Below are 72,089 nucleotides of genomic sequence, written 5' to 3' on the forward strand. Positions count from 1 at the left end.
TTTTTTGACCATGTCCGATCCTAACAAGATCATAATATAGGCCTCCACAGAATATACAAACAATATAAAAGTGACGGGAGATAATATCATTTCTTAACTTGCCAAAAATTGAGTGTTCAATTTTGAAAGCATCTAACCAAGAGAACCCACTTAAATTGAATAAAATAAAAATGAATCATACCACCGAACGAATGGACTCTTTGTCGTCCTCAATGAAATTTCCGGCACGTTTCCGCGAATTATTCTCCATTTTAGTGTCAAATAAGATGTCAACTCAAACTTTAAAGCAACTCACTGTAAATGTAAAGTACAGACAAAACAATAACAAAATGCTTGCTGTTGCTGTTAGTGTTACCATTTTAAAAAAAATATCTTCCGGGGCCTGAGATAATATCACGAATAATCACTGGTAACGGAGACATAAAAAAAGTATTACAATTAAATATTAATTGTGAAGTTATTGCGTGTATAAAGTACAGCTGTCATAATTTTGTCATCGTTAAACAATTATTAAAAAATAATTTACCTACTATGGAAAAGAGAAATATCAAATATGGTATTATTTTCAATAGAAAAAGCGAGCGAAGCTAAGGAACGTTCAGTGAAGTTTCCAATCGTTTGACGTTTCACAAATTGGCGCAATGCGCATGCGTAGAAAGTAATCCGGAAACAGTTTGAAATTTAACTTTTGTTTTACTGTTCCAGCATAAATCAAACAATTCTCTGACCGCCAGAAGTGGTTTGGTATAAAGCGTCAAACCACTTCTGATTTTAATTTTTTAGTTCTTTTAAAAAACTACTCAACTTCATTAAAATGGCGTTTATACATTTGTAATGTATCGTATTTATTGATTCATAAATTTTCTTATTGTCTAATATATTCATAAGAACCCACCACATAAAATAGTATAAGTATAGTCATCATTAACCATAAATTTTATACAAAACGAAAGCGTGGGTGTTTATGTAATTGTTTCAGTTCTATTACCGGACTATTATTCTGCTACTGGAAAATTACCACATGGAATGCCACCTGTCAAATTCTTGAATGTGGTGTTCATCAGAATGATTTTACACATTGAAATCGAAAGCCAATAAACTATACCTTGGGCTAAGACAAACAACACGGCAAAAAATGATTTGTAATTCTTCAGCACCCTTTTTAGTAAAATTTCTTAGATTTTAATTTCTAACACAAAAATTTCGAAACACTGATGTCAGGTTTTTTTAGAAACCCGTTCCCTATTGAAATTCTCGGTGTCCACCCGAATTCTGGAGTGGTATAGGTGATGGCTGGGGAGGGTTGACAGGGCTCTAGCCTGGGGGCCCGGGCTGTGGGGGCCGGCGTGTCGGGTTGACCAGATAAGTGAGATAAACACACATCATAAATTATCTTTAATAGCAAAAAAGTTGCCTGCGGCGCTATTGCACTTCATGACTATGAACATTTTAAATTATATAAATGTCCAATATATTTTCAGATTATTATGGGTCGATACTCGACAGCTCCATTATTAACGTAGATGTATTGAAAATCGCCAATAATTCACTGTATAAGTACCCTCAATTTGAACTAAAACACAATTTGAAAAACGTTAATGTAGTGTTTCACACTGTCTTTAATCTAAGCGGTGGATAAGGGGCCCGTCAAATACCTTAGCCCAGTGGTCGGCAAACTCATTAGTCAATAGAGCCAAATATCAACAGTACAACGATTGAGATTTCTTTTGAGAGCCAAATTTCTTAAACTGGAATTATATGCGTAGGTAGTAAGTAGGTACACTGCTTATTTACTTAATAAACTTTAGTTAAAGTTTTAAGTCCTAATTAAATTATAGGTAGGTACACTGAATAAAACTGAATATCATATTACGTAATAATGATCTTATTTATTAATAAAAATTAAATTGTAAGTCAGGTATCCATAAAATTGAATCATGACAATGACTGACAAACTCAATGTGAATAATGGCCTTGCATCTCCTTGTAAAGTTTGGGTAAGTCAGGTTCGTATGTTGTTGATTTAATTTTAAGCACGATTCCAGGTTCTCATCAATAAATCGATTTCTCAATTTATTCTTGATTTCCTCTCTTGGAAATCTTTTTACTAAAAGGGTTCAAATGGACTATATGACGATCGGGCACATATATGCTAAGAGCGTTTTAGTGTCTATGATCAAATCTATGCCATTCCGACATATTATACATACATATTGTATGAGAGCTATGACATCGTATTTACACTCTGTGACACCCTATGACACAGGACGCCAACATAAGAAACGGATTTTTCGACATATATATGACCGATCGTCATAGAGTGTATTTGAAGCATAACCACAAAACTTGCAATATTAACATTGTTGAAAGATTTTATTCAGTACATAATTAAATACAGAACTTTATTTTTCTTGACTCTTCTCCTCAGCTGCTTTCTTCCTTGCATAATCGACAGAATATTTAGCGCAAAATTACGAGTTTTTAGCTGTAGTATCTCTCTAAATTTGAATGCGCTAATTTTTCCCGACCCATAAATAAAGGTCGGTAAGCCATTGAAGTTTTGAATAAACGCGAAGTCTCGGTCTATTCAACATTACATTTACGGTTATCCTCTTCCATTTTCTTTGCTTCTTCTTTGTAGCCATGTCAAATATGGCAGAGAGCATCTGTGGCAGAGCCGCACTCAAGGGGCCAAAGAGCCACAGTTTGCCGAACACTGCCCTAGCCTGAGGGCCCGTTTCAAGATGTGGGGGCCATGGTGTAGGTCAGGGAACTCAGAAATAATGGAAACTGAAATACCCAACCGGTAAGGCTACGCAAGCAACCGATCTCGAGTAAGGTAAACCTAAACCGCGTGTTCAGAAAACGTCAGTCTAAACTTGTGCGTCAGCCTGACAACAGCTCTCAGTGCTCTCGGTTTTATGTTCATTTAAAATTGAAAATGCCAATATGTTCAGTAAAAGGTTGTAGTAGCGATACAAATATGAAAAATAAAACAAATAGTGCAACTACATTTCACAAGAATGCATATTTTTATTTTGAATATATATTTCAATATCTTCTTAACATGCATTAAAATTTAATTTACGCATGGTATTTGACGTACGCACAAACAATATTACTTGTATTTGGAAAGTGGGACGCACACCATTGTATGCATATAATACGTGTGTTTTGTCTGAATAACAGGGCCGCATTTCAGACAGGGAATATTAGATAATATTCATTATAATCAATTATAACTGTTTTCGTTTATCATAATGATTTATACAGTTGCATATGCAATATACATAGGTAAATGTGCATTTATTTACTGTCAATATTCATTTTAATCATAAAATAAAGAGATAAACACACTAATTATATATTACAAAGTTTAACGATTTCAAATATTTTGTGAATAATTAATGTTATTATACTATTGACTTTTGGCATAACAGATTTCCACGGGACCAAGTACGGCGTACGACTTGGACTTGGAACTCATCATCAAGGATGGAAGGCCAGTGCCTTACGCACTGCACCACGAGAGCCGCCGATTATGAATTTAAAAAAACAAACACATGGCTAGCTATATTATTCCAAATTTTAAAACTACGTCGACATACCTAATTTGCAATTTGACATAGCCATGATCTTTTTATAATTCCAAATAGGTACCTTGTTTTGGATAGCCATCTCAATTGAATAAATTGTGTATAATATTTTCTTATTTATGCCCGTACCGTCGTTTTTCATATTTGTATACGAAAAATGAATAGCGTGTAAATAGATCTAGAGCTTTCAACCCTGTTTTCACTGAAACCTGCTAACCGGGTAACCGCGGATATGTAAACTAACCGAAAACCGGGTAAAATTATTAGTAGGTATATGAACAACTAAAGAGACAAACAGCGAAAATAGCGTGTGAAAGCTTTTCCATAAACGTCGCGTGGTAACAAATAATCAACAACTCAGTCTTACGCTCAAGTAATAAAATCACCTGCCTAAATTACTTTATTACTTACTTACCCTTTAAATGGCTTACTTTTATTGTTATTGATATAGTGTTAGTCAAATTCCATAGAATAAATAATAACGCGGCGGTCTTTAAGGATTATACGTGGCTCAGATATCCCACGGCAAATCTGTGGAATATCGACAACTGCATTGGGTTTTTTGCTTAATCCCCTAAATTGAGTAGGTTCACGTCTTGTCGTCGCTATAGGATTTGTTTCCCGAATATCCATTTTTGTCGAAATCGACATTTTAATGCAGTTCAATTTCTTTTATTGAACTCTACCGAAATCATTTATAAAAACAATATATTTTTATCTAGGAACAGAGATATTTTTTTGAAAAACCCGAATACGCCATGTTAAGTTGCAATTACTCCGTGTTATTCTCCCGAATGTCCAACTATTCGTACCTGAATATCCAAGTTAATTTCGGTCGAAATAAATCTCGGCTGAGTTTTTATTTCCCGAATATGACTTTTAGCCAATCAAACCGCGCTGACGCCGTGCATCTCGCTCCCACATTCACGCTGTCCAGCTCTAAAACAATCACGCCCACTTTCATATTTTTCGGCCGTCCGGAGTGCTCTTTCAAAATTCGTCTTATTGATATTGTTTTTAAAGTTACTATTGTTTTAATAGTGAATTCATCAAATTTGAAGAGATCATTTATAGCTGATACATCACCAGTTTGCCCTGAACTTATAGTAAAGTTATGAAAGTGAGTATTTTAACCTAAATAACTGCATTTTGTTTTGATAAATGACACAAAATCCCAACGGTTATATGAATTCTACAGTATGACCCGGCAACTACTATGACGTAAAAATAATTATTATTTCAAATTATTATTAATCAAACATTGTTTGTCTTTATTTTACTTTTAATCTAGGTATTTCTATGAAAATGAAGGCGATGCTATTATTTATTTTTGAATGCGCTGATAGTTAATTTAATTTAATATGTATGTTAGTAACTATTTATTTGGTGAATATTATATACTTAGGATATTGGTACCTACCTAATATTAGCAGCCAATGGTAATTAATTTATACATGCTATTATTTTGTGTTGTCATTCCAATAGTAAATATATAATATTTATTTGGTGGTGTGTAATAAGTTTAATTGTTAATTATAGAAATATATAGATATATATATATACATAGATTATTTTTTTTTGGAAAAAGTATTAATATAAAATTGTTAGCAAGTACGAGTAAGTACCATCATAAAATATTGGAGAAAGAGAGTAATTGAAGTAGTAGATATCTACTTTTAATTAATAAACAAAAACCGATCGCCGATAGTCGCTTGATTTTGAATAATACTGATGAGCAGGTATTAAAAGGCCAATAGTTAAAGTTTGTCGTCATAAGTATGTCACCTCGTAGCATAGTGGATAATTCGTGGACTGGGTCGTAAACCCAGGAGATGCAGGACGATTCCTGCCGGGTGTCTTACTTTTTTCAAAAAGATTTTTTCTATTGGTTATAATATATTTTCTCAGAAGTGATTTTCAAAATTATGTATGTTCAATAATTAGAGTGGTACATTCTTAAATCTTTTGAATTATTCGTTGAATAAAAAAAAAGATTATTAAAAACTAGTTTGTTACTTATTACGAAAAAAACTGAAAAAAGCGAATGCCGCATGTTATTATTACCTACGAACTTGGGTTATTACGATCATTAGGTATTTAAATAGTAAAAGTAATCATTAACAATTATCGTGTAAATAAATATAACATTTGAGGTGCGTACTTTTTGACCACTCAGTAATCCGTGGGCCGTGCAGCAATACGCTACGGTCTTAAGTCCCGAACGTCCTTGTTTTGTCCCGAATATCCATTATTCTGAGAGAGCGCTAAATATTTCCCGAATATCCACAACGAGTACTTGTAAATAAAACGCATTTTCTGTGCATTTACTGATTTATACCAGTATATTATTCTTGGAATCTATTCTTAGATAATGTTGCAATCATACAATGTAGAAAGAATGATTGATACATCTACTGATATTTCAATATACGACAATGAAATTTGTTTTTCGTCTCCTGAAAAATTGACATTTGGTCTATTCGGGAAACAAATCCTATAGCGACGTTGTCTTGCCCGTAAATAATTTTGTTTGTATAAAAATATATTGTAAATAAGCAACCTAACCGCTAATCGGATAGTAAGTTATTTTTCTCATGTTAATAATAATTGGAAGGCCCTACATGGGTCCCATCATTTTTGTTTATTAGATTGATTTTTTCAACCCACACCATTAATAAAATGTGTATTTGATGGATGACAGTAAGTTAGGCATATGACAAAAATGTATACTTTCTGTTAATATATTATTATAAATGCGATTAATGTTATACCTATTTAGAATTACCTGTTGTATGTAAATATTGCTGTACTTATCTTGTTATTACTTAACCTTACATATTATGTGACGTATAAGTTGAATGGGATTTTTATAATTATATTTAATATTTTTCATAATTATTCTGTACAATGTGTTATTTATGTTCATTCATTTCATATAAATATACTTTCTACAAAATCCAATTAAGTAATATCCTTTTTTCAATTTCTAGAAAGTATATTCCTAACAAATTGTGTGTGAAATTAATAAGTATGTATGTTAATTTAAAAAACGCGTTAAAACAATAATAATAGTAATATGTAAGTATTTAAAATATGTTTCGTATTAAATCTTTCTAATGAAAAGTAGTCATCAATAATGCGGCTCTGTGCGTCCTGCGAAGGTCATTTTTTGTGCGTCCACACATTTACTCACACTTCTAAAATCCTGCTTCACTTTGAACCGTTTGCAGGATAGCAGATTAGAGTTCTATTTATTTTCTTTTCTGTGGTGTAGGTACACCGAGTGCAATAGACAAAAGACCGATAAACGAGATAGTAGGCTGTGTTGTATTGAGTAGGTTGTGTATAATTTAAAAGCAATAATACTTTTTTTGTCCTTTTTCAATTAATATGTTGAACCAAAAACCAAAAATCTGCGATAAACATTTGGCGAAAAGAACGACTACACCCACTACGGGGGTGGTGGTGTAAATCAAAGGAACATTTTTTTCGGTGGAATTCGGCATAAATATTGTAGCTATCTAGACCAGTGTTCCCCAAAATTTCGACATCTGTGTACCCCTTCTATAATTTTCGTAACACTGAGTACTCCTCGTCAAAGAAAAATGCATATAAGTACTTTAATAACAATCAACATATTATATTCCTTTAGTAGTACATAAACAAAATAATAATAAACGAAAAATAAAATTCATTCATAGTAAAATATAAATAAAAGTTATATTATAAAAAATAACATTCATTATAAACCATGAGAAGGATGAAATTATTTATGTTGAAACGACAGATCATCATCATTTGGTTCCCTGGTTATTAATTTTAATCTGAGATGCGGTTCCACACCCAAAGGCTGTTCCTTTTTTTGACTTAATGTCTACAAATGCTGAAAAAGCAACTTCACATAGATATGAAGTTGAAAAGGGTAATGTATTTCAGGAATTTCTCTGTTAAAACTAGATACACATGTTGCATTTGCAACCTAAATGATGTTTAAGTACACTCCTTATATTTATTTTGCAAGAATCCGTCTGAAGCTAATAATTCAAACAATTGCTCTTCTTCCGCATGCGATAAACCTTCTAGCATGGATGTTCTATTAATGCTTGTTGCACCAGGCGTAGCCATAACCCGGTGCAGCGCGTACCCCCACCAAACTCTTCCCGTACCCCAGGGGGTATGCGTACCACACTTTGGGAAACACTGCTCTAGACCAAGCGGGTAGCACAGCCGATATTATTTAAGTAATGTTTAAGCATACTAAGTACACATGTCCAGCATGGTCGCTGTTTACTTCCAATCCGCCAGTCGCTGATGACACGCTCAACGGTTACCGCCACTATGCCTCCAATTTAATAAAGACTTGGAGAAACTGTACAAATATATCGCCGTGTATTATGAAATTATGTAAAAATATTTATTTGAAGAAGAAAAAGAGCCTATGGGACTAATTTCCATTCTCCTCCTTCGGCCCCCCCCAATAATAAATCCTGGGTGCGCCACTGGTTTTCTCTCACCTTACCCTTTTAATATTTCTTCTCCCGGTCTCGATTTCTCCTACACATTTACATATGTTTTCTTTCGTACGTTACAGACATAGAGATAGATAAATTAAAACAAATATATAATATAATACTACTCTCATTAGACATCGTGGCATGTTGTTACTATAGAACAGATTAATAAATAGAATTCAGATAGGCTATAGGTACCCCAATAAACTACATTTTGAAGCAGGATTTTGAATGTGTGAGTGTCCAACGAAAATGAAACATACATTATAGACGTGCAATAGTTTGTGTTTCAACCATCAAATACCTACACCAATATTGGATGAGCCTCAGTGCATAAACCGAGAACAGTAAAGTTGTCAGAACGAAGAACGAACTTAGAATGTTGTATTCTTCGTAAGTTTATCCCATATTCTTTCACACTCGTGATCGGTTGCCTGTTAACGCTTTCGCTGCTGAATAGATAATGAGATTTTAATTGCCCCCTTTAAAATGCACGTTAATTACATCGATCGGCCGCCTGGTCATTTCGCACCGTGTGCGTCTTCCGCGTCCAAAGTATTAATTCACACCCGTTAGATAATTCAGTTCCAAGTAATGCTATGTTCCCTGGTATTACCGTACCACTAGCTAATCACTATTAGCATACGTCTTCTTCCTCTCTCACACAGATTTACGTATATTTTCTCTCACCTTACCCCTTTTAATGTTTCGTCTCCCTGTCTCGCTTTCTCATACACATTTACATATGTTTTCTCTCGTACGTTTCTTACATATAGATATATAGATAAATCAAAACAAATATAATATAATGTAATACTACTCTTATTAGACCTCGTGGCCTGTTGTAGCGGTAAAATGAATTGGAGTATCAATCGATACAATACTATTTAAATAATATAAAATAATCACTCACATTGTTTTTCACGATGTTGACTACTAAAATTATAGTAAAAACGAAAAAACATGAGCGTTGTAACTTCTGCATTTTACGAAAACTAATGAAATGTTTTATGAAAACAAATTTACATTACTTATATGTTATTATAACGATAAAATTATTTTCTATGTTGGATAATCAAGATCCACCCAATGCTTACAATAAAATATTATCTTCGAATAAATTACCTACTTAGCTGTAAATATGCAATACAATATATCAAAATATATTATAATTATGTCTGATTTATAATCTTTCAGACATTGTTTATTTTACAATAATTGTATTTATTTATCTGAATCAACAAAAACACAACTAATACGATATTACAGAAAATACGTAATAACCTATTTTCACTAGAGATAATATTATATTACAAAGCAATTAAGTATTTATTTATATAAATTTTTATTACATATATTATATTTATGTAATTCCTAAATGATTTATAATTATTATTAGGTGTGTTTAATTTTTAAATTGTTTATTGTTTACCTACAGAATTACCAGATTTATCAATAAGTTTGATTACTTTTTAAACTACCTAAAGTAATATAATTATGTATTAGCAACGTACGCGATGTGATAAGGGTCGCCAAGCTGATGAAATGACATTCAGCAGGAATGTTGGACAAAATGTCATACAGTGTGTCATGTTACATTTCACGTGACATGTCTACTTTTCAAACGCAGATATTAAATAAATAATGTTAATTTAATTAACAATAAATTTGGCACAACCTTGTTAAAAGTATGTGTCAACCTTGTTTCTAAAACAATGACGGTTAAAAAAAGTCAATGAGGTTTCTTCCCGCCTTTTTGAAAGCGTCATATCAACAAATAACTTATTTCCGCCCAGAAGATTTCACTCCAAGATTAGATTCAGTTCAGATCGGACGTGCTCGGTTAACATAATAGAAACAGTTTCAACGCAGAATGGCGCTTCTTCCCTTCGGACGGAAGGTAGAAGACAAGATGAGATTCCAGCCATCACACTTTAAACAAAGCTAAGTAATAATTACCATCTTACAACAAAAACTCTAATGTACTGTACCAAGTGAACGCTTCTCAAATTTGTATTAGAATTTTAATATGTTTCCGTATCATTTTAAATTTCAATGTAAATTGTTTGTGTGTAATTAAATAACACTTTTCACGATTAGCTGTGTTTTTATTTTTATACTGTTATATTTAATTTGTAAATACACAACTTTTAAGGCGCCCAAAAATTATAATTTAATATTTCAACGAGTTTACAAATGACATTTTATTTGAGGTAGATAAATGATTTATAAAGCATTCTTTACATAGGGTTAAGTTGGCAGAAAGCCGAATCTTATACGCTGTGAGATTAATAGTACTAAATATTTCATGTTTTATTGATTGAATTAGTTGGCACTCCATGTTTAATAATTGTGCATTACAATTATTAAACTTCTTTTACTATTTACTATTGTACACTTTTTCCATTTTTTTAATTTGACAAGTGTTACCCAGAGGGCACTTAACGACTACTCCCATTGGGTTCTCGAAGTCATCCAGTTCGGCGAATATACGGAGCAGCGAAGAATTATAAGACGACTAAAACGGATTAAGGGGAGGCCTTTATCGGGGGGATCTACCCTGGTGTAAATAATAATATACATAACATATATTATGTTTTAAGTAAAACTTAAAAAAAAAACAGATTGTAATCAAGTTTTTATTGGAATTATTATGGAGTCACTGTTTAAAGTAGAAACCACATAGAGCCCGATGCTCAATTTCGTACTTACAGTATAATTGGTAAGTAACCGAAAACCATCTGGTAACTATAGACTATAGAGTTAAGGAATCCTTAACCATAGACTACTTTTGTTATGAATACGCCCCCTTCTGTATTACCATTTACCACTGACAGCTTCTGTCAAAATAAATTTGCGTGTCTATAAAACAGCCCATACACTCAAATTCATTTAACAATTGATCTCAATATGGATATTGATAGTGTTAATTCGTTTGGCATGTACCTACATGCAGAATATGCATGTACGCAGTTTGTAGTTATTGTGAACAATGATGTACCTACGCATGGTAGAATTCGCGCAAAATGCCGATAATAAACAATCTCGAAAATAGAGAACAGAGATCTTTTGTTTTCGATTGAAACACAATACTTACGATAATATTATATTGTGAATAATTGTCAACAGTCCTTAACTCATTCATTACTCATTATTAGGTAGGTAGTATATATTATTATTATAATGTTATGAGTAGGTACAATTTCATGACATGTCGACAAAAAAGCCATTGAAAAAGATTAGGTGCCTAGGTAGGATGGTAAATATACGATATTTTAATTACCTATTGCAAATTAAAACTGTTGAACAACAATTACTATTAAATATCCGTGACATGATGACATTAGTTTTAATCATTCTATATAATTATTCTCATCATGGCATATTTGTAATAATTGTAAATGACACCATCTGACATTTCAACGGCAAGTGTTACCGTATCGGGAAAAACACGGCTCAAAAAGTAACTTACATTATTCACTAATTGCGGAGACATTTTTTAATCATTTTTTAATTGTGTATTTATAGTTATTGAATTTATTTTGTATATTTTTTCATATTTTTGTCATCGTTTAACAATTACAAAATAATTTACCTAAATTATGAAAAGAGAATTTTTTATATATGGTATTATTTTCAATATAAAAACAGAACGAAGCTATTGCAGATCTGGTGGACCATAGACAACTCGATCATAACTATGAAAGGCTTTCTGCATAGTGTTTTGTTGTAAATAAATTTTAGTTATGACAGACGATTGTGCATCGGGCTCATAATGTTAAAAAAATATTTTGAAATTATTGAAATTACAGAAAAAAGGTATCACAATAGGTTGGCTCAATTTGATACAAATAAAACTGATTTCCCGCAAAATATGTTTTTTCAATAATATAGAATGATAGCGATATGATTAATTTTAGTAAAATTTCTGATATGGCATTGACAACTTCGCTTACCCCGCCTACCGAAGGCACCCGACGTAAAATATAAAGCTTCCACTACGAATTTATTGAATCAATACAATATACCTTTCTAAAAACATAAGAAAGGAAATATCTATTTTCACAGTGTCCATAATATTATTACGTAATATTTTATAGTTATATTAATTATTAATAAAATTTAGTTTATTAAGATTTTTGTTTTGAAGCCAAAATATAAGTAGACATTTTTAAAAGATCCTTTATGCAAGTTTGTCTTGCTCATTGAGAAAATAATACAACGACAATAGAAAATTTAATGAATGAAGCTTGGCTAAATATTACTGAAGAATATTGTCCGTAATCCGATAGATACGAGTTCGAGTCCCGCTTGCACCTATATTTTTTCAGATGTTTTCTAATATGTGTGTGTTTCTCAGGTGATTCCGAATTATGAATATAAGATTATTTTTTAATTTTTAAAAAAGAACAAATAATTGATTCGAATAATAATTATTTTAAAGCTTTTTAAAGACACCTGTTCTTATTTTAATTCGATTAGAATCGATTGATTTATTGAAAACGTCTAGTTAACAATGTAAGTGGCTATTAAAGATACATTTCGTCAAATATTTACTAAAGCTAATGATTAATCGAAATATCATTATTAACTTAGTAGAATTCCAAATAATGTTTATTTACACTTTTTGAATGTTAACAACGCAAATATTAACTGGATCTCCTTATCATATTCCTCGTTTTTTTAAAACAGTGATAGTGACTCTATCCGCTTGTTATTGTTCTTCAGCAATATATGCACTCCGCCGTCCGCATGCAAGAGACTATTGAGAAACTCGTAGTGTCGTCAGTCATTCGATTGGACCTTGTTGGGACATAGATTTTCGTTTGATAAAAATAATAAAATATAAATAAAATACAAGAACTTGCACAATATTAATATAATTAATTAATTTCTCTATTTCAAAATAATACACATGATCATAACACAGCGTAGTATAGAAATAGGCTTGCCATTATTATTTTTTTCCAAACTGGGATAAAATTAATCAAAAAACATTAAATTGCAATTGGAAATAATTCTGAATGTCTAGCTAGAGTCTAGCTAGGTCTAGCTAGATTTCTGAAAATAAGCAATAGGTACCTACGTCAAAAAACGACACATTTTGACAACCTCGTTTTTACACTGTCCGGAAATGACTGATATAACATTGACAAAAAAGATATGAAATATCTATAAAAGGTAACTCTGTATATTACAGTCAGTCAGTTCTTCACCTTTCTTTAAGCACAAAGGTGCATGGTTGCTACACCAGTCTCTGGCAGCTTCGTTGCGGGGCAAGACAGTGTGGCACTAAAATCTTTTTATTCCGACACCTGTATAACGTTATGCAAAATGGTCGTGCATAAATCGCGGCTGCATATGACGAGAGACGGGGTAACTCAAATAATGGTCGTGGTGGATTCGCTGCCAAGCTCTTTAAGCTCGGACTTGTTACCCGACCAACATGTCCATGTGGCAGAGAATAACGGGATGCAAGCCACATCCACTGGGAATATCCAAAAAAGTGCTCCGAAAGAGATTGGTGTTATATTATGTAGCACGTCAATTTTAAAGCTTACTGTTATGATTTATCTAATTCTATTTCGACCACTACAACTTTTATGGTACCATCTTTGGAAAGTCGGCGTTCTATATCTGATCAATATTTTCTTTTTAAAATTATCAATGGCTTTGTTGACTCGCCAAGCCTACTCGAAAGGGTGGGTTTCCATTGTCCATCAAGATTTACGCGAAACCAAACTTTGTACCATATCAGTCGTAGCGATTCTAATTATTATTATGCACAAAACTCTTTTATTCGGCGCTCTTGTTTAAATTATAGGTAATATGTATTTCTCCACCGTTGATCCTTTTAATAATCCACCTGATTCATTTAAACGCGCTATATCCAAAATTTTGTATAAATAGATATATTATATGCTTATATATATTATATATTTGTTTTATGTTACTTTTTTTGTATAATCTCCTATATATTATTATCCTACAGCTTTCCCGGGTTTTGGCGAGCGATTGTATGCCTTATTTGTCATGTCCGATGGGTTCAAAAAAATAATCCGTTCTCGAATCGTTTAAAATCATAATTTCACAGTTGACACCCGCTGGATTAATTTCCAGTCGATTTCGGTGATTTTTGTATACTTCCCAATTTTCGAGCGACATGCGACTTTATTGACCGGGCAATCGATTGGGAAAAAATTCACTTACTTGCAACACTGGTTTAATATCATCCCCAATTTTAAATTAAAATGCGTTTTTGACAAACTATTCTTAATCGAATCTACAGATACACATATTTTATTTTATTTATTAATGTTCCCGAGAGATTTCATTCGCATATTTTTTCATAAGCTCGTCTCAAAAATTATACCCCTATAACCTAAAAATATCCGTATCGACCGATTATTGTAATTTTGATCATTATTTACGTTAATTACTTAATAATCATTATATTTTTAACGTCTCTATAAACGAGTATGACAAACAATCGTCATTTTTAACACTGTTCTTTAAATCAAAAGGAAATGATATTTCATATTATTAGGTAGGATGTAGGAAGATGTCATAATAATAATAATCTATATACACTTTAACATTCTTGACTTCTCACAATTCCACTTTGTTAACTAACGTCACTTAAAAAAATGTATCCTGTTATAATAACTGAACACATTAAAATCGAATAAACAATAACATTTATACGAATTTCTATTAAAACTGTTCATTTTATTATCCGGCTATCCGCTCGCATTTTGACGATCAACCACAGACCAATATTTCAAAATTAGTTAATGTTCCTTTCTGTTTTTTTTTTTTAATTTTTTGCATGGCTATTATATTATTATTTTTGAACCAATGAAACTTATATAAATTTAATTAGCTCATATAACCCAAAAATATTTAAAAGGTTTTCAACAATAATTGGTGTTATAATATACATAATATTTAAATCATCATCAACCAGGCTCAACCCACTGCTGGATGAAGGGTTCCGCAACCAGATTCTACTACTAGCGGTTAAACAAATTTGTGATATTATGCCTATTTCTATCATCGTTATCAACATCGAACTGAACCAATCCACAGCTGGATAAAGGCCTCCCTAGCCTGATTCTATTCCTTTTTGTCATTTGAATTGCTGTATTTATCAAAATCGGTGATATTATATTTATCCTCATATTCATATCGTCATCAGCATCATCGACCTGAACCAATCCACTGCTGGATAAAGGCCTCCCAAGCCTGATTCTACTCCTTTCTGTCATTTGAATTGCTGTAGTTATCAAAATTGGTGATATTATATTTATCTATATATTCATATCGTTATCATCATCATCATCACTAGGATCAATCCACTGCTGGATGAAGGGTTCCGCAACCTGATTCTACTACTAGCGGTTAAACGAATTTGTCATACTATACCTATTTCTATCATCCTTATCAACATCGACGTTAACAAATCCATTGCTGGATAAAGGCCTCCCTAGCCTGATTCTATTCCTTTCTGTCATTTGAATTCCTGTATTTACCAAAATCGGTGATATTATATTTAGCCTCATATTCATATCGTCATCATCATCATCGACCTGAACCAATCCACTGCTGGATAAAGGCCTCCCTACCCATATTCTGCTCCTTTCTGTCATTTGAATTGCTGTATTTATCAAAATTGGTGATATTATATTTATCTACATACTCATATCGTTATCATCATCATCATCAACTAGGATCAACATCTTCTTGGGGCAACGATCAGTAGTAAGTTCATTCAACAAAAAAACTCAGTTATGTATTTTAAAACATTAAACAATCAGTGTGAACAACGGCATGCCGTAACTGGTTTCTTTACAGAATACTTTTCTCGAATAATCTTTTGACAATTTTCCTGGACGAGATTGTAGTGATACTCTGATAATTCGTCTGTCTTCTTCCTAAGTTCCACGCAACACCATGCAGGAATTGGACCAGTTGTCAGAAGAGCGAGATTCTAGAACGAACTAGTGAGTGAAAAACCAAGGCATCTGCAAATTTTTCAATTTCGAGATTAAATGCAAAACAACTGCAAAAGTCGTGAACATGATAATGTAAAAGTGAAGTAACTGAAAGAACATGCAATATAATGTAGATATAAACCAAATATTATGTTTTTTTTAGACACTCTATTTCTCCTAACAAAACGAAGACTTCAAACCCTAATGTATCCAAAATATGTCTTTTGCAGATGCCTTCGTTTTACACTCACGGTGCGAGGTGTTTAAAGGGGGATCCTTATACCAGCAGAGGCATCTAGTGGAGCTGTACGAAGCTTCAAATTGAGACATTTTTTGATAATTTTCAATTTCAACTGTATTAATTAATAAATAATAATATTATTTATTAATTGTTGTTAAATGTTTTCAGATACATATTATGTATCTGAAAACATTAAAAAGAACAATATTTTTTTTAAGTCAAAGATTCTTCAGAAAAAAAACCAGAATTTGTTACATATTTATTTTATCTCCCCAGTTACGTTATTAAAACATTATATTTTATGGTCATATTTATTATTATTAAGTTTTCTATTTTTTCTCGTGCAGATTTTTGACTAATTCATAGTTTTAATATGTTTATATTTATTTTAAAAAACATCGATTTTTATAAAAATATAAATGTTTATAACATGAAATCCTTTATATTTATACCAAATCGAGCTTAAATATTGGGACCATACTTAAACAAGATTTCATATAGGTAAATAAAAAGGATTTCAAGTTATACATATTTATATTTTTATAAAAATCGATGTTTTTTAAAACTCTTCGAAATGTACATACTACGTAGAATCATAATTTAAAACTCTTTGGACGAACATTTCAAACATCAATGAAGAGAAGATAAAAGAAAATCCGCATTGGAATTAAACGATAATTACATTTTGAGAAGTGCACTAGGTAATTATAAATAGACAATATGTGTTAAATTATATTGCTTTCAGTTAATTTGTTGTACGATGGTAGGTATGAAAAGCTTTTGCTGATTTTGTAGACCACAGTAGCACCGATTAGTTACTTATAAGGCTATATCCCAATACACTACATTTTGACGCAGTGTTTTGAATGTGTGAGTGTCCTACGAAAGTGAACCACGCATTGTAGACGTACAATAGTGCGTGTTGCAACCTTTAAAAACACCAATCTTTAATGAGCATCATTGCATAAACCGAGAGCAGTTGTCAGTAATCGACGTAAATCACGTATTCATGACACGTGTTTAAGTTTATCCCGTATTCTTCCACACTCAAAATCGGTTGCCTGCTTCTCCATACCATTTAGGTATTTCTGAGTTGACTGGTTTAATTGCATGAAAATACCTCCATTGATTTCTTATGTAGCTTCTTTGTGAAGGTATGTTTATAAACGTTTAACGGCCCACATGAGCCACGTAGGTCAAAATGGAGATTTTATGGTATTTTCAGAGCATAAGCTTGGATATTGCCAATATAAATTGCGTATTTCAAAAAATACCACCTTATTCTTAGGTCAATAATAATTGTTATATAACAATCATTATTCGTAGGATGTTTCATTTGAATGGTCAAATACATAGCTTATAACCAGTATCTTTAAAATTATCTTAAAATGTGTTAATCGTGCCCATTTTTGAATAATAAATGTCTAATTCTTGTCAAATTTGGGATCAGAGAGATTATAAATATTATCTTTTATCGTAAATATTTTACTATAATAATGTCGACATAAATTTTACTAATGGTTTTATGAATGCGTTTAAAAATTAATAAATCTAAAAAATCTTAACACCACTGCACATGGATGTACTGAAATATGACTGTATTCTAAAACATTAGAGCGAGAGGTTTAAAAGAATACTATTTTATGTAATAAAAATACTTTATGCAGTCATCAAATGTTTAAAATAAATATAAAGGATAATATGGCTTCAAAATTATATAAATAGATTATCAACAACGTTTAAGCAATGTCCAGGCTTATGCTCTGAAAATACCATAAAATCTCCATTTTGACCTACGTGGCGCATGTGGGCCCTTAAGCGAAGAATTTTACTCTACAAAACGATGTCCAACAAAGAAAATTCGAAAAATAATTAAGTTAAATTATAAAAATTTTAGACAAAGAACGCTCTTTCGGGCTGACCTATCGAAAAAGAATAGGGCCGCCATTACAAAAGGCAAGATTTTCGATAAAACTTTACGCCGCTCACAATGGACGAAACGAATCTCTAGTGAATATTACTTTCTTTGTTTTATTTGTTTCGTCAGGTGAGTAGTCAGCCCTCCGTGGACCATCTGTCCATTATAAATATATAAATCTTTATCCTGAAGTTTTTGACTTTTATATTATCTATCCAGGCTAAACCTACGTTCGCTAACAATTTATCCTCAAGAATAAAACTATGTATTGTGGCGTTCTTCTTTATCGTCGTGTCGGGTCTTCAGTGGCTAATTACCAATAAGTAGACATACCATAAGATCGATTAAAATGCATATTGGTGGGCGGTTACACGTAAGTTGTACGTTGACACTTATTCGTGCGCCACAGTACGTGAAACATGAGGTCGTATAACATTTTATCAAATGACGAGTTCTTCGTTGAACATTTCACCGTGGAATACATTTTTACGTATCTTACAAAATGCGGCGATAGTTTGCAAATAGTACTGTTCCAATTAGATTAACCCTAACCTAACCTGGTAAAGACATCTCATAAAATTCGCCACATGTTGTAGCATACGTACAAATATACTCCACGGTGAAATGTTCAACGAAGAACTCGCCATTTGATTAAATGTTACACGAACTCATGTTTCACGTACAGCGGCGCACGAATAAGTGTCCTGTGGTGAACTGGTTACGTACAAATTTCCGGATACTTTGGTGGGCATGGCTTGTGTGAAAATAGGTAGGTATTCGAATTTCAATATAATGTTAAGAATGGGTAAGATCAAGTGTCACAGAAACAGTTTTATTTATATCAAATCGAGCTTCAATATTGGGACCATACCTAAATAAGATTTGATATAAATAAAAAGGATTTCTAGTTATACCCATTTATATTTTTTTTATAGAAATCTATGTTTTTAAAAGTAATATAAAAAATATTAAAACTATGAATTGGTCAAAAATCTCTTCACTCGTAAATTAAAAAGGTGTTTAAAATTTTATAATAAATGGGACATTTCGAAAATCCGAGCTCAGTGTATTTTTAGCGATTCTATTAAAGCTGATATTTGAAATACTAGTAAGTATTTTGGAACAAGTTTCGATACTAAGTATTTTTTTATACTGGTAGTAAGTATACTTAGTCTTCAAAATCGACCAGTTTTCCCAACTCTACTATCTACATCTTATTATCAATATCAAAATTTCTGATAAAAAACCGACTACCTAATCAACGAAAAATATTTGGTTGCAACAGCCATTTCATATCTTGACCGGCCATGTGCATTATTGAATTTCTCCAGAAGCGTCCTCCAAATCTCAAGGGAACAGAAACTTGACAGAAACTTTCATAGCGTTGAGGAGTTTTACCCTATTCTGAACTTGGTTAAAACTTTTGTAAACTAAAAACCACTTCTGGTACAACTACATCATGCATAAAGATCCATATAATTATTATTACATAGTACCAATTACTACTAACAATAATTTGTACTTACGTATTGTAGGTACCTACCTACCTATAACTTTTTTCAAATATTGTCAGAGGACAGGATTTTCAACATGGATATTTTTTAACATTTACCTAATAGGTACCTACCCAGTGGCGCACCCAGGATTTAATATTGGGGGGGGGGGGGCAAGGAGAAGAATGTAACTTAGTCCTATAGGCTCTTTTTCTTCTTCACAGCCTAATTTCTCGTTTATCGGACTTTTGTCTATTGCACTCGGTGTCCCCACATACTGAAACGGGCCCTCAGGCTAGGATATTTGGGGGGGCCTCTACCCACCGCTTAGATTAAAGGCAGTGTGAAACACTACATTAACGTTTTTTAAATTTGTGTTTCAGTTCAAATTAAGGGTACTTATACAGTAATTTATTGGCGATTTTTAATACATCTACTTTAATAATGGAGCTGTCGAGTATCGACACGTCATAATAATCAAAAAATATATTGCATAATTATATAAGAAATTGAAAATATTCATGGGCATGAAGTATAATTTTTTTTACTATTAAAGCTAATTTATGATGTTTTTATCTCACTTATCTGGTCAACCCGACACACCGGGCCCCTAGGCTAGAGCCCTGTCAGCCCTCCCCAGCCATGACCTACACCACTCCGAAATTCGAGTGGACACCGAGAATTTTTTGATAGTTCCATTAAAGATTGGGTTTCTAAAAAAACCTGACATTAGTGTTTCGAAATTTTTGTGTTAGAAATTAAAATCTAAGAAATTTTTCTAAAAAGGGTGCTGGAGAATTATTACAATTCATTTTTTGCCGTGTTTTTATTTGTCTAAGCCCAAAGGTATAGTTTATTGGCTTTCAATTTCAATGTTTAAAATCATTCTGATAATTTTCATTTTTGGGGGGTGCCAGAAAACGAATAAAATTCAAAATCCAAAATAGCCAATCGTCAAAGCTACGTTAATATTGGTTAGTGCTGCAAAAAAAATCGTTATTGCCATTAAATTAGAAAAGTTATGAGTACTAATGACAAGCGTCTATTTGGAGGCCCACTTGAAAAAGGAATAAAATCCAAAATAACCAATCCTCAGTGCTACATTAGTATTGGTTAGTGTCCCAAGATTATCGTTATTGCCATTAAATTACAAACGTTATGTACGTCACGTTGGACTGCCCACTTTTGAAATTCACGGCTCACGGAAAAAACGCTAATTATGCCAAACCATCCAGAGAAATTAATAAAGGTTCTATGAAAGAAATGTGACCAATAATATGTCAGAACTTGCAAACCACCTGATTGAAAATAGCCATAACTTCATTATATGTGTCGTTAGATTTCAAAATCAGCCAAGTCCATAATGGATGAATAGTAGAAAAATAGCTTTTTTTTCTAAGTACATAGTCACAAGGGTGAAAGTTTATATTATTTTAAAATTAATATGTTCCACATTTCGATAATGCAGAAATGTTAGGAAGCAGTTAGTAGTTCTTCAACAATTCACAAAAAAGTCAAAAATACTAAAGGTGGACTTGGCTGATTTTGAAATCTAGCGACACATAAATATACTTTATAATTAAAAAATTCTTCATTGCATGAATAAAGTAGGTTTAAAAATTAATAGTTTAAATGTTTAGAGTACCTAGAAACAAATAAATCATAAAAGTAATAATACACTAATTATTAAGGACATACTAAATCCTAATTGCTCTCCACTCCTCACAATGTTCCCATTAAAAATACCCACTCCCTCCATTAAAGTGTAATCTGGAATTTTTATCAATTATTATCTCATTTCCACATTATATACTTCACCTAGCTCGTAGTGTTAATGTTGATTGATTTTTAAACTATTTAATCTCAAACATTAAATTTTGGTACCTACTCATATTTGAAAAAGCTTACCAAGTGAGCTAAAACATGAGTGTCGTAATATAATAATGTATATGTGGTGAATAAGAAGTGATCAATGATTTGTTTTAAAAAAAGACAAGATTTACATTCGGTTTCCACAGAATAAGATGTAGTTATCCATATTTCCCTGTATTGCATAGTATATAAGTGAGTAACACATTCTCGAAAAAGGCACATCAAATCGTCTCTGTTCTGGCAGAACACACTAACTGGAGAATACTAGTTTAGAGTAATTTGACTTTGAAGTTGTTAAAATGTTTGAAATAATGGTCTATCATGTGAGTTTATTAAGTAATCGTAAAAAGGATGACTTTAAAATAAAGACTGTTTATTTATTAAGAAGGTTTCTAGACGGTAAAGTTTGAAATAAGGAACATTTTGGTAGTAACTCAATATGTCATTTTTTCGAATTAGTGTCTTCTGCCAGAACAGTGACGAAATTACTGAGGAATTCTTTATTTAAACTTGAATGCAGTACCTATATTGAGTTCGGACCCTGTAAAAAAATAGCTAAAACGTCTGCGGTTTACTAATAAACACATGTGTATTCTTCCTCCTAACGTCTGGGTATTGAAGTAATTGTCACCAATTGCGGGATGTCCTCTGGGGGTCTAGAGATGCCGGAACCATTTTTGAGCTGACTAATAGTAGTGGTCGATTATAAGAAAATAAAAATACCTGACAACGCTGTTTGTCCGAATGTCAACAAAAAAAAGGCAACGCCGCAATTGTACACCGCTTTTGCTGAAGCACTTTTTCACTGAAAGCGGTCGAAAGCAAAAACATGTTTGTATGGGCAGACGCTTCTAGATATATCGACATTGTAAACAGATACATTTCGTCCTCTGCAAAAATTATTAAAATTATATAAAAAGTAACCAAATAGTAGTAACTAAATAAAAAAAAATTCCGTTTTCGACAATTCCGAGGTGTTAATTGTTCACTCCCAAGTCCCAAACAGACGACGACCAGCAACCAGCATACTGAGCGAGGAGAGGAATGCATCTTCTCGCTCTCGACTTGACGAGAGATGACGTGTTAAAATAAGAAAGCCATATAAAAGAATATTTTATGCGGTACAAATGATCAGACATACGCAAATGGTTAGTCGTCTATTATGTACTCATATTATCACAGACGAACGCTTCCGGCATGTCTAAGACGATTCGCCTCTACCGTCTGGCCGCTTGAACAACTGGACGAGAGCCAACTCACCAATTGACATCTCGCCGCCAGTAAATGAATCATCCTTCCTTTCAAGGTGGCCGAACCACCTCTAACTATTCTATTAACTTTTGACGATCATCCGCAGTGACCCGTGTAAACGCACATTCATCAACGAATCATCAAAAGTGATCACCCGGAATTAAAAGTGAATGAAGTTCAACTTGTTCTACTTTTGAATCATTTTTTTGATCACTGCGGATGTTTCCAAAAGTGCCATGCATGCGCACACGTCACGCATGCGCACTGCGCCCCTGAGTATTGTCATCATATTTACATAGATACATAAACTGTCATTTTGAATAATTGAAAACAAACGGGTTAAATAGATGTTCAGCAGTCCATATAATTATTTGATAATACATAATGATTGTAATAAATTTGAATTCCAACCTACACCGCTATTTCTTGACGACATTTTGGAATGAATTGAGTATTTTTTCTACACTTACAGTGACACGTGTAAACAAAAAGTGAATACCTGAATGCAATTCCCTGCAGATGAACATCCGCAGTGACTCGTCTAAATAAGCCTTCACTCTTTTCAATATCCAGATTTTCTTTTATACCACGTTCATTCATCAACCACTCATTTAAATATTTAATTTATTTAAATTCATCTAATCAATAATAAAACAATAAAATTTTTTATCAAACTTTTAATGGATATAAACAAGTAATAGAGGTAATTATAAAGAGACATTATAATACAGTTATATATAAATATTATTGAGAATGACTAAATATTCACTGTATGATTAATTATTAACAAAATAAAAAACAATCAATTAAAAATTGCTACTGAGGTCAAAGAAGTTACATCAGTTATAACAATGATAAAATCAAGATACAAACATGAATACAATATGGACAGGTAGATCTAAATATTCCACAATTATTATCGAAATCCAAAAAAAAAACTAAACAATACGTCCAGTACATAATATATAGTGGGCAAATCGATGTTATTAAATTAGAAAAAATAATAGTAAAACTGATAATTGAGTTGGTACAAAAAGGGCACTTTGTCAAAAAAACATGATTTTTCAGGAGAGAAAAAACTTTTCCATCTTGGCCAACAATAAAAAACAAGTATTTAAAAAATATATATTATTAGTGAACTATATGAGACTGGTTTAACAATAGAAATATTACACAATAATAATTATAAGTAGGTATGAGAAAAAAATACTAAACATAGCAACTCCTTGACATATGACTTTTTTGTAAGAAAACACCTGAGAAATCAATCATTTTCAGTTTAAAAATACAATAAAGTGTCAAATAAACCAAGGCAAACATATTATTTTCTCACAAAAAGGTTATTTTTTGTCAGTGACATTTGACGATTTTGTTAGAAAATCTTTGTAACATAATGACGTTTTTGTAGAATTTTGTAGAAAGTTGTAAAATCAAAAAACATAGATAGATTTAAACATAAAACAGATAGATAGATAGATATCGTAATCCCCCGCAAGGTGGCATTCTAGGGACGTCAACGTATATGAAAGTATGGTGAGGCAGGCTGGGAATCAAGTTATGGTAGCACTTCAACGTGCGTCACATTGACGTTCAGTTTGCATTGGTAAATCAACGTGGAAGGTTCACCTGAGCTAGGTAATATACAGTAAAAATGGTTGTGCGTAGTGTGTTAAATTGTAAAAACGATAGTAATGAAAAGAATAAACGCTTAGGAGCCGTGACGTATCACAAGCGAGTATATTTAATTACTTTTATACATGTTAAAATAATAATCTAAAATAAACTCGGCTGCCTAACGCGTGGTTAAATTCGTTCCGAATTACTCTGTTTACATCGCATGACACAGCAGTCGTGTTTGTATTGCTCAGGACCGCATTTAAGTGAACGCATTGATTATTAATATTATAATTGAATATAAGAAACACATTTTGATTGTATCGTATATTTGAGCATTTTTATATCATTGTATGCGTTGATACTTTGATAATATTCACTGTTAATTCTTCGTGGAATACCAGTACACAAGATTTTTTAAGATTGTGAATAACGTGATATATATTTATTTATTTTGTTTACAATATTAATTGATTATGAGATGTGTTTGTGTTCAGATATTTATAATCCATATACCTACCTATAGATATGTACGTACTACTTATATTATGTTTGCCGTAGGTTTCCCCGCGACTTGGAACGTCGGCTAAATTGGTCAAAAATAATACGTGGCATAGATTGGGTGGCAAAGGACCATCACGTCGTTTGTTCGGCGCATTTTGACAAGAAATTTATTAAAATTTCAAACACGGACACGTATTACAACAAAATGCATTCCCATCAATTTCTCCAGAATCATCGTCCTCAGAATGTGTGGTAAATATAAGTTGTTTATTTAACATACATAACTTGAAAACACCTCAGATAATATATACAGAAAAACATAACCGCCAATATTTTTTTTAAATGTTGTTTTTTATTGTTTATAGCAATCCATGAATGTCATAGAAACACATGATGACATTGGCATATCACCCAGAAATGAAAATCTTCCCCAGGACATCTGTGAAACACCTCAAAAACAATATTTAAGAAAACAATTGAAACACTTTCAAGACTTAGCAGAATTCTATAATAAAATTATTGATGACTGTACACGCGTTGAATTGAAGAGGCATTTCCTGCAAACCCACTTATTTGCACATCTTAATGAACTAGCCTTTTTGATAGTTTTAGTTAAAATTATCAATTTATTCAAATTATTTGTATAAATCACCAATTCTACAATATTTATGATCAATTTTAAATGTCAACATAATAAATGTAGGTAAGTAGGTTTTTACTATAAAATAATGTTTTAAAGAGATTTTGATAGTTATATTTTTACTGATAAGTACTTTTTTATGTTTCAATAAATACCGGTATTCAATAAGAAACACCGAAAAACCGGTATTGATATTTTCATTCGGTATTGCAATCCCTAGGTAAACGTTTTGTGATATGTGATAATGTGATCTTTGTTTCTTATTTTTAAATGATTAGAATTTAAATGATGATTCAAAAATTTCTTATTAATTCTCTTAATATTTATCATAACAGAAATTTTGGAAAGTTTTTTATATATCATATATATTGTAAGTATATATAATAATGTAGTATAACTTAATTAAACCCGAACTAATTACAAATATGTAAGTTAAACTTAATTAAGGCTGAATTAATTACAGTGATGGGATATTTGCAAGAATTAATGTGTTTTCTATATCTTTATGTAAACTTTATTTTTGATTAATATAATATGACATATATTATCCTTTTATAATTTTATTTACTTTAATTACTTTATTGCTAGTATTATAATTACTTTATTACTTGTATTACTTTTGAAAGAGTAAGTACCTAAATATCCTGCCTATCTTTTCATAAATTCCCAACTTTCAAATATAATTATACTAAAATCCTAACAGTGTTGTTATTTTAAACCTTCCTTCGATGAACATTATTATATTATATGAGTACGTAGTAACTACGTAAGGTACTACGGTCAAAGGGCCAACGTAAATCCTCAGTGATGCCCTGCGCTTTTTTATCGCGTCGCTTTTTCTCGTAAGTTATCGGCTGTCGTCGACATGCTTCATTTGGTTGCATGAGTAACCCGCTTCATTGCCTATCTCTATATTTATAACATCTATGGTGTCATTCAAATGTGGATTTCTATAAAAAGTGACATTTATGTCATTTTTGGAAACTTAATGTCAATTTTTAAAAAAATACTACAGCAAGGTTGAGAAAGCTTATGAAATTACATATTTTAATACAAATTATCATACAATAAAAGAGCTGGAAAAGTTTGACGAACGCTGACTTTAACCTTTCCCACTCTGCCCAATTTTTTTCAAAACGTATTTGCTACTCTGATCTAAATTCGAGACTTTCTTGTAGATATTTAAAGTAGTAAACTTGTGATGTTTATATTAAATAATAACTTAATACTGATCCAGCGAGTGAAAATGTCAATAAATTTGTCTGTAGTACCTGAATATACAAGAAAAACTCATTTTTCTAAATTTAATATTTAAAAAAAAAACTTCATTAGATTTTGGACACCGTGTTTGACGACTCGTATGACCATTACTGATGCAATGGGTTTTTGCTACGATTCGCAAAAAAAAAATGCTTTATTGGACTTACTAAAAGTAATATGTATGCTTTAAATATGTTGTAGTCATCTATTAATTATCAATATATTATGTGAATAGTTCAGAACACAGGTAATATAACCGTAAATGGTACTTAAATGCTTGGAGCAGTTTCTTTTTAATTATCCTGCGACTCATTGCAATTTCATTTGCATGCAAACTATTAATTTGCTGTAATATTCAAAATGACATCTGGTATTAATTTGTTTATAGAATACATACATAAAACGGGCGTACCTTTGGGTAGAAAGTATAAACAAGCTATTCCAGTAGTTTTGATCACTGTACACGGTGTTTTGAGATACCCGGGGTTCCAGCGGCTAGCTCAGGTTTCCATCGAACCCCGGATTCACAAAATAAAGAGTTAAACGATTGGAGTGTAAATAAAACACGGTCTTTCGTGCTCGTAACGTGGTCTTCTTATATTTTACATTTTATTTACACGTTTACATATTTTGTTTTAACAATAAGTTTCGCAGGTCCGTACACGTTGGAAAAGGGACGCTGACTAACTTTTTTTTCTTTTTCAAACTTCGCGTACCCACGCCGTCCAACAAAAAGGACTCTCGTGATGGGCCAAATTTTATCGCATGATTTTGATTTGACGAATCACGAGGACCACCTCGGCGCAGGCGCGCAGATATTTTAACGTAGCCGGCAAGTGCGGCAAAATTTATTATTTTTGAATCCTTATATTTAGTCTTAAAATTATCTCTTTCATCCATCATCATTTATACTTTTTAAATTAAATTAAATGTATCTTAATTACAACTCCGCCCAATATGTGATTTTCACACACCGGACGAAGGCCTTTACTTATGAATAAAAAATACTTACGAAGTTGAGCAAGGAATCAGATTAGATGTTTTATGAAGCCGTTTCTAGAGGTCAGGGTTACGTTTTGACTTATAGCTACTAAATGATTATTTTACACCGGGAGAAGCCCGCCTGTAACAGGGGTGTATCAGTTTGACATATAACATTTACAATGTACAGAATTAATGATATTTATTTTAAATGTTGTTATAACAATAAAAATAGTTTACGATTTAAACTTTAAATTAAACCAATGTAACTTGCACTAATCAGAATATTTTTCAAAGCATCCATCCGCCTACATGAAGTGCCAGTTTGTTACAAGCCGCAAGTTTTACAATAATATATTGTTCGCTTTCTTTGATTTCCTTTCCTATTAGAACCGCAAACAACGCAATCCCTATATTTTTTCTGTACATCAGGTATAATAACATGTAGATTGACATGATTTTAACGCTGTTCTGGATCTATTGAATGTCTTCCTTGAATAAATACACGTTCAACATCATCAAAACCAATATTATCAAATGTATCCAAATCTTCGCCGTCACTTGTATTGAAATGATCACTATCATTATTTTCATTGACATTTTTGGTGTTTTCCGTTGTTATTATTTATAATTATTAATAGGTAATGTTATGGAACGGCGAGATGAACTTCATTAAACACGAATTTATACTAATTAAACTGGCTTTATTAGAATGTAATATAATATAATTATAGCAGATTATATTGAGTTGGACAATGATTTCGTAACTGTTACTAGATGCACTTATTTACAGTCTTATGGTGGAGACAATACTGAAGTTGAAAGGGTTGGTACTAAGATTATATTTAATAATCATATTATGCAGTGCATTCTTAGATATTTAGATTGATAAGAGAAGTGATAATCGACACAATATACTTACTTCATACAAAAATAACAGGCATTCAAATGACAATGTAAATAACAATGGAAAGATTAAGATAAGCGATCAAAAGTGTTCTTATACCCCAGTATGCATTGGGTGTTTGATTACAATGATTAGACATTGGATATTAGCTAATAAATGATACTGGTAATATGACACCTCATGTTGAAATTATTGTATGTATTAAGAATATCTAATAATAATAAATTAATAATATACAAGGAGTTAGAAAAATACTAGTTCCATAATACAAACAAATATGGTCACTGTAAGTGGGAAAAGCTTAAAAGTCTGCCCCTTATATTTAATCAGGTGAATAGATACATCAATTTTTCCAAGAATTTATTCAACCCAAAGGTTAATACTAATGTAAATTTGATGGTTTATCCTGCAGTTATAATGTTTAACTACATTTGTCAGCTATAACATTTTGTAGAATTTGCATGCACTTTTGATAAATCGGGGAGTAAATGTATACCTGCTCTGGGCCAGACCCACTGGCCAGTTGAGCTCCCTACTAGAATCGTTCGGGCCAGAATGCAGTTTTTTTTTATTGTAAGTTTTTAGATCATATGGATTGATCATATATAAAAATAGTTTGAAAGCCTTAAATGTACTATAAAAGTATGCATATATTTTGTGTTACATTTCACCAAACAAAAGAATAAATTGTATGAAGTAACTAAGATTTACTAAATAAAATTAAAAATTACATTGCCACGTACATTAATAAAAATGTGGAATAACAATTAGAGAATTTGAAATTAGTTTTTGTGTTGAAGGTCATCGATTGATTCCCACTGACCTGAAAACCGGTGTACATGGGTTTTTTTAATGACCACTAGTCTTTATGCGATGGTGGAATAAAATCAATCAATGCTTTTAATCTAAATTTTAGTATACTTAAAATTATATATCGGATATAGTTACTCAGTTAGACAGTTAGTTTTTGCTAAAATTATAGTGACTGAAAATGGAATCCAAAATTTCCGCCCGTATTTTTGTGAAACTACAGTATACCCCTATTTTACGTTTTTTAAGGGACTGAAAAAAATACACGCAATTGCCGGGAAAACGTGAATTCCGGGCATGTAAAAACGAGGTTATACTGTACTTTACTTGTTTTCCATTAACACAGTATACTAATTCACTCAATTTAGAAGTTCTCATTGAATCCACAACACTTGTATTAAAATTTTCTGCATCTAAATGCGTGCGTGAACAACTGCGTCGAAGGCAATGTATTTTTTAATGCTATTAAATTAGATTTAAATAAAATGACTGGCAATAAATGTCCATTTTTTTAATATTAATTGGCTTGACCGATACAACATCCGCAGTATCGGAACTCCAATCCGGTTGTTTATTGAAATACGATTGCCGATTTCGTCGTTTCACAACATTTTAACCTTGCCAATTTTGTTCCGGTCGCTGTCTTTGCGAAAAAATAGATTCTTCTGGAAAATCATCATCTGGAACAATAGCGGCTGGTCTATTAGGTCAATTGGTCAATGACCCTCCAAAAATAAACATCTTACAATCTATGTAGGTTATAATCTAAGATGTAGGTACAATGTATTATAATAATTATCGGCTAACACGTCAAGGCGAGACGCACACGGACGAACGAACTGTGTGTATAAAATTCAAACAAAAGGAATCCGCTCGGTCGCTATAATTTGGGCATTTGGAAATATGCCGGAATAAAATATTTCTACCTATTTCTCTTTCTCTCTCATTTTCCATATGTGAAATGGAGAAAACACACATTTCGCCAGTCTTTTTTTTAATTTGTTTTTACGATGCATAGGCAAGATTTTCGTCATTGTCCCAGAAAGAGATAACAATACATTTTTCAGTGTGTTAAAGGAAACAGGTATAAAACGTTGTTCTGTTATTAATTATTATTGCCTCGCGATTTCATCGAGCATGTATTATATTACCTACCAAGCATGGTTTCAACCGTATTATTTTTTATATTTTTATTATTTCAAACTTCCTATTGTTGTCTGAAAGTTTCATATTATGCAATGTCATTGTTTGTTTTGTAATATTATAGTACTCAACCAAAAATAGCTTTTTAGTTTAGTTTAAATACAACCTTTGACTAAAACGCATCGACTGCATTCATTGTATTAAACAGTTAAACCATTGTATAAAAGTTACCCTTTAAAATGTAATCTGCTATATTAATCGTAAAAGTTACCTTCTAATAAAATCAGTGGAAATATAAAAAGTGTTTATATATACATGATCCCGCCATTTCATAACAGTACACAACACTTTTTCTGATAGTGATAGTTTAATGAAAAAGCTACGGAGTTTTTATTAAGTATTTTTGATTGTTTGATGTGAAAATAGACATTTTTTTTAAGGTTAAGTAGGTATCTATCTTTTTAATCTAACTATCTAACAATTTATATCACTTCTTTTATAATGTATAAAAAGCCAATTTGCTATATGTCTTTTAAGTGTACAACGAAAAGGCAAATTAAAATAATATAAAACTGACCTACCAAATCATCGAGCATAGAGCCGCCAATGATCTGGAATATTATCAAAATTTTTTCCATTTCCCATAGCAGTGATATTTCAAAGCCGTAATTTTCAACTGGCCTTCCAGAGAAAATAAATGTTTGCTTAAAAACAAATCTGCCCTTTTTTGTTTCATTTTTGTTGTTTAATTAAATTTTCATTTTTGAATGTCAATTTGTTTGAATCCAAAAAATAACTGTACATTTGAGGTAGTGCAGGAAAGATCGCAACTATTGCCATATAGCGGGTATCATGATTCCTGTCCATAATGGTATTTTTTTAGAACAAATACTCTTCGAACAAATGGTCTTCAATGGTATTTCCATACCAGGAAGCCAATATAAATTATTATCCCGGTTTATTTGTTTATTACAATCAGTATTATCACTTTTAACATTATTGAAAAAATTTTCAAACCATTCGCACTCATCTTCTATATTTTCAACATTAACATTATCATCAGTATAAAAATAATATTTTTCGGATAGACCAGTGTTTAGAGATCTTTATTCCGAGAATTCCATTACATAAGCATACACACCCCCAAAAATTTATACGCAAATTGAATCCGAAATAAAAATAAAAAATTGTCACAACACTAAGTCATCCAACATAAATTTTATTTCAATCTAAAAACATAGCAAATATAACACTTTTTGACAATATTGTGTTCATGCATCAAATAGGTGGTGGCATTAGCGTTGTTGGTAGAGCTTCCGTCTCTGAAGCCGAGCGTCGATGGTTCCGGTGCAGCGTCTGAAAAGAATTAGTCGTCAATTTATTGCGTGTTTGATACCGTATCCGGAAATTTGTACGTAAACAGTTCAACGTAGAACACTCATTCGTGTGCCGCAGTACGTGAAACATGAGTTCGTGCAACATTTAATCAAATGACGAGTTCTTCGTTGAACATTTCACCGTGGAATACATTTCACCGTGGAATGCGTATTCTACAACATGTGGCGCTGGTTTGCAGTTCCAATTAGATTCAATACGAATTTTATGAGATGTCTTTATTGGTTTTAAATAATTTAATGTTGAAACTACATACATATAATTACAATATGAAACTATTTCTAATTTAGTTACCTACTTATTTTCTTCCGTCTTTCCCATATACTATGATTATTATACGTTACCAAAATAGCATTATTTTCTTCAAAATTGTAAGTAAATAATATTATATTTCTTTACCTTCGTAAAAGAAGTGGTTATGTCGATATGTCATTTTTTCCAGTACAAACGATTCTTTAATGCCTTTCAAAGTCATTAATTGATAATATAAATAATAATATGCACGATAGATTTTTATGTTGTTTTTAATACAAGTAAATAATTTGGAAAAGACCAAAAAATAAAGCAATTTTTGAACATTTTTAGGAACTTTTCAACACTTAACTTAGTATTGGAAAATTTTGATATTGGCACTTATTTTACCAAGATCCAGATTTATAATTCCTTGTGTAATATAGATATTATCGTGTAAGTATTAATAATTGATGATTTTTATAAGTACTTAATATTATGAAGTGCACTTAATGGTAACTATAAAAACAGCTATTTATTGGTTGGAATTAGGAAAACATTTTATTAGGTAGTTAATTAAAATAAAACACAAAAATAAGTAGTTAGTGTTTATTCCACAATTCACACATGGATATTATAGGTTAACCTATAATCCTGAGATATTGGTATCATTTCAGTACCGTTTATTATATATTCTACTTATAAGTAATAAGTAAAACTAATAATACACCCATGGTGGCTGAGTTGGTAAAGTGGTCGTCTATCAAGAAGTGGGATCGATCAATCCAGCGTAAAGACCCAATGTGTCGTGCAGTGGCGCAACCAGGGGGGGGGGGGGCAAGGGGCCCTGGCACCCCCCAAAAATGAAAATTATCAGAATGATTTTAAACATTTAAATTGAAAGCCAATAAACTATACCTTTGGGCTTAGACAAATAAAGACACAAAAAATGATTTGTAATAATTCTCCAGCACCCTTTTTAGAAAAATTTCGTAGATTTTAATTTTTAACACAAAAATTTCGAAACACTAATGTCAGGTTTTTTTAGAAACACAATCCCTAATGGAAATGTCAAAAATTCTCGATGTCCACCCGAATTCCGGAGTAGTGTCGGTCATGGCTGGGGAGGGCTGACAGAGCTCTAGCCTGGGGGCCCGGGCTGTGGGGGGCCCGGCGTGTCGGGTTGACCAGATAAGTGAGATAAACACACATCATAAATTAGCTTTAATAGTAAAAAAAGTATACTTCATGGTCATGAACATTTTCAATTACTTATATAATTGTGCAATATAGTTTTTGATTATAATGTGTCGATACTCGACAGCTCCATTATTAAAGTAGATGTATTAAAAATCGCCAATAATTCACTGTATAAGTACCCTTAATTTGAACTAAAACACAATTTGAAGAACGTTAATGTAGTGTTTCACACTGCCTTTAATCTAATATCGTAGCCTGAGGGCCCGTTGCAGGATGTGGGGACCATGGTGTAGGTACACCGAGCGCAATAGACAAAAGACCGATAAACGAGAAATTAGGCTGTGAAGAAGAAATAGATCCTATGGGACTAATTTACATTTTCCTCCTTGCCCCCCCCCCCCCCCCCAATATTAAATCCTGGGTGCGCCACTGGTGTCGTGTCAAGTGATTATTTCTAGTGTGTCAATCAATATATAGAATGTTACATTCTCAAATCTAGGGTCTTATTGGTTGAAAAAAAATGGTTTATTATAATTTTTATAATACCTATGTATTTATTTAAGGGGGGACATGCTCGTCGAAGGTCAAAATTGAGTTTTTATTGTATTTTCAAACCATGATCCTGGACACTTCTTAAACGTTGTAGATAATCTATTTATATAATTTTGAAACCTTATTATCCTTTATAGTTATTTTAAACATTTTATGACTGCATAAAGTATTTTTGTTACATAACATAGTATTCTTTTAAACCTCTCGCTCTAATGTTTTAGAATATAGTCATATTTCGGTACATAACTGTGCAGTGGTGTTAAGATTTTTTACATTTATTAATTTTTAAACGCATTTATAAAACCATTAGTATAATTTATTACGAGATAATTTTTGTAAAATATTTACGATAAAAAATTATATTGATAATCTCTGTGATCCCAAATTTGACAAGAATTAGGCATTTTATTATTCAAAAAATCGGCAAGATTAACACATTTGAAGATGATTCTATAGATACTTATTATAAGCTATGTTTTTGACCATTCAAGTGTGATAAACATCTTATGAATAATGATTGCTTTATAATAATTATTGACCTAAGAATAAGGTAGTGTTTTTTTGAAATACGCCATTTCTTTTGTCATTCCCCAGTGGTTAAGCTACAACATACGGCCGTAGCCATAAATTGACAAACTATAATTAAAGTAGGGAGTAAAATTATGTTAACGCGCGTGTTTGAACATGTACCTAACCGAATTTTTTAAAATTTTTTTTTAAACGGTACATGTTCAAATCATTTTTGTCAACAGCGTCAATATCATTTTACTCCCTACTTCAATTATAGTTTGTCAATTTATGGCTACGGCCGTATGTTGTAGCTTAACCACTGGGGAATGACAAAAGAAATGGCGTATTTCAAAAAAACACTACCTTATTCTTAGGTCAATAATTATTATAAAGCAATCATTATTCATAAGATGTTTATCACACTTGAATGGTCAAAAACATAGCTTATAATAAGTATCTATAGAATCATCTTCAAATGTGTTAATCTTGCCGATTTTTTGAATAATAAAATGCCTAATTCTTGTCAAATTTGGGATCACAGAGATTATCAATATAATTTTTTATCGTGAATATTTTACAAAAATTATCTCGTAATAAATTATACCAATGATTTTATAAATGCGTTTAAAAATTAATAAATGTAAAAAATCTTAACACCACTGCACAGTTATGTACCGAAATATGACTATATTCTAAAACATTAGAGCGAGAGGTTTAAAAGAATACTATGTTATGTAACAAAAATACTTTATGCAGTCATACAATGTTTAAAATAACTATAAAGGATAATAAGGTTTCAAAATTATATAAATAGATTATCTACAACGTTTAAGGAGTGTCCAGGATCATGGTTTGAAAATACAATAAAAACTCAATTTTGACCTACGACGAGCACGTGGGCCGTTAATAATACATTCAGTTTACTGTGGGAAACATGTCCTAAATATAATTAAAAAACCAATAACGAAATGTAGTAAGTGTTTTGAAATGATGCATTACCTAATTACAAATCCGTTTTATTTTGGTGGAATCTAGTAAGTGACACTGACTAAAGTCTAAACTAAACAATACATTCATTCAAGACAAATGTGTCCAGATGGTAGATTTTTTTTGTATTATGGTCAATTTATTGGGTTGGCCCTTTCTCGAGAGTTCCCTTGTTCATTATTGTGTGCACAAAAAAGACCGTTTTAGAAATTAATATTATTAAAAAAAAAACATTATTACGTACGATATGGTTGTAATTATAATATACTTATCTACCTATTTTCTGCTGTGTCCCTTGTATTATAATGGTTTTATTACGTACTTTTAAGTAAGTATTATATTTTTACATGAATATTTAAAATTTCATTATATATTGTAAATAAATAATATTATATTATGTTACTATGTTTATTGGTATTATGTATTGATAATGGGAGCTATTTATAAGTAATAACCATATACATAGTATATTTGTCTATGGTAATACCTACGTAATGCACATTAATGGTATTAACTATCAAGTTTAGTATTGATGAGAAAATATTATGTATATCATTAATTTAAATACCTATAACACAACAATACTATTTAGGTAAGTACCTAATGTTTATTTCGCAATTTAGACAGGTATATAAATATATATGTACAGATAAGTTAACTGAAATTACAAATATACCTAATGCTAATTTAAAACTATTTCCGTTTTATCTATGAACGTACATTTTATATTATTTTTATAATAACTTAACTTGTGTACTCCATCATAATGCAGGAAATTAAGAAGGCATCAGAAGTGTAGATAGATAAAGATTGTCATGGCTACGGAACCAACGTGTGTTTCAAAACATACATTCTTGAAATTGACTACAATGTTCTTATAGCTATTTACCACGTGATAAAGAATATGTTATTTACATTACGTAAGTATCATAATATGTTTTAATTTGTTAACTGTCAATTCATGGTGGAACTGCATTTTTGTTATATTATTTCTGTCGCTTTGGAATTTGTTTGATAAATATTGTTTTAAAAAAATGTACTCAGTTGAAAATGTCCTTCTGAGGCGGACGAAACAGGTCCTAATTAAAAGTGGAATAACTACTACAAAAAATGCGTTTTATTAAATTAAAACAACAATATCATAATATGCATTAAAGTTTCTAACATAAATGAAACGCGCATTCAATATTGGCAATATTCGAAGACACTAAACGGGTTTAGTATTTCTTGCGTTGCTGGCTTCAAATTCTGGGTCGATGGTGACTGGCTTTAGCATTTCTATCTTAATAATCAGTTCTGTGATATGACCTATAGATATTTAAAATGCACTAATATGCAACTGTAACAAAAGTAACCTATAACGTAAGCGTATTAAACATTACATATTATTTATAAATCATGTATGTGTGAATACTTAGTAAACAGAATACAGTATGTACCTGGCTAAATAATTAACATTTTTGCTCCAAAGCGCAATACATTGAGCTGCATTGAATAGAAATTATATTAATAAATAAACGGCACTGTTCGGTTATACGGAATACAGCGGAAAACGCATTTTGAAAATAGCCGATAAACTGGATTATTTGTTAGGTTAACCTAACCAAACCTAACCTAAACTAACCCAAACTAACAAATAATCCAGTTTATCGCCTATTTTCAAAATGCGTTTTCCGCTGTATTCCGTATAACCAAACAGTACCAAATAAACTTTTTACGAAGAATGTTGTCACTTGTTAGCCATTCGCCAAACCCATTGGGTCTTTACGCTGTATTAACACACAATGGTTTCAAATGTTTTAATTAGATTATTATAATCTGAGTGGACTAATTGAATTAAAACTTATTGTAAGTAGGTATTATTGAAAATACAAAGATGGCAATACCTAATTTATTTAAAAAAATAAATGTTTTTACCTAGGTATATATATTTAATTCATTTAGGATATTATTGATCTTTATAATATATAAAGTAAGTACTTAAGTATCTTAATATATATATGTATTATACAAAAAATATTAAAATAATAATACTTAATTAATATTATATAAACTAGATAATAAGTAGATAATACAATCATAGATATAATCATAGGTTATACATTAGATATAGTCAATTCACTGTCATTTACTTTTTTTGTTTGTAAGAAATAAAAAGGTTTTTATATTTATACATATATGTATAAAGTACGCGTACCTATCAACATATCCTAAATATAATTAAAAAATCTTGAAATAAATCAATTACAAATCCGTTGTATTTTGCAGTTTATTGTGTAGGTAGGTCCTTTAACTTTCACATGCTTCTAGTGCACAAAAAACATTTGGCCACTGTAACATACCTAATATCCGGAGTTCTGATCAAATCTAAAAATTAATAAGTATTAATAAAAAGTCAACATAATTACGTACCTACCTTACTATAACAAAAATAACCTATAATGAAACGGAGTGTATTATACGAGTGTAGAATAGGTAATTAATAGTTTTTCTGCAATCCGGAACATAAATTGGCTCCATAGAATGGAGATTATATTAACAGACTTTTTACGAATAACGGTTGTTACTTGTTAGCCAATCTTGGTCTCTCGTTGGATTAACTCACATTTAAAAAACAACATGTATTTTTTATTAAGTCACAGGATTGAACCCACTTTCTATATGGAACCGCTCTGCCAAGTCGGATACCATGGCTGTATTATCAGGATATGCAAAAGTTAAAGTACCTACGTAGTAGTACCTATGTTTAAAGTTGCAAAGATCAATCATATCCAAAATGAATTCAATAAATGCAGTCATCTATATAAGTAGGTATATTTATTTTTAAATTAAAGTATGCAGCTATTAACACGTTCGTATTTTCAATAATATCCATTTACAAAAAGTTTCAAATCAACATTGTCCATAATATTATTTTAAATAATAATAAGAACACACATTTTCTATAATACTATAATAAATTTTCAACATATTTGGTAGTTAATTAAAATAAAACGCAATAAGCCACAATAGACACATTTAAAAAACAACGTGTATTTTTGTATATCCGCGGGATCGAACTAACCCACTCTTCATAAACGACCGCTCCCCCAACTCGGGCACATCTATTTAAAAGTAAAGTAGGTACTACGTACTTATCTATAAAAATCAATAATATCCTAAATGAATTAAACAACAGCATTTACATATACCTATGTACCTATATACATTTATTTTTTAAATTAAAAAAGGTAGGTATTGCCATCTTTTTATTTTCAATAATGCATACTTACAAAAGGTTTCAAATCAACTAGTCCATTGTCCACACCAAAACAACAAAATATTGCTATTTCTGTAAGTTGCAATATTAATGTCTAAATAAAACACTTAAAAATACGTAATAAAACCATCGTAATACAAGAAACACACATTAGAAAATAGGTAGGTCAGTAGATTATAAATACAATCACATCGTATAGGTATATTATTTATGTAGTTTCAACATTAAATTATTTAAAACCAATAAAGACATCTCATAAAATTCGTATTGAATCTAATTGGAAGAGCAAACTAGCGCCACATGTTGTAGAATACGTATTCCACGGTGAAATGTATTCCACGGTGAAATGTTCAACGAAGAACTCGTCATTTGATTAAATGTTGCACGAACTCATGTTTCACGTACTGCGGCACACGAATAAGTGTTCCACGAAGAACTGCATACGTACAAATTTCATGTAACCGTTTGATACGGAGCATGGACCGACGGGTTATTGGACAAATTGCTCAAAATATCATCCATCATTAATATTTTTGGAACCCCATATATGGAGTGGTAAAAGGTTATTTACTATAAAAAAACTAAAGAGAAAAATTACGTTATTTTACTTTCAACTTAGCTTTTGTCGATGATTTCATACAATTAATGAATCTTTGGAAAATTTTACTGAGCTAATTTTTTTTTTTACTCGAGTGCACTTTTTATTAGAAGTGGTACCTACATAAAAATAAACCAAAACCAAACACAACTTACTGTAACCTTATAAGAGTTATGTATCAACTTCGAATAAATACTGTACAGTGCGACAAACTTATCTAAAGAATTGATGGGGGAGAATCTGACATACGAATGACGAAATCAAAATGGTGTCCATATGGTAGTTCGTAGTTCCATTTTTGACCATTCTTCGGATAAGTTTGTAGAACTGTTCATCTACAGTGTTACGTATTTAGAAAATCGGTGACAGTTTTTTTTTTATGTCAATTAACACGATCAATCGCAGAACAATAAGTATATGAGATATAAAATAAAAGAGTAAGTGATGGTCCCAATAACAGGCGGACGCAGTAAGCATAATTACATCAATTTGGCAAAAACTATTAAAAATAATTGTGTTACATAAGATGATACGCAATATATTAAGAAAAAAAAACGGTCCAATTACAAGGAGTGGTAAATTTTGGAGCAACTTAATTTTGAAAGAGGCAAGAGAACCAAACATATCCACTCCATCACAGTGATGATTGATAGTTCTAATTAGGGAATCCAATCCCGAGCCAAAATTTTGATCCTGGGATTTTGGGATTACAATTTGACTATATGTTGCGCCAAATGTGTGAAATTTGCATATTACATAAAATCGGCAAAATTTTCATATTTCAAATTTGCCTATTTCATGAAAAATGCAACCCCGTTGCCTTATTCATGAATTAGGCAAAATATCTGCCGAGGGCGTGATTCGGCAGTAATTTTTCTGCCTAGTTCATGCATTGGGCAAATTAGATAGTAGCGCTACGGTGGTGTTTTTTGTAACTAAACCAAATGTGTCAAATGCTCGTGCATTGGTCAAAATAGATGGTCGCGCTCCGGTAGTGTTTTTTGCAACTAATCAAACTAACCAAATGTGTCAAACATCATTTATTATATAAAAATATACCAATCAATAACTACAATGACGTTCATATCCATTTACTATGCCCAAAAAAAATCTAGAACTATAATATGATAACGGAAGAATTTTATTAAAAGATATTTTCGCGATTTGATTCGTGCTTGGGTATCAATCGTGCAATGGTCAATTGTTTGTTTGTGATAGTTTGTTGACACTTGATAGCTAACCTCAAAATGGACATTCAGTTGAATTCAGAATTTAAAAACCTAACCTAATAATAATAATATTATATTATTTCCAATTATAACTTATAAAACCATCCGTATTAAATTTACTTTTTCTACAGTCATGTTGACAGTTCAAGAATTCAATACCCTGCCAAATTCACGCACTCTGCAGATAAATTGCCTAATTCATGAATAATGCAAGCCCGTTGCCTTATTCATGAATTAGGCAAAATATTGCCGATTTCGTGTAATACGCAATTTCACACATTCGGTGTAACATATATACAAATAACGTTGAATAAAATCAGTCAAAAATGTCTTTCTTTTGACCATGTCCAATCCTAGTAGAATCATATGGGCCTCCACAGAGTGGAGGTTTGTATTAACAGATTTTATTTTTAGGAGAAATGGACGTCAGCCACTTGCTCAACCTATTGGGTCCATACTCATACACAAATTGAAAAACAATATGTGTACTTGCCAGACCCAGGATTCGAGCCTGGGTCCCTCGACACTATAGACCGGCGCTTGAGCCATGCGGCCATCGTGGGTGTGTCGCAGATGAGACGAGTTTAAATATGTGAGTCGGCAGTATATTATGATCATGATTGATCGCTGAAAAAACATTAAAAATAGTCTGAGACGGGTTTATGAGATGAAACTTAACACACCTTCCATTTATTATATCCAGCTCTGCATTTTTCGTCTTCATCTGAAATGATATTACATATATTCTATTAATTATGTAATCATTTATCTCTTAGTAATGAGTGATGGCCTACGATTGCGTCCTTGTGAAATATGAAAAGCAACAGTAGACACGATTTTGAATTCTTACGAGACCATGGGTATCATCCAGTGGCGAAGGGTGGCGGTAGGCTGTGGAGATCTGATATTACTAATTATTTGTTTTCATTGAACTAATAATACAAATTACAGATTGTATTGCTAAGTTTTTTAAATTCAATTAAACCTTGCCTAGACCAAGCAATAATATGTAGTAATGGTAGACTGTGTAGATCCAACGAAAATAATACACACTTTGTCAGTTAGACTTATATTTTGTTTTCACTAACTAACTTTTCATTTGCCAGAGCCATAGAATGTTTGTACGACTTTTATGCGTTGTCCAGTGAAGAAATGGTTCATTGTGTTAAATGGTAGACTTTCAACTGGCGATATATCAAAAAAATCGGTGTGTACTTATGTACGTGCGTTAGAAGTTATACTTTTTTGGCATAACAAAACAAAAACAAAACTTGTGATAAACTAGATTCTTTGACTAGCTTTAAATTATCTTGTTAAATTACACACTCTAGAAAAGGGACTGCTTATTGGAATGCCGTTGGTTTATTTCTATACACTTTAACTTATATTACTAACTGACGTTTAATTGTTTGTTTACGTAAGGAATTGCAAATGGCCGACAATAATAAATTTGCTGCCTAGGCAACGGAACAATTCTAAACTATAATATTATACTGTATAATCGTCACGATTGCAGTATCATACTGTGGCGTAAAGGTAGTGCGTTCGGCTGATAACCGAACAATCGGTGTTTTTTTCGTGTGAAAAAATAAATTATGTGTTACATGTCACACGCCAAAAATACACTGATCTGATTTCCCAAACGCGCCAAAAGAAGTATAACTTCAAAAAATAACATATTGTGTTGACAATAAGTACAATACGTATAATAAAATTCACAAACATTCCGAGATTTTAACAATTGCTATTTATTCATGGATGTGTTTGTATTAAATTCAATGAGAAAATTAAAACATACATTCATAAAATCCGGCGTAGAAACAAGTGCGTACCTGCACGTCAGCGGCGTCTAACTGGTTTAATAAACAGATTTATTATTTTTCTGATGTTAAGATTGCATATGGCAGCAAAAAATAGCTATTTATTATCTGTGAGAATTCGGTGATCCCCCTGTGACATGTGCAGGTACATACACATCACTAACATACTGATTTTGTATATATACCAATTTTACAGATTTTGATTCGATAAAAAAATCATTATGATTATTAGGATTATGTTTATTAATCCCTGAATCATCTGAAATATTACATTGTTTTGTTATCGCTGTTTTCAACAAATTATAAATTCAATAGGTTAGTACAATGGTCGGCAAACTCATTATTCAACAGAGCCAAATATCAACAGTACAACGATTGAGATTTCTTTAGAGAGCCAATTTTTTTAAACTTAAACTATATAGGTAGGTACACTGTTTATTAACTTAATGAACCATAATAAAAGTTTTAAGCCTTAATTAAACTATAGCTATACTGAAGAAAACTCGATTTCATACCTAATAATGATCTTATTTATTGATAAGAATTTAATAATTGTAAGTAAGGTATCCATAAAATTAAATCATTACAATGACTGACACACTTAATGTGAACAAAAGCCTTGCATCCCATCCCTTGACAAATTTGGGTAAGTCAGGTTTGTATGTTGTTGTTTTTAATTTTAGGCACGATTCCAGGCATCAATTTACTCTTGATAAGGCTCATGCTTGAAAAATATTGTTAGCATGAATATGTAGAACCGAAATAGGAAAGAACAGCAAACGCTATATGAGTCAGGAATACTATTCCAGGTGTTAAAAATCATCATGTCTTCCTTATCCAGGTCTTTTAAAACAGTTCTCCAATATTTCCATATCAGCACAAAGACGTTCAAATTTAGAGCTCCATAATTCTTTGTTTTTTAAACCCAGCAATTGCATTTCAAAGTTGTCAATATCAACATTAAAGAGAGAAAAAATAATTCTCATACAGTAGTATTAATAGGTTTTTTAGGCTAACATCACTTTGATGTTTCTGTATTCCTGAAACCGGTTAAGAAAAGCTTCCCTCATATTTAAAATTATTGTTTTGAAATAGCACATGACAATATCAAAATCTTGAGCAAAGGGGATAATTTGTTTTCGAATGAAATAACTTCTTCTAACATTTAAAAAATTGTAGTTTATGAGCTGGTTTAGGTGAGATGTAACGTCTACCATGAAATATTTTTTTGCATCAGCTGATCATCCCTTATTTCTGGATAGTGAACACCCTTCTCAAGGAGAAATGTTTTGATTTCTGTTAATAAGAAAGCGAAACGTTTTTTTTTGATAATCAGCGTACTTTGTTATGCGGCAGAAGATCTGCATACTCACTCTCCATTTCAACTTAAAAATCTTTAAATTGGCAATGATTAAGAGCTTTAGCTAATGAAGTTGATAATCTTAATCACAAATTCCATAACTTTGAATTTTTTTTTTTGAAATGTCTGCGCTCAAAGCACTTCTTGATGAATAATGCAATGGTAAGCAAGTATCTCGTGATTATTTTTTTCTTTCAAAACATTAACAAACCCTTTTCTTACGCTGGCTATACTTTTTGCCCTGTTTGTTGAAATTGACGTAATTTTAACGAGGTAAATATGATGTTTCTCCATGCACTCAATTACAAAATTATGCAATATCCTCTCCAAGTATTTGACCTTTGAGTGGCAATAATCCTAAAAGTTTTTCTTTAGGACCTGTATATGAAATAAGTCATACAAATTTGTGGTGTATCATTTATGTCACAAGACTCCTCAACTGCTATTGATATAGCTGAAACCAATTTAAGATATTCCATTTGCTGGTTGGTTATATTCGAAGACATTTTGACTGTTCCACCTTTCACTGTTTTAGTCCGTATGTGGTCATTAAATTTGTTGAAGAGCCACACTGAAGGGGCCAAAGAGCCACATGCGGCTCGCGAGCCGCGGTTTGCCGACCACTGGGTTAGTATATACCAATTTTACAGATTTTGATTCGATAAAAAAATCATTATGATTATTAGGATTATGTTTATTAATCCCTGAATCATCTGAAATATTACATTGTTTTGTTATCGCTGTTTTCAACAAATTATAAATTCAATAGGTTAGTATAAAACACTCATTTAGAACATTTTGTAATGATTGAAGATTTTATCATAATTATATTATACTAGAGGTTTTATGATTATAATTAAATATATTTATTTTGACACCTTATTAACATTATATATTATTATTGAAGCCTGTTCATGACACGTGTTAACACTTTGCTTAAATCTCAATGAGTTGAAAGTAATAACAAATATTAGTGTGAAAACTATTGTGTGGACTGGATTTTTAGGTGAAAGAGAGAACGAATAGCTGATGCTCTCTATTTCTTATAGAGTTATCAGGGGGAACAGATTAACACCGCCAACAATGGCAGTTTGTAAGAGTGATCCAAGAAATATTGAAATGTTTTATACCATCAAATCATGTATCACGTCTCGGCGTTCCTCTTCGCGTTCAAGTGCACGCTTCTGAAATATTACAATGTTTTGTGTTTGTTACAATGCTTCTACAATGTTTCAACAAAATATAAATTCAAGAGGTTAGAACATTTTGTGATGATTTTAGTTTTATTCATGATTATATTACACTGTAGGATAGGAGTTTTATTATTTTTTAAGAAAAGTAATAAGTACTGTATAATAATGTATGATGCTTTCATCATTATATATCTTATAACAATAATGCAATACTCCTCTAAAACACTAAGTAAGCAATAAAAAAGTAAAGGAAACTGGAAAATTTTGTCTTAATAGTAACTTAAACGCCTTCTCTTGAACAATTAAAAAAAAACCGACATTCACGTGTATACCTTCACATCTTTGCTTAAAATTCAATGAGTTGAAGAGAAGAAAAAATAATACAGTGTAAAAACTATTCTTTGTGGACTGGATTTTTAGATGAACAAGAGAATGAATGAGCTCTTATTTTCTTATACAGTTATCAGGGACACACAGATTAATACCGCCAACAATAGCAAAGTTTGAAAGAGTGAACCAAGAAATATTGAAATGTTTCATACCTTCAAAGCATGTAGCTCATCTCGGCGTTCCTCTTCGCGTTGCTGTGCACGTATTATTGCAAGCTTTTCTGTTATCTGTTTTTAACAAATATGAAAATCAAATGGTTGGTATAACACTCATTTAGAACATTTTGTTATGATTTAAGATTTATTCATAATAATTAATATATCAAGGGTTTACTGACATCAGCAAAGTCAGTTTTTGGTGTTTTCCAGTTTTAAATGCCAAAATGTATAAAATAGTAACATATTAAGTCATATTATGTGTGATTTTGGTATTATTTTTAAAAAAATATATTACTTAGTTTAATTTTTTATATTCCAATCTAATCACTAATATAATAATTATAACAATTGCACTTTCATTATTTATTATTTTTTTATAATTATATTGCATTGAAGTTGCGATTTTTAAAATAGTTATTGATAGAGTGCACACATTGACTGCTGACTTTAGCACATTTAATTTTTTTTTTTTTTTTTTTTTTTTTTTTCGACCATGTCCGATCCTGATAGGATCATATGGGCCTCCACAGAGTGGAAGTTTGTATTGACAGATTTTTTGTTTTTTACGAGAAATGGATGTCAGCCACTTGCTCAACCTATTAGGTCCATACCCTGACACATACAAATTGAAAAACAATATGTGTACTTGCCAGACCCAGGATTCGAACCTGGGACCCACAGCTTTATAGTCCAACGCTTATGCCGCGCGGCCACCGTGGGCGTAGCGTAGGAGCGTACATTTAAATAGCATGCTAATTATATCGAATGGCCACCTGATCGTTACGCGCTAGGCGCGTCTTTAGCGCCCAACGTATTAATTAGTCAACAGTCACATTTAAATTACATTTTTTTTTTTAAATATACATACAACTTATGAATATAATCTTCTGATTTGTATGCCAAAAAGGTTATTCTTTATAATGTAGAAAAATCTTTTTAAATCATTAAAAACTCTACGTGATGCTTTGAAAAACAGAGTCCTTTTTGAGATTATCTCATAACTTGTTTTAATGACTTAATGCTTTCTGTCAGCATACCCTCGATATTATACCGGAGGATTTTTGAATATAATGAAATAGTAATGAACATTATAATACAGTCGAACTTGGTTATTACGAGGAAGATGGGACCGACTGAATTTGCTCGTTATAAGCATTACTCGTTATATAACATTTTTCTATGTTCCACGTTCCATGTTCCACGTTCTATTTAAGCATAGAACATAAAAAATCTGAAAACCATCGTAAAAATCCCTGAAACAAGCATGGCATTCATAAACTACAAAAGAAGTTGTTTATTGTAATGAAGTAGTGCTGAGACGCCGGCGCTGGTAGCTACCTATTGACTTCACAAAGCTTGGATTTTTTACATGCAATTTCAACCATATGCATGGATACTTTTTCAATGTTGTCAGCAAAAACAGCAAGTAGGTACTTACTTAGACACTTAACTAGTGTCATAAACGTATTCCGATCCCGGCAGCATCGGTCTAGTTAACTGCCCGTTCGGATTTTATTGCTTAGGGCCGAAAATGTTGTTTTTAAACGATCGACACATTAACAGTTTTGCTCGGTATACCCGTGAAGTAGCTTGTTATAAAAGTGAATAAATGTAGGGAGAAAATCATAAACTAAAATGTCAACGTATGTTTCCTCATTACATCCGAGATCTCGCTATTTCCGTGATCGTAATAATCAAGTTCGACTGTATATTGTTATTGAAGCACAACAACATATCATGAAGTGATCGGGAAGAAAGGGGAATATCATCCATTTTGTAAAATTGAGATTTGAATGCCATTTGGTAGCGATTTTGAGTAGTATATGATGCCAAATGTGTACATAACATAAATGCTTTAACCCACGAAATATTTCATTTTCCAATTTTCATATACAGGGTAAACTGGGGAAAAATGAGGAATGTCGACGGTTATACAAAAAAATCATTCTGTTATCCGTCAACTTTTGAGGTTATGTTACATTGTCTAAACATTGTTCGGTAGTTATATTTTTATTGTAGCGTAGTAATAAATACACTTCCTCACAAAAATTAATAAGCAAACTACTGTAGTGTCATAGAATTTACTAAAATTTAATAGGTAGGTACCTACCATGAAATAGATTTAGGTGGTATTTTTGTATTTTATATCATGTATTATTTACTAATTTTTATAATTATTATTCATGCAAATAAATATTATTAGTTTTCTTGCTCTTTATATTTGGGAGATCGCTATATTTATTACTTTTTAAGAAAAGTAATACAAATATGGTTGCTTTTATCATTATAATAATACAGTACACTCTCAGCAATCCGCCGCTCGATTATCCGAAAACTACTATAATCCGCCGATATTTTTACTAGTTGAAAGCACAAAATCAAGCTCTATAATTGGCCGGTAGTCAATTGTCAAATTCAGTAGTCCGCCACTTACAAGTATAGAACGCAGATGAGACGGGTTTATTTTGGAAACTTCTCTTTTGTAAAACGTACATTCATCGCGAACAAAGTAATGTACCAGTGAGGAAAGTGCCCAAGGACCGCATCACAATTACGCCGTGCTCCAATTCAACCGGGACACACAGACTGAAGCTTTTGGTCATAGGGAAAGCCAGGAATCATACGCCATTCAAGAACATCTACCTCACTGAACAACTGGTTGTGTCAAGTGATTTGTTAATAAACTTAGTTTATAAACATGTATAATTTAGTAAATACTTGATTTTGATTATAAATAAAACCGTAATTTGCTAGTACAAATTTCTCAAAAAAACTATTTTTACGAAATCCCCGTTTTAATTTTTACCATATTATATTATTTTGTATGTATGCACTATAATCCGCCGCTTTCACTAATTGGACACTTGTCTGGTTTTCGGGGTGGCGGATTATTGAGAGAGTACTGTATGTCTTATAACAATTAAGTAACAGTAATCTAAAATACTAAATGAGCAATAAAAAAGTAAAGAAAACCGGAAAATTTAGTCTTGTAAACTTAAATGCTTTCCAACAATTTGAAAAAAACTGACATTCGCCCTTTGTCTCGTGGAACCTTTATATGTTAGCACTTGCTGAAATTTCAATGAGTTGAAGAGAAGAAAAAATAATACAGTGTGAAAACTATTCTGTGTACATTGGATTTTTAGATGAACACGAGAATGAATAAATGATGGTCTTTTTTTCTTACAAAATTATCAGGGACACAAAGATTAATACCGCCAACAATGGCAAGGTTTGTAAGAGTGAACCAAGAAATATTGAAATGTTTCATACCACCAAAGCATGTTGCGCATCTCGATGATCCTCTTCGCGTTGCTGTGCATCTACCTGAAATATTATGATGTTTTGTGATCACTGTTTTCAAAAAATTATAAATTCAATTGGTTGGCATTAAAATATTTTGTTGCTTGATGTGAATGATTTAAGATCCCAAACATACAACATACAAGTTTCATTATAAATAATGACCAAACCAACATCAATAATATCAATATAAAAAAGGGTCTACCGTCAAATCAAACTGCACCTGCATCATTGGCTGGTTGGTATTAATAAGCATGCTTGTATTATTTTGTCGCTCAAATCTAAATATTTTTTGACCATGTCCGATCCTAACAAGATCATAATATAGGCCTCCACAGAATATACAAACAATATAAAAGTGACGGGAGATAATATCATTTCTTAACTTGCCAAAAATTGAGTGTTCAATTTTGAAAGCATCTAACCAAGAGAACCCACTTAAATTGAATAAAATAAAAATGAATCATACCACCGAACGAATGGACTCTTTGTCGTCCTCAATGAAATTTCCGGCACGTTTCCGCGAATTATTCTCCATTTTAGTGTCAAATAAGATGTCAACTCAAACTTTAAAGCAACTCACTGTAAATGTAAAGTACAGACAAAACAATAACAAAATGCTTGCTGTTGCTGTTAGTGTTACCATGTTAAAAAAAATATCTTCCGGGGCCTGAGATAATATCACGAATAATCACTGGTAACGGAGACATAAAAAAAGTATTACAATTAAATATTAATTGTGAAGTTATTGCGTGTATAAAGTACAGCTGTCATAATTTTGTCATCGTTAAACAATTATTAAAAAATAATTTACCTACTATGGAAAAGAGAAATATCAAATATGGTATTATTTTCAATAGAAAAAGCGAGCGAAGCTAAGGAACGTTCAGTGAAGTTTCCAATCGTTTGACGTTTCACAAATTGGCGCAATGCGCATGCGTAGAAAGTAATCCGGAAACAGTTTGAAATTTAACTTTTGTTTTACTGTTCCAGCATAAATCAAACAATTCTCTGACCGCCAGAAGTGGTTTGGTATAAAGCGTCAAACCACTTCTGATTTTAATTTTTTAGTTCTTTTAAAAAACTACTAAACTTCATTAAAATGGCGTTTATACATTTGTAATGTATCGTATTTATTGATTCATAAATTTTCTTATTGTCTAATATATTCATAAGAACCCACCACATAAAATAGTATAAGTATAGTCATCATTAACCATAAATTTTATACAAAACGAAAGCGTGGGTGTTTATGTGATTGTTTCAGTTCTATTACCGGACTATTATTCTGCTACTGGAAAATTACCACATGGAATGCCACCTGTCAAATTCTTGAATGTGGCTTAGTTCATCAACATTATTTTGATTGAAATCACATTGTCTTACCATCCCACTAATCACTATTAACATATCTTTTGTCCCTCTCTCAAACACATACACATACGTATGTTTCCTCCAGTGGCGCACCCAGGGGGGGGGCAGGGGGCCTTGGCCCCCCCAAAATATGAAAATCATCAGAATGATTTTACACATTGAAATCGAAAGCCAATAAACTATACCTTGGGCTTAGACAAACAACACGGCAAAAAATGATTTGTAATTCTTCAGCACCCTTTTTAGTAAAATTTCTTAGATTTTAATTTCTAACACAAAAATTTCGAAACACTGATGTCAGGTTTTTTTAGAAACCCGTTCCCTATTGAAATTCTCGGTGTCCACCCAAATTCTGGAGTGGTATAGGTGATGGCTGGGGAGGGTTGACAGGGCTCTAGCCTGGGGGCCCGGGCTGTGGGGGCCGGCGTGTCGGGTTGACCAGATAAGTGAGATAAACACACATCATAAATTATCTTTAATAGCAAAAAAGTTGCCTGCAGCGCTATTGCACTTCATGACTATGAACATTTTAAATTATATAAATGTCCAATATATTTTCAGATTATTATGGGTCGATACTCGACAGCACCATTATTAAAGTAGATGTATTGAAAATCGCCAATAATTCACTGTATAAGTACCCTCAATTTGAACTAAAACACAATTTGAAAAACGTTAATGTAGTGTTTCACACTGTCTTTAATCTAAGCGGTGGATAGGGGGCCCGTCAAATACCTTAGCCCAGTGGTCGGCAAACTCATTAGTCAATAGAGCCAAATATCAACAGTACAACGATTGAGATTTCTTTTGAGAGCCAAATTTCTTAAACTGGAATTATATGCGTAGGTAGTAAGTAGGTACACTGCTTATTTACTTAATAAACTTTAGTTAAAGTTTTAAGTCCTAATTAAATTATAGGTAGGTACACTGAATAAAACTGAATATCATATTACGTAATAATGATCTTATTTATTAATAAAAATTAAATTGTAAGTCAGGTATCCATAAAATTGAATCATGACAATGACTGACAAACTCAATGTGAATAATGGCCTTGCATCTCCTTGTAAAGTTTGGGTAAGTCAGGTTCGTATGTTGTTGATTTAATTTTAAGCACGATTCCAGGTTCTCATCAATAAATCGATTTCTCAATTTATTCTTGATTTCCTCTCTTGGAAATCTTTTTACTAAAAGGGTTCAAATGGACTATATGACGATCGGGCACATATATGCTAAGAGCGTTTTAGTGTCTATGATCAAATCTATGCCATTCCGACATATTATACATACATATTGTATGAGAGCTATGACATCGTATTTACACTCTGTGACACCCTATGACACAGGACGCCAACATAAGAAACGGATTTTTCGACATATATATGACCGATCGTCATAGAGTGTATTTGAAGCATAACCACAAAACTTGCAATATTAACATTGTTGAAAGATTTTATTCAGTACATAATTAAATACAGAACTTTATTTTTCTTGGCTCTTCTCCTCAGCTGCTTTCTTCCTTGCATAATCGACAGAATATTTAGCGCAAAATTACGAGTTTTTAGCTGTAGTATCTCTCTAAATTTGAATGCGCTAATTTTTCCCGACCCATAAATAAAGGTCGGTAAGCCATTTAAGTTTTGAATAAACGCGAAGTCTCGGTCTATTCAACATTACATTTACGGTTATCCTCTTCCATTTTCTTTGCTTCTTCTTTGTAGCCATGTCAAATATGGCAGAGAGCATCTGTGGCAGAGCCGCACTCAAGGGGCCAAAGAGCCACAGTTTGCCGAACACTGCCCTAGCCTGAGGGCCCGTTTCAAGATGTGGGGGCCATGGTGTAGGTCAGGGAACTCAGAAATAATGGAAACTGAAATACCCAACCGGTAAGGCTACGCAAGCAACCGATCTCGAGTAAGGTAAACCTAAACCGCGTGTTCAGAAAACGTCAGTCTAAACTTGTGCGTCAGCCAGTCGTCGCTATAGGATTTGTTTCCCGAATAGACCAAATGTCAATTTTACAGGAGACGAAAAACAAATTTCACTGTCGTATATTTTAATATCAGTAGATGTAACAATCATTCTTTCTATACTGTATGATTGCAACATTATCTAAGAATAGATTCCAAGAATAATATACTGGTATAAATCATTAAATGCACAGAAAATGCGTTTTATTTACAAGTACTCACTGTGGATATTCGGTAAATTTTTAGCGCTCTCTTAGAATAATGGATATTCGGGACAAAACATGGACGTTCGGGATTTAAGACCGTAGCGTATTGCTGCACGGCCCACAGATTACTGAGTGGTCAAAAAGTACGCGCCTCAAATGTTATATTTATTTACACGATAGTTGTTAATAATTACCTCTACTATTTAAATACTTAATGATCGTAATTATTATCCAAGTTCGTATGTAATAATAACACGCGGCAATCGCTTTTTTTTCGGATTAAGTAATAAAATAGTTTTTAAGTAATTAACTATTTTTTTATTGAACGAATATTTCACAAGATTTAAGAATGTACCATTCTAATAATTGAACATACTTACATATTTTTTTTAAATCACTTCTGAGAAAATATATTATAAGGTATCTACTACTTTAATTACTAACCGACGTCACGGTCATTTCTCCAATATTTTATGATGGTACTTACTCGTACTTGCTAACAATTTTATATTAATACTTTTACCAAAAAAAAAAATCTATTTATATATATCTGTATATATATATATATATATTTCTATAATTGACAATTAAACTTATTACAAACCACCAAATAAATATTATATATTTACTATTGTAAGGAACAACAACACAAAATAATAGCATGTATAAATTAAGTACCATTGGCTGCTAATATTAGGTAGGTACCAATATCCTAAGTATATAATATCCACCAAATAAATAGTTACTAACATACATATTAAATTAAAATATTAATTATCAGCGCATTCAAAAATAAATAGTAGCATCGCCTTTATTTTCATAGAAATACCTAGATTAAAAGTAAAATAAAGACAAACAATGTTTGATTAATAATAATTTGAAATAATAATTATTTTTTACGTCATAGTAGTTGCCGGGTCATACTGTAGAATTCATATAACCGTTGGGATTTTGTGTCATTTATCAAAACAAAATGCAGTTATTTAGGTTGAAATACTCACTTCCACAACTATATTGTAAGTTCAGGGCGAACTGGTGGTGTATCAGCTATGAATGATTTCTTCAAATGTGATGAATTCACTATTAAAACAATAGTAACGTTAAAAACAATATCAATAAGACGAAATTTGAAAGAAGTCTCCAGACGGCGGAAAAATATGAAAGTGGGCGTGATTTTTTTAGAGCTAGACAGCGTGAATGTGGGAGCGAGATGCACGGCGTGAGCGCGGTTTGATTGGCTAAAGTCATATTCGGGAAATAAACACTCAGCCAGAGATATATTTCGACCGAAATTAACTTGGATATTCAGGTACGAATAGTTGGACATTCGGGAGAAAACCACGGAGTAATTGTAACTTAACATGGCGTATTCGGGTTTTTTATAAAAATATCTCTGTTCCTAGATAAAATATATTGTTTTTATAAATGATTTCGGTAGAGTTCGATAAAAGAAATTGAACTGCATTAAAATGTCGATTTCGACAAAAATGGATATTCGGGAAACAAATCCTATAGCGACAACTGCCTGACAACAGCTCTCAGTGCTCTTGGTTTTATGTTCATTTAAAATTGAAAATGCCAATATGTTCAGTAAAAGGTTGTAGTAGCGATACAAATATGAAAAATAAAACAAATAGCGCAACTACATTTCACAAGAATGCATATTTTTATTTTGAATATATATGTCAATATCTTCTTAACATGCATTAAAATTTATTTTACGCATGGTATTTGACGTACGCACAAACAATATTACTTGTATTTGGAAAGTGGGACGCACACCATTGTATGCATATAATACGTGTGTTTTGTCTGAATAACAGGGCCGCATTTCAGACAGGAAATATTAGATAATATTCATTATAATCAATTATAACTGTTTTCGTTTATCATAATGATTTATACAGTTGCATATGCAATATACATAGGTAAATGTGCATTTATTTACTGTCAATATTCATTTTAATCATAAAATAAAGAGATAAACACACTAATTATATATTACAAAGTTTAACGATTTCAAATATTCTGTGAATAATTAATGTTATTATACTATTGACTTTTGGCATAACAGATTTCCACGGGACCAAGTACGGCGTACGACTTGGACTTGGAACTCATCATCAAGGATGGAAGGCCAGTGCCTTACGCACTGCACCACGAGAGCCGCCGATTATGAATTTAAAAAAACAAACACATGGCTAGCTATATTATTCCAAATTTTAAAACTACGTCGACATACCTAATTTGCAATTTGACATAGCCATGATCTTTTTATCATTCCAAATAGGTACCTTGTTTTGGATAGCCATCTCAATTGAATAAATTGTGTATAATATTTTCTTATTTATGCCCGTACCGTCGTTTTTCATATTTGTATACGAAAAATGAATAGCGTGTAAATAGATCTAGAGCTTTCAACCCTGTTTTCACTGAAACCTGCTAACCGGGTAACCGCGGATATGTAAACTAACCGAAAACCGGGTAAAATTATTAGTAGGTATATGAACAACTAAAGAGACAAACAGCGAAAATAGCGTGTGAAAGCTTTTCCATAATCGTCGCGTCGTAACAAATAATCAACAACTCAGTCTTACGCTCAAGTAATAAAATCACCTGCCTAAATTACTTTATTACTTACTTACCCTTTAAATGGCTTACTTTTATTGTTATTGATATAGTGTTAGTCAAATTCCATAGAATAAATAATAACGCGGCGGTCTTTAAGGATTATACGTGGCTCAGATATCCCACGGCAAATCTGTGGAATATCGACAACTGCATTGGGTTTTTTGCTTAATCCCCTAAATTGAGTAGGTTCACGTCTTGTCTTGCCCGTAAATAATTTTGTTTGTATAAAAATATATTGTAAATAAGCAACCTAACCGCTAACTGGATAGTAAGTAATTTTTCTCATGTTAATAATAATTGGAAGGCCCTACATGGGTCCCATCATTTTTGTTTATTAGATTGATTTTTTCAACCCACACCATTAATAAAATGTGTATTTGATGGATGACAGTAAGTTAGGCATATGACAAAAATGTATACTTTCTGTTAATATATTATTATAAATGCGATTAATGTTATACCTATTTAGAATTACCTGTTGTATGTAAATATTGCTGTACTTATCTTGTTATTACTTAACCTTACATATTATGTGACGTATAAGTTGAATGGGATTTTTATAATTATATTTAATATTTTTCATAATTATTCTGTACAATGTGTTATTTATGTTCATTCATTTCATATAAATATACTTTCTACAAAATCCAATTAAGTAATATCCTTTTTTCAATTTCTAGAAAGTTTATTCCTAACAAATTGTGTGTGAAATTAATAAGTATGTATGTTAATTTAAAAAACGCGTTAAAACAATAATAATAGTAATATGTAAGTATTTAAAATATGTTTCGTATTAAATCTTTCTAATGAAAAGTAGTCATCAATAATGCGGCTCTGTGCGTCCTGCGAAGGTCATTTTTTGTGCGTCCACACATTTACTCACACTTCTAAAATCCTGCTTCACTTTGAACCGTTTGCAGGATAGCAGATTAGAGTTCTATTTATTTTCTTTTCTGTGGTGTAGGTACACCGAGTGCAATAGACAAAAGACCGATAAACGAGATAGTAGGCTGTGTTGTATTGAGTAGGTTGTGTATAATTTAAAAGCAATAATACTTTTTTTGTCCTTTTTCAATTAATATGTTGAACCAAAAACCAAAAATATGCGATAAACATTTGGCGAAAAGAACGACTACACCCACTACGGTGGTGGTGGTGTAAATCAAAGGAACATTTTTTTCGGTGGAATTCGGCATAAATATTGTAGCTATCTAGACCAGTGTTCCCCAAAATTTCGACATCTGTGTACCCCTTCTATAATTTTCGTAACACTGAGTACTCCTCGTCAAAGAAAAATTCATATAAGTACTTTAATAACAATCAACATATTATATTCCTTTAGTAGTACATAAACAAAATAATAATAAACGAAAAATAAAATTCATTCATAGTAAAATATAAATAAAAGTTATATTATAAAAAATAACATTCATTATAAACCATGAGAAGGATGAAATTATTTATGTTGAAACGACAGATCATCATCATTTGGTTCCCTGGTTATTAATTTTAATCTGAGATGCGGTTTCACACCCAAAGGCTGTTCCTTTTTTGACTTAATGTCTACAAATGCTGAAAAAGCAACTTCACATAGATATGAAGTTGAAAAAGGTAATGTATTTCAGGAATTTCTCTGTTAAAACTAGATACACATCGTCGCTATAGGATTTGTTTCCCGAATATCCATTTTTGTCGAAATCGACATTTTAATGCAGTTCAATTTCTTTTATCGAACTCTACCGAAATCATTTATAAAAACAATATATTTTATCTAGGAACAGAGATATTTTTTTAAAAAACCCGAATACGCCATGTTAAGTTACAATTACTCCGTGGTGTTCTCCCGAATATCCAACTATTCGTACCTGAATATCCAAGCTAATTTTGGTCGAAATATATCTCTGACTGAGTGTTTATTTCCCGAATATGACTTTAGCCAATCAAACCGCGCTCACGCCGTGCATCTCGCTCCCACATTCACGCTGTCTAGCTCTAAAACAATCACGCCCACTTGCATATGTTTCGGCCGTCCGGAGACTTCTTTCAAATTTCGTCTTATTGATATTGTTTTTAACGTTACTATTGTTTTAATAGTGAATTCATCAAATTTGAAGAGATCATTCATAGCTGATACATCACCAGTTCGCCCTGAACTTACAGTAGAGTTGTGGAAGTGACTATTTTAACCTAAATAACTGCATTTTGTTTTGATAAATGACACAAAATCCCAACGGTTATATGAATTCTACAGTATGACCCGGCAACTACTATGACGTAAAAAATAATTATTATTTCAAATTATTATTAATCAAACATTGTTTGTCTTTATTTTACTTTTAATCTAGGTACGAGGGTGGGTCAATAATTCATAAGAAAAAAGCATTAAAACAGTTTTTATTTTTGTATTTTTTTTTTATTTCTCAACATAATCTCCTTGGAGCTCAATACACTTGGTTAGACGTTTCTCAATTTTTTTTAAACCGTCAGAAAAATAAGTTTTCGGAAGGTCCTCAAAATAAGCATTTGTCCGATCGATGACTTCTTCATTTGAAAAAAAAACGTTGTCCACTTAGCCATTTTTTTAAGTTTGGGAAAAGGAAAAAGTCACTGGGGGCTAAATCTGGCGAATACGGTGGGTGGTCGACCAATTCGAACTTCAATTCTTCAATTTTAGCCATTGATCGTAAACATGTGTGAACACGGGCATTGTCCTGATGAAAGAGGATTTTTTTCCTGTTTAAATGAGGCCGTTTTTCTTCAATTTCGTTTTTTAGCTGGTCCAATAAAGATGCATAATAATCCCCTGTTATTGTTTTTCCTTTTTCCAAATAGTCAACGAAAATAATTCCACGTGCATCCCAAAATACAGTAGCCATAACCTTACCAGCTGATTTTACGGTTTTCGCCTTCCTTGGACATGGTTCGCCTTTCGCAATCCACTGCTTTGACTGTTCTTTCGTCTCGGGAGTATAGTGGTGTATCCATGTTTCATCTACAGTCACAAAGCGACGAAAAAATTCATCCGGATTGCGTTGCATGAGCGACAACAGGGCTTTAGAGGCCACCACCCTATTGCGTTTATTGTCGACTGTGAGCAAACGCGGCACCCATCTTGCAGAAACTTTTTTCATGCCCAATTTGTCATGTAAAATAGAAATGACGCTACCTTTTAAGATCCCTGTAACCTCAATTATCTCACTCAACTTTAATCTTTGGTCACTTAACACCATATCGTGGATTTTATTGATCATTTCTGGTGTAGTCACCTCTACAGGACGTCCTGAGCGTGGTTCATCCTTTGTTGATGTACGACCACGTTTGAATTCATTTAACCAGTTATAAATAGTTGCAAGTGAAGGAGCAGATATGCCGTGAACTAAATCCAACTCATTTTTTATTTCCTTTGCTGTTAACCCTTTTATATTAAAATGTTTAATAACAGCTCTAAACTCAATTTTCTCCATTTTTGTAAACAAGCAATTTTTTTTTTTAAATGTACGAAAATAAAAAACAACAACCCGACCAATCTGATTGAAACTTCGCAGCATACTGAATCGGTAGTGCCGCTGCATGAAAACAAACCGCTTACAGTACTAGTCGCGCCACCTGTCGGCTTTTCTAAGGACTTATTGACCCACCCTCGTATTTCTATGAAAATAAAGGCGATGCTATTATTTATTTTTGAATGCGCTGATAGTTAATTTAATTTAATATGTATGTTAGTAACTATTTATTTGGTGGATATTATATACTAAGGATATTGGTACCTACCTAATATTAGCAGTTAATGGTAATTAATTTATACATGCTATTATTTTGTGTTGTTATTCCTTACAATAGCAAATATATAATATTTATTTGGTGGTTTGTAATAAGTTTAATTGTCAATTATAGAAATATATAGATATAATAATATACAGATATATATAAATAGTTTTTTTTTTTTTTTGGAAAAAGTATTAATATAAAATTGTTAGCAAGTACGAGTAAGTACCATCATAAAATATTGGAGAAATGACCGTGACGGCGGTTAATAATTGAAGTAGTAGATACCTAATAATATATTTTATCAGAAGTTATTAAAAATTATAAAATATAAAAAAATAGTTAATTACTTAAAAACTATTTTATTACTTAATCCGAAAAAAAACCGAAAAAGCGATTACCGCATGTTATTATTACATACGAACTTGGGTAATTACGATCATTAAGTATTTAAATAGTAGAGGTAATTATTAACAATTATCGTGTAAATAAATATAACATTTGAGGCGCGTACTTTTTGACCACTCAGTAATCTGTGGGCCGTGCAGCAATACGCTACGGTTTTAAATCCCGAACGTCCATGTTTTGTCCCGAATATCCATTATTCTGAGAGAGCGCTAAAAATTTCCCGAATATCCTCAGTGAATACTTGTAAATAAAACGCATTTTCTGTGCATTTAATGATTTATACCAGTATATTACTCTTGGAATCTATTCTTAGATAATTTTGCAATCATACAGTATTGAAAGAATGATTGATACATCTACTGATATTAAAATATACGACAATGAAATTTGTTTTTCGTCTCCTGTAACATTGACATTTGGTCTATTCGGGAAACAAATCCTATAGCGACGACATGTTGCATTTGCAACCTAAATGATGTTTAAGTACACTCCTTATATTTATTTTGCAAGAATCCGTCTGAAGCTAATAATTCAAACAATTGCTCTTCTTCCGCATGCGATAAACCTTCTAGCATGGATGTTCTATTAATGCTTGTTGCACCAGGCGTAGCCATAACCCGGTGCAGCGCGTACCCCCACCAAACTCTTCCCGTACCCCAGATGGTATGCGTACCACACTTTGGGAAACACTGCTCTAGACCAAGCGGGTAGCACAGCCGATATTATTTAAGTAATGTTTAAGCATACTAGGTACACATGTCCAGCATGGTCGCTGTTTACTTCCAATCCGCCAGTCGCTGATGACACGCTCAACGGTTACCGCCACTATGCCTCCAATTTAATAAAGACTAGGAGAAACTGTACAAATATATCGCCGTGTATTATGAAATTATGTAAAAATATTTATTTGAAGAAGAAAAAGAGCCTATGGGACTAATTTCCATTCTCCTCCTTCGGCCCCCCCCAATAATAAATCCTGGGTGCGCCACTGGTTTTCTCTCACCTTACCCTTTTAATATTTCTTCTCCCGGTCTCGATTTCTCCTACACATTTACATATGTTTTCTTTCGTACGTTACAGACATAGAGATAGATAAATTAAAACAAATATATAATATAAAACTACTCTCATTAGACATCGTGGCATGTTGTTACTATAGAACAGATTAATAAATAGAATTCAGATAGGCTATAGGTACCCCAATAAACTACATTTTGAAGCAGGATTTTGAATGTGTGAGTGTCCAACGAAAATGAAACATACATTATAGACGTGCAATAGTTTGTGTTTCAACCATCAAATACCTACACCAATATTGGATGAGCCTCAGTGCATAAACCGAGAACAGTAAAGTTGTCAGAACGAAGAACGAACTTAGAATGTTGTATTCTTCGTAAGTTTATCCCATATTCTTTCACACTCGTGATCGGTTGCCTGTTAACGCTTTCGCTGCTGAATAGATAATGAGATTTTAATTGCCCCCTTTAAAATGCACGTTAATTACATCGATCGGCCGCCTGGTCATTTCGCACCGTGTGCGTCTTCCGCGTCCAAAGTATTAATTCACACCCGTTAGATAATTCAGTTCCAAGTAATGCTATGTTCCCTGGTATTACCGTACCACTAGGTAATCACTATTAGCATACGTCTTCTTCCTCTCTCACACAGATTTACGTATATTTTCTCTCACCTTACCCCTTTTAATGTTTCGTCTCCCTGTCTCGCTTTCTCATACACATTTACATATGTTTTCTCTCGTACGTTTCTTACATATAGATATATAGATAAATCAAAACAAATATAATATAATGTAATACTACTCTTATTAGACCTCGTGGCCTGTTGTAGCGGTAAAATGAATTGGAGTATCAATCGATACAATACTATTTAAATAATATAAAATAATCACTCACATTGTTTTTCACGATGTTGACTACAAAAATTATAGTAAAAACGAAAAAACATGAGCGTTGCAACTTCTGCATTTTACGAAAACTAATGAAATGTTTTATGAAAACAAATTTACATTAGGTACTTATATGTTATTATAACGATAAAATTATTTTCTATGTTGGATAATCAAGATCCACCCAATGCTTACAATAAAATATTATCTTCGAATAAATTACCTACTTAGCTGTAAATATGCAATACAATATATCAAAATATATTATAATTATGTCTGATTTATAATCTTTCAGACATTGTTTATTTTACAATAATTGTATTTATTTATCTGAATCAACAAAAACACAACTAATACGATATTACAGAAAATACGTAATAACCTATTTTCACTAGAGATAATATTATATTACAAAGTAATTAAGTATTTATTTATATAAATTTTTATTACATATATTATATTTATGTAATTCCTAAATGATTTATAATTATTATTAGGTGTGTTTAATTTTTAAATTGTTTATTGTTTACCTACAGAATTACCAGATTTATCAATAAGTTTGATTACTTTTTAAACTACCTAAAGTAATATAATTATGTATTAGCAACGTACGCGATGTGATAAGGGTCGCCAAGCTGATGAAATGACATTCAGCAGAAATGTTGGACAAAATGTCATACAGTGTTACCCAGAGGGCACTTAACGACTACTCCCATTGGGTTCTCGAAGTCATCCAGTTTGGCGAATATACGGAGCAGCGAAGAATTATAAGACGACTAAAACGGATTAAGGGGAGGCCTTTATCGGGGGGATCTACCCTGGTGTAAATAATAATATACATAACATATATTATGTTTTAAGTAAAACTTAAAAAAAAAACAGATTGTAATCAAGTTTTTATTGGAATTATTATGGAGTCACTGTTTAAAGTAGAAACCACATAGAGCCCGATGGTCAATTTCGTACTTACAGTATAATTGGTAAGTAACCGAAAACCATCTGGTAACTATAGACTATAGAGTTAAGGAATCCTTAACCATAGACTACTTTTGTTATGAATACGCCCCATTCTGTATTACCATTTACCACTGACAGCTTCTGTCAAAATAAATTTGCGTGTCTATAAAACAGCCCATACACTCAAATTCATTTAACAATTGATCTCAATATGGATATTGATAGTGTTAATTCGTTTGGCATGTACCTACATGCAGAATATGCATGTACACAGTTTGTAGTTATTGTGAACAATGATGTACCTACGCATGGTAGAATTCGCGCAAAATGCCGATAATAAACAATCTCGAAAATAGAGAACAGAGATCTTTTGTTTTCGATTGAAACACAATACTTACGATAATATTATATTGTGAATAATTGTCAACAGTCCTTAACTCATTCATTACTCATTATTAGGTAGGTAGTATATATTATTATTATAATGTTATGAGTAGGTACAATTTCATGACATGTCGACAAAAAAGCCATTGAAAAAGATTAGGTGCCTAGGTAGGATGGTAAATATACGATATTTTAATTACCTATTGCAAATTAAAACTGTTGAACAACAATTACTATTAAATATCCGTGACATGATGACATTAGTTTTAATCATTCTATATAATTATTCTCATCATGGCATATTTGTAATAATTGTAAATGACACCATCTGACATTTCAACGGCAAGTGTTACCGTATCGGGAAAAACACGGCTCAAAAAGTAACTTACATTATTCACTAATTGCGGAGACATTTTTTAATCATTTTTTAATTGTGTATTTATAGTTATTGAATTTATTTTGTATATTTTTTCATATTTTTGTCATCGTTTAACAATTACAAAATAATTTACCTAAATTATGAAAAAGAGACTTTTTTATATATGGTATTATTTTCAATATAAAAACAGAACGAAGCTATTGCAGATCTGGTGGACCATAGACAACTCGATCATAACTATGAAAGGCTTTCTGCATAGTGTTTTGTTGTAAATAAATTTTAGTTATGACAGACGATTGTGCATCGGGCTCATAATGTTAAAAAAATATTTTGAAATTATTGAAATTACAGAAAAAAGGTATCACAATAGGTTGGCTCAATTTGATACAAATAAAACTGATTTCCCGCAAAATATGTTTTTTCAATAATATAGAATGATAGCGATATGATTAATTTTAGTAAAATTTCTGATATGGCATTGACAACTTCGCTTACCCCGCCTACCGAAGGCACCCGACGTAAAATATAAAGCTTCCACTACGAATTTATTGAATCAATACAATATATCTTTCTAAAAACATAAGAAAGGAAATATCTATTTTCACAGTGTCCATAATATTATTACGTAATATTTTATAGTTATATTAATTATTAATAAAATTTAGTTTATTAAGATTTTTGTTTTGAAGCCAAAATATAAGTAGACATTTTTAAAAGATCCTTTATGCAAGTTTGTCTTGCTCATTGAGAAAATAATACAACGACAATAGAAAATTTAATGAATGAAGCTTGGCTAAATATTACTGAAGAATATTGTCCGTAATCCGATAGATACGAGTTCGAGTCCCGCTTGCACCTATATTTTTTCAGATGTTTTCTAATATGTGTGTGTTTCTCAGGTGCTTCCGAATTATGAATATAAGATTATTTTTTAATTTTTAAAAAAGAACAAATAATTGATTCGAATAATAATTATTTTAAAGCTTTTTAAAGACACCTGTTCTTATTTTAATTCGATTAGAATCGATTGATTTATTGAAAACGTCTAGTTAACAATGTAAGTGGCTATTAAAGATACATTTCGTCAAATATTTACTAAAGCTAATGATTAATCGAAATATCATTATGAACTTAGTAGAATTCCAAATAATGTTTATTTACACTTTTTGAATGTTAACAACGCAAATATTAACTGGATCTCCTTATCATATTCCTCGTTTTTTTAAAACAGTGATAGTGACTCTATCCGCTTGTTATTGTTCTTCAGCAATATATGCACTCCGCCGTCCGCATGCAAGAGACTATTGAGAAACTCGTAGTGTCGTCAGTCATTCGATTGGACCTTGTTGGGACATAGATTTTCGTTTGATAAAAATAATAAAACATAAATAAAATACAAGAACTTGCACAATATTAATATAATTTATTAATTTCTCTATTTCAAAATAATACACATGATCATAACACAGCGTAGTATAGAAATAGGCTTGCCATTATTATTTTTTTCCAAACTGGGATAAAATTAATCAAAAAACATTAAATTGCAATTGGAAATAATTCTGAATGTCTAGCTAGAGTCTAGCTAGGTCTAGCTAGATTTCTGAAAATAAGCAATAGGTACCTACGTCAAAAAACGACACATTTTGACAACCTCGTTTTTACACTGTCTGGAAATGACTGATATAACATTGACAAAAAAGATATGAAATATCTATAAAAGGTAACTCTGTATATTACAGTCAGTCAGTTCTTCACCTTTCTTTAAGCACAAAGGTGCATGGTTGCTACACCAGTCTCTGGCAGCTTCGTTGCGGGGCAAGACAGTGTGGCACTAAAATCTTTTTATTCCGACACCTGTATAACGTTATGCAAAATGGTCGTGCATAAATCGCGGCTGCATATGACGAGAGACGGGGTAACTCAAATAATGGTCGTGGTGGATTCGCTGCCAAGCTCTTTAAGCTCGGACTTGTTACCCGACCAACATGTCCATGTGGCAGAGAATAACGGGATGCAAGCCACATCCACTGGGAATATCCAAAAAAGTGCTCCGAAAGAGATTGGTGTTATATTATGTAGCACGTCAATTTTAAAACTTACTGTTATGATTTATCTAATTCTATTTCGACCACTACAACTTTTATGGTACCATCTTTGGAAAGTCGGCGTTCTATATCTGATCAATATTTTCTTTTTAAAATTATCAATGGCTTTGTTGACTCGCCAAGCCTACTCGAAAGGGTGGGTTTCCATTGTCCATCAAGATTTACGCGAAACCAAACTTTGTACCATATCAGTCGTAGCGATTCTAATTATTATGCACAAAACTCTTTTATTCGGCGCTCTTGTTTAAATTATAGGTAATATGTATTTCTCCACCGTTGATCCTTTTAATAATCCACCTGATTCATTTAAACGCGCTATATCCAAAATTTTGTATAAATAGATATATTATATACTTATATATATTATATATTTGTTTTATGTTACTTTTTTTGTATAATCTCCTATATATTATTATCCTACAGCTTTCCCGGGTTTTGGCGAGCGATTGTATGCCTTATTTGTCATGTCCGATGGGTTCAAAAAAATAATCCGTTCTCGAATCGTTTAAAATCATAATTTCACAGTTGACACCCGCTGGATTAATTTCCAGTCGATTTCGGTGATTTTTGTATACTTCCCAATTTTCGAACGACATGCGACTTTATTGACCGGGCAATCGATTGGGAAAAAATTCACTTACTTGCAACACTGGTTTAATATCATCCCCAATTTTAAATTAAAATGCGTTTTTGACAAACTATTCTTAATCGAATCGACAGATACACATATTTTATTTTATTTCTTAATGTTCCCGAGAGATTTCATTCGCATATTTTTTCATAAGCTCGTCTCAAAAATTATACCCCTATAACCTAAAAATATCCGTATCGACCGATTATTGTAATTTTGATCATTATTTACGTTAATTACTTAATAATCATTATATTTTTAACGTCTCTATAAACGAGTATGACAAACAATCGTCATTTTTAACACTGTTCTTTAAATCAAAAGGAAATGATATTTCATATTATTAGGTAGGATGTAGGAAGATGTCATAATAATAATAATCTATATACACTTTAACATTCTTGACTTCTCACAATTCCACTGACACTTTGTTAACTAACGTCACTTAAAAAAATGTATCCTGTTATAATAACTGAACACATTAAAATCGAATAAACAATAACATTTATACGAATTTCTATTAAAACTGTTCATTTTATTATCCGGCTATCCGCTCGCATTTTGACGATCAACCACAGACCAATATCTCAAAATTAGTTAATGTTCCTTTCTGTTTTTTTTTTTTTAATTTTTTGCATGGCTATTATATTATTATTTTTGAACCAATGAAACTTATATAAATTTAATTAGCTCATATAACCCAAAAATATTTAAAAGGTTTTCAACAATAATTGGTGTTATAATATACATAATATTTAAATCATCATCAACCAGGCTCAACCCACTGCTGGATGAAGGGTTCCGCAACCAGATTCTACTACTAGCGGTTAAACAAATTTGTGATATTATGCCTATTTCTATCATCGTTATCAACATCGAACTGAACCAATCCACAGCTGGATAAAGGCCTCCCTAGCCTGATTCTATTCCTTTTTGTCATTTGAATTGCTGTATTTATCAAAATCGGTGATATTATATTTATCCTCATATTCATATCGTCATCAGCATCATCGACCTGAACCAATCCACTGCTGGATAAAGGCCTCCCAAGCCTGATTCTACTCCTTTCTGTCATTTGAATTGCTGTAGTTATCAAAATTGGTGATATTATATTTATCTATATATTCATATCGTTATCATCATCATCATCACTAGGATCAATCCACTGCTGGATGAAGGGTTCCGCAACCTGATTCTACTACTAGCGGTTAAACGAATTTGTGATACTATACCTATTTCTATCATCCTTATCAACATCGACGCTAACAAATCCATTGCTGGATAAAGGCCTCCCTAGCCTGATTCTATTCCTTTCTGTCATTTGAATTCCTGTATTTACCAAAATCGGTGATATTATATTTAGCCTCATATTCATATCGTCATCATCATCATCGACCTGAACCAATCCACTGCTGGATAAAGGCCTCCCTACCCATATTCTGCTCCTTTCTGTCATTTGAATTGCTGTATTTATCAAAATTGGTGATATTATATTTATCTACATACTCATATCGTTATCATCATCATCATCAACTAGGATCAATCCACTGCTGGATGAAAGATTCCGCAACCTCATTCTACTACTATCAGCGAAATGTCAAACTGTCTGACGTGAATAAAAAACCCATCCCGAAGAGAAAACTATTGCGCCATCTATGCATACTTCACAATTATTATATTAAAATCCAACACCGCCAAGCCGTCTGCAAGACCTAGTGAGACAGACTGGCGAGAGCCAGCTGGCTCAGCTAGTATAATTTAATTATTCATTATTCTTCCTCATTTTTCTCATGTAATTCTTTATATTCATGTTATTCTTACTCTCTATCTTGTTAGGCTTAAATATATTATAATGTATACATGGAAACTTTGCTGGTTGCAATAACGTTTCATTATTATATTTTAAATTTTTGTAATCAATATGTAACTGTTTGTTTCCTTAATAAATAAAATAAAATAAAAATATGTTATAGTTATACAATAGTGTTAGTATATTATAATATATAAGATTGCTTATTAAAAAAATGTGAGTATATAATATGTTGCAAACCATACATGAAAAGCCTATTGCTCTAATAGTAACCGCAAACAATTGTTGAGGAATCGATTGGTATTTCTTTTATAAAACGAAGTTCTACTGAAGAAAATATAATAATTTTGCAATTCGTAATTGCATATTATTTTAAAAGCAGCAATCAATTTAAATGCAGATTTCGATAAAAAATAATATTTACAGGATCCACAATTAACCTCAAATTCAAATGTTAATGTTCTATTTTGTAGATAATATAAAATATTGAATGAATTGAAAAATGTCTTGTATTCACATTATCCAAATCAGGCCACCCTAATTGAGGGTGTTTCTGACGCCCCCTTCCGCTTTCTTAAAATCTCCGACTGGCTTATTTTAAAAAAAAAAACTCTCTTATCCACCAAAACTGGAGGGTGACTTGGTGAAATAGTGTATTGTTACAAAAATAGAGAGCAGCTAAAATGAACAACAAAAAGACTGGGTTGTAATAAATCTTTTTGGGTTTCTAAAAAAACATCTCATGGGTAAATTTACATAAGTAATAAATGTAAATCAAACATTTCCATGCCTTTTCTTCTTGGGGCAACGATCAGTAGTAAGTTCATTCAACAAAAAAACTCAGTTATGTATTTTAAAACATTAAACAATCAGTGTGAACAACGGCATGCCGTAACTGGTTTCTTTACAGAATACTTTTCTCGAATAATCTTTTGACAATTTTCCTGGACGAGATTGTAGTGATACTCTGATAATTCGTCTGTCTTCTTCCTAAGTTCCACGCAACACCATGCAGGAATTGGACCAGTTGTCAGAAGAGCGAGATTCTAGAACGAAAAAAAAAACATGGAAAAACCATATATTATCGATTTTTAAAAATTACTACTCAATTACGTTCTACAATAATTGTAGTTTTTTCCTGTTATTCTCATTTTATCTTGTCTCTACTCTCATGCCGTGATAAATTGACAATAATTGAAGTGATGAGGATTGAACGACTACAAGTATGTTAACCAAGTTGAATAACCCGACTTTAAGTTAAATGTGTATGCGATTATACATTCCACATAACTATATTTAAAATTCTGTAAATGAGATATTATTCTGAAATGATCCATTATTACTATTTCAAGAACAAAACTTGATATTTATTTATGTTTATTAATTTTTGTTATTGGTTATTGAATGATGTCAGGCCAGAATAAAACATTCAAATTCTACTTAAAAAATACTATGGAAATAAAATGCATACATATCAGTGGCGATTATGAATGGTTTAATGGCATAATTTGAAATATTTTAGAGATAAATGCATATATTACATAATTGCCTTATAAACAAATCATTTTTTTTGCTATTTTGCAACAAACAAACAATAATATAGAATACTGAAATGTCATTTTGATTTCCATAGTAACGCACGTATATATTAATAATTTAGTTGCTAGGACCACCCCCTTAGCAACCAATAATAGTGGATTGGATTACGGATTTCTTCCTAAATAACTTTAAATACAAAACAGAATTAACCGAAAATGAATACGATTCTACTTAAAGGTGGATAACAGTATTAAAAGAATGCATTGGCATCGCGTTCTGATATATTCTAAAAGTTTCAAATGTCTAGCTAGCCGGGAAGTTAGTTAAAAATCTATTGCAAGATTTGTACTGGATAAACAACCACCGGACAAACAAGAATACGAGCTAAGAAAAACGTGGTAAAATACATTTGACTGATAAAATTTAGTGTGCATTATTTATGTCGGATCTTAACAACCTACATCCACCCTTAGCCACTGATACTTATATATGTGGTGATTTGGGCTATCAAAAAGGTATCGAAACGAAACCGATATGAGGCATCGATTTTTCTTTTGATATGGTGAATGTAGCGGTGATGTCATTACTGTTCTTAACAAATTATCACACATAGGGCTGGACCGTCTAGTCCTAGTCTAAAGAGTATGGATACATTTTGGTCGATACTTCCAGTGATGTCCCTAGACAAAATGCCGCTCCTGAGCAGTGTCAAAATGTCACCACGTTTTTTTTATACAGTACTTTTTACCATCCTTTTGTGACTCCAATATCTAAGAAATGTGTTCTATGGATACATGACTAACAAGATATATACCACTAAATCTAATTTAAATGCCATCTGTGCTTCAATAGACAATATTGCGAGTCTACGGTTTCAGATAGGTACAGTAAAAAATACACCTGACAACTTCCAAAACTCGCGAGTGACTGACAAACATATTTGGATAAATTTTAAATTAGGTATGCACATGTCATTGCTGTTCACCGTGAACATGATGTCCGAGGACAACGGAAGTAAACTAGACATCGCGAACCCGACAAAAAAGTCCTGGTAAAACTTTTATAGTACCTACCTGATATATAAATTTTGATTCCAACCAGTGAGCTAAATTTTTTAATGGAAAGATATTTCCGTTATTACTAAGATTAGGTAGGTAACTATTTCTATATACACCTAATGATTCTCCTCGATTTGCCGCCCTTTGAGTAACTGCCGCCCCCAAGCGATGCTCAATTTGCCTCCCCCAACGGGACGTCACTGGATACTTCTATACTTTCATTCGATGGCGACACTGATTTTGCATCAGACATTAATCTCTCACATAGCACAGTCATACGGCACAATATTGTTCGTGTGTTTGTACCTCTTTTATCTGAGGTTTTTTCAAAATTATGTGTTTGTAAGAGTATATTTATAATTTTTAAACGTTGAATAATCATTTAGTACCGAGTTTTAACCATTCTACAAGCCAGTAAATTCAGTATATTACTGTTTTACGTATGGTTACAATAATCTGGTCGATATGAGGTTTTTGAATAATGGTATTTATATAGGTTTAGATTTCGATTACCTTACGCCGTAGAAGTACACACATATGGCGTAGACGTAATGTGGTTTTCTATTCAACCATGTAATTTAATTTTTTATGTGAGAAATAATAAAAGATAACTCAATATTGAAACAGGTAAAATTTTAAATAGGTTGTTAGTTACTAATACACATTAATTATAAAATGTAATATACTGTCTTAATAGTGTTTGGTGGTCCCGTTGTAGAAGGACGAGACCGCTGTAGTAGGATGAGCCGGTATTGAGATGAAAGGTTGAGATTTGGTGGTGGCTCCAATGGATGGAGGAGCGAGTTTTATTTGCAGCGTAAACAGTCTGTACAAGAATATGTTACATGATGGTTATGTTACAATACGTCTAATGATACAGTTCCGAGATCCGAGGCTCGGTAGAATTAGATGCTGTGCAGAGCGATACAGAGACTGAGATACTAACAGACTGGAAAGTTATAATCGAGTGATCTGCCCAATCAATTATGATCCACTATTTATTGACAGACACACTATTACATCATATTATGTTGAAATGACTATTCAATAAATTGCGGTCAGCTCTTTCATTGAGTGTGCGATAATTGGATATTTCGCTGACTATCGCTATATCTTTAACGGTAAATACGTATATATCTAGCTCGTTGTCTCATGTAGTAATTATTTTAGATAACATTTTGTCAATTTTTTTTTCGATAATGTCCGATCCTAATAGGATCATATGGGCCTCCACAGAGTAGAGTTTTGTATTAACAGATTTTGTTTTTTTACGAGAAATGGATATCAGCCACTTGCTCAACCTATTAGCTCCATACTCTGACTCACACACAAATTTTAAAATAATATGTGTACTTGCCAGACCCAGGATTCGAACCTGAGACCCACGGCATGATAGTCCAACGCTTAAGCCGCGCGGCCACCGTGGGTGTACATTTTGTCAATGATGTAGATATATTATGATACTATGGGAACGAAACGGGTGTTGTATTAAATATATTTAAATGTGTGATGAAAACCAAACCTAGTGATTCTAGGAGAACCTTCATGGTAATAATTAGACCGTTGACCATCTAAAGACGGCAAAATATTTGCATGGGAATAGACTCAACTTCTAGGGTAGAAGAATAGTAAGTTTGCAGTATCTCATTCCTGTAACTAACATCAAGTACATACTTAGTCAAAATGAGAGTACCTATAGAGATAACGTGTCCGGTAAATTTTAATTGTTAAACAGTTTTTACCACGTTTTTATTAGCTCGTATTATTGTTTGTCCAATACAAATCTTGTTTACCTAACTTCCCGACTAGCTAGACATTTGAAACTTTTATAATATATCAGAACACGATGACAATGCATTCTTTTAATAATTATAGCCATCTATAAGCAGAATTGAATTCATTTTCAGTTAATTCTGTTTTGTATGGAAGTTATTTCGGAAAAAAAATCGTATAAAGTAAAACACTATTATTGGTTGCTAAGGGGGTCCTAGCAACTAAATTATTAATATATACGTGCGTTACTATGGAAATCAATATGAAATGTCA

The 72,089-nt window shown here is 32.0% G+C and overlaps 3 protein-coding genes across 5 annotated transcripts in view; all 3 read right to left on the minus strand.

The window, feature by feature from the left end:
* LOC147077744 (uncharacterized) overlaps nt 1-358 on the minus strand; it is a 10,401-nt gene extending 10,043 nt beyond the window's left edge. The window contains exon 1 of one of the 2 annotated variants that reach the window (XM_085960746.1): nt 182-358. In XM_085960746.1, coding sequence (XP_085816872.1) covers nt 182-250 — 69 coding nt within the window. In that variant the 5' untranslated portion in view covers nt 251-358. The remainder of the gene's footprint in view (nt 1-181) is intronic. The other variant, XM_085960747.1, reaches the window with a different exon arrangement.
* Nucleotides 359-31,938: 31,580 nt separating this feature from the next.
* Nucleotides 31,939-49,519, minus strand: LOC147077745 (uncharacterized). Of its 2 annotated transcripts, XM_085960742.1 has the most exons (6): nt 49,390-49,519; nt 48,891-48,944; nt 45,612-45,686; nt 45,007-45,060; nt 41,380-41,420; nt 31,939-32,091 (listed from the first exon to the last, which is right to left on the minus strand). In XM_085960742.1, exons 1-6 carry the CDS (start codon nt 49,456-49,458, stop codon nt 32,031-32,033), a joined length of 354 nt encoding a protein of 117 aa, XP_085816868.1. In that variant the 5' UTR covers nt 49,459-49,519; the 3' UTR covers nt 31,939-32,030. The 2 variants fall into 2 exon arrangements, with proteins under 2 accessions (XP_085816868.1, XP_085816869.1); XM_085960743.1 differs by lacking the exon at nt 41,380-41,420.
* An 18,089-nt stretch (nt 49,520-67,608) lies between these two features.
* The window catches only part of LOC147077746 (uncharacterized), a 9,971-nt gene continuing 5,490 nt past the window's right edge, over nt 67,609-72,089 (minus strand). Inside the window, exon 5 of the mRNA XM_085960741.1 lies at nt 67,609-68,492. Coding sequence (XP_085816867.1) covers nt 68,316-68,492 — 177 coding nt within the window. The 3' untranslated portion in view covers nt 67,609-68,315. The remainder of the gene's footprint in view (nt 68,493-72,089) is intronic.

This window comes from Rhyacophila brunnea, unplaced genomic scaffold (genome assembly GCF_057557595.1).
Source record: "Rhyacophila brunnea isolate RB1 unplaced genomic scaffold, BYU_Rbru_1.0 scaffold_12, whole genome shotgun sequence".
NCBI classification, from domain to species: Eukaryota; Metazoa; Arthropoda; class Insecta; order Trichoptera; family Rhyacophilidae; genus Rhyacophila; species Rhyacophila brunnea.

What these genes read in the sequence shown, in the direction of transcription:
- LOC147077745 (XM_085960742.1), bottom strand. Translation starts at nt 49,458, where the DNA reads ATGGAGAATAATTCGCGGAAACGTGCCGGAAATTTCATTGAGGACGAC. An exon ending in ATGAGCTACATGCTTTGAAG is followed by an intron (nt 45,061 to 45,611) that starts GTATGAAACATT and finishes GTAATATTTCAG; the next exon opens with AAGCGTGCACTTGAACGCGA. An exon ending in CTGGATATAATAAATGGAAG is followed by an intron (nt 32,092 to 41,379) that starts GTGTGTTAAGTT and finishes AATTCTTTTCAG; the next exon opens with ACGCTGCACCGGAACCATCG.